Genomic DNA, 60,948 nt, shown 5'->3' with positions numbered 1-60,948 from the left:
TACCACTGAGCCACCTTCCCAGCTCCCTGATACTTATTTTTTACCTATTCTTTTACTTTTCCTGTACTTCTCTAGTTTGTTTTCCTCTTCTGTGTATAGGTCTACTCTATGTATTCTAAGCTAGTCTGGAACCACATTAGCCTCAAAGTCAAGATCCTACCACCTCAACTTCCAGAGGGCTGGGATTACAGGTATGGGCTACCACCCTCTGTAGAGACAGGATTAGGAACAAGGTAGTTCTGGCTCTATGTTGTACATTTACCCTCCAGATACAGTTTCAACCGGAGAGGGATGCTACATTTGGCTTTGGGAAGACTCCTAGCATCACTGAGGATAATGGATTAGGTGGGGCCAAGGGATGAAGGGAGGTGAAAATAGGGTCTGTATGAACTAGGGAGGTCGCAGAGAAGCAGACAAAAGCACGAGGATGTGCACGGTCCTCCAGAATGCAGTCCAGAGACTGGGTTCGGGTTCTGCTCTAAATCCAAGATGGAAGAGGACGATGTTTCAGGGAGATCTGGTGGCCAGCAAGGTGCGGCACATATAAAACATTTAGGCTGGAGGAGCAGCTTAGCTTCTGACGCGGCGAACGGGGTGGATCTGCAAAACCCAGTGGTCAACCGCGGGGCAGGAAAGAAAACCGGATCGGCACCGGCGCGCCAGAAGTGTCTGGCTCTTTACAGACTTCATCCAGTCTAGCCAGAGGCGCGCGCGCAGGCGCAATGAACAGCGAGTGGGCGCGCAAGGCCCAGCCAAGCGTCGCTTCGCCCGCCTTCCTGAAAATTCGTGCGCAGGCGCAGTGCAGGAGGCACGCTGGTGGGCGGTGCCGGGGACACACAAGAGTCCGCCCTTCGATCGCGCGTCGCGTCGCTCCGCCTTTTCAGAAGCTCTTGACGCAGGCGCGGTGCGTGTGGCGCTCTGTGGTGGGCGGTACCGGAGACGCTCTGGGCCTGCCTCCCGCCGTGCTTCGCCCGTGGCCGCCTTCGCCTCAACCCAACATGGCGATGCATAACAAGGCGGCACCTCCGCAGATCCCAGACACTCGGCGAGAGCTGGCGGAGCTGGTGAAACGGAAGCAAGAGTTGGCGGTGAGGAGCTGGAGCTGGGGCGGCGGCGGCGCGGTCGAGCCCGCCGCGCAGGCTGGTCGTTGCCGAGCGAGCGCGGCGGGCGGCGGGCGGGCGTGCGTGCGGCGGCCGGCTCCCCGGTGCGCTCCGGGGCCCGCCGGCGGTTCGGCCTCCGGCTTCGGGCCTCGTCCGGGCGGGTCCGCGGTCGGGGCGCGGAGGGGGAAGGGGCCGAGCGGAAGCGCGGGCGGGCGGTGTCAGGCGGGGGGAGGGCGGCGGCGTCGCGGCTCGGGTGGGCGCTGGGGTGGGCGGGGGGCGGCTGTGGGAGGCGGGGCCGTGGCCTTGGGAGGGTGGCGCCGGTCTCGGGACTCGGGAGCGGAGGGTTGGGCGGCGTGTTTGACGGGCAGCGGGCAGCGGTGGCGTGTTGCCGTCGGGAGCCCCTGGAAGCGGAGCGGCGTCCTCCCTCACGCAGGTGGGGAATTAGGACTCGTGGGGTGTTCTCCGGGCTGCCAGCACCCGAGGCATCCTGGCCCTCCCCACCCCGCGTTTTGCGGTGCGCCCCGGGAGGCCCCTCTCACCTGCCGCTGCCCTTCCAGGTTGCCATAGCAACTGGCAGCCGGGTCTCTGGGCCTTTCGGAGCCTACGGGGAGGGGGAGGCGAGTAGAAGCCGAGAGGCTGCTTGCTCACCCTTCCTTCCTGGAGTGGGCGCCGGCCCGCGTTCTGCTTCAGTCCTGTCTTGACGGCCAGTTTTGTTTTACTGGGAAGGATATTCTATGCTTCTCCCCCCCCCCCCCCCCCCCCCCCCGCCCCCGAACAGGCTCTGTACATTCCTTTCTGTTTACAAAGAGGTCCATCACCCCCAGGTCTAGACTGTATAGCCCTGAACATCTTTCTATATGAAGATAGTTCATGTGGATAAGCTTGGCTTATTTTTTATTTTATTTTTATACCTTTACTTGGACTTGAACTGGACCTGAGCACCTCTTCGAGTCACAGTTCCACTTCTGGCTTTTTGGTGGTTAACTGGAGTAATAAAGTCTCAAGGGCTTTCCTGCCTGGGTTGGCTTTCAGTCCTCAGATCTCATCCTCCTGAGCTTGGGAAAGTGGCTCAGTGGTAGAGGACTTGCCTTGCATGCATGAGGTCCTGGGTTTGATTCCTCAGTACCACATAAGCAAAAAGAAAAAAAGCTCAAAGTGGTGCTGTGGCTCAAGTGGTAGAGCGCTAGCCTTGAGCTAAAGAGCTGAGGGACAGCGCCCAGGCCCAGAGTTCAAGCCCCACAACCGGACCAAAAAAAAAATCTCATCCTCCTGAGCAGTTAGGATTATAGGCATGAGCCATTAGTGTATGACCTTAAAAATAGCAAGATTTCAACTTGTTCCTACTTAATGTTCACGTTTAAACATGTTTTCTATGTCCCTGTTTTTATTTCTCAGGAAACACTTGCAAACTTGGAGAGGCAGATCTATGCTTTTGAAGGAAGCTATCTGGAAGACACTCAGATGTATGGCAATATTATTCGCGGCTGGGATCGTTATCTAACTAACCAAAAGTGAGTGTCAGATGCTCTGGTAATACTTGTTTTAGGTCTCTTATGTTCTTGGTAGCCAGTAGTAAAAGTAGGAGGCATGAAAAATGGTCTGGGCTTGAACAGTGATTCTTCAGCTACTTCTCTAAGTAACCTTGGACAGAGCCCACAGTTGTAAATAAGGATCCATAGCAGAGCTGTATGAGGCTTCCAAGCAGTGCTCTCCTTAATGTTTTTAATTTCTAGTTGTTGCTGTATCTGGGAGCCACCTGTACCTGGTATTTCTATAGCAATACATTTCTGTCAAATTAATGAATGTGGTCATTTTTCAGTCTATAGAAAAACTGAAAGAATGTAGTATCCGAATAGTTGATATCCTTCACCTATATTTACAGGTTATTTTTAATTTATTTTTTGCTGGTCATGGGGCCTTTACTCTGTCCCTCAGCTTTTCAGCTCAAGGCTAGCACTCTACCACTTGAGCCACAGCATCACTTTGGCTTTTTTTGCTTATGTGGTGCTGAGGAATTGAACCCAGGGCCTCATGCATGCAAGGCAAGCACTCTACCACTGAGCCACCTTCTCAGCCCATATTTACAAGTTATTAACATGTGTGTGTGTGTTCCCTCTCTCTTTTTCAAAGGTGTTTATACCTAGATAGGTATATATCCCTCCTAATCTCCAGCCCCTCCTTTTTTGAGTCAGTTTCACAATGTAACCCATGCTGGCCTCCCAATTCACAATCCTCCTGCCTCAATCCTCCAAGTATGGGATTATAGGCGTATGCTACCACATCTAGCTTTCATGGTTGGTGTTCTACCATTTAAGCTGTGCCTTTAGTTCTGTTTTTTTTGTGTGTGTGTTTTTTTTCCTTCTGGTTATTTGGAGATAAGAGTCTCTTGTCTGCCCAAGCTGTCTTTGAATCATGATTCTCAAATCTTAGCCTCCTAAGTAGCTAGGATTGTAGATGTGTGCCAAGGGCACGTAGCTCCTTTTTCCTACTGATATGACCTTATAATAAGTCTTGGAGGGGCACTTTGTTTAATTTTGGCCTTAAAAAGATGTTCCAGACTCAACTTTGGCTCCAGCCATTTTCTTTTTTCTTTTTTGCTGGTCCTGGAGTTTGAACCTCAGGGCTTGGGCACTGTCTCTGAGCCTCTCTGTACTGTAGGCTAGTGCTCTACCACTTGAGCCACAGTACCACTTCCAGCTTTTTCTGCATAGTATCTTGGATGAGTCTCATGGACTTTCCTGCCCTTAGCTGGCTTTGGACTGTAATCCTCAGATCTCAGCCTCCTGAGTCACTAGGATTATAGGCATAAGCCACCGGCACCCAGCTTCTAGGCATTTTTCTAAAGTACCTGGTTATTTCTTAAATGTGAAAAATAAGTTTGTTAACAAGACACTTTGTGATCACTGGTGTGTCTAATTGGTCTTGCCATGTAGCACAGACTGGTGTTGAACTACAGTCCTCGTGGTTTAGCCTTTGAAAGCTGGGGCTACAACTCTGTGTTATCACAGCTAGTTTTTATACCAGTTATTATTTCATTTAAACCTTAAATGCATATTGAAGTGGATAAGAAGGAGATTTGGACAGGTAGGATGAGGGGTTAGTGATGTGCTTGGCTGCTGCCACCCCTGGGCAATGCACATCTCTCATGTCTCTCAGTCCCTTCTGCCTCTTAATAAAATAGTTGAGCTGGGTACTGGTGGCTCACACCTATAATCCTAGCTACTCAGGAGTTTGATCTGGGGATCATGGTTCAAAGCCAGCTCAGGCAGGAAAATCCGTGAGACTTTTTAAAAAAAAATTTTTTTTTTTGGATCTGGGGACTCAACTCTGGGCCTGGGTGCTGTCCCTCAGCTCTTCAGCTCAAGGCTAGCACTCTACCACTTGAGCCACAGTGCCACTTCCGACTTCTTTTTTTCTGCTTATGTGGTGCCAAGGAACCGAACCCAGGGCCTCATGCATGCAAGGCAAGCGCTCTACCACTGAGCCACCTTCCCAGCCCCCATGAGACTTTTATCTCCAATTAACTACCAGAAAGCCAGAAGTGGTGGTGTGGCTCAAAGTGGTAGAGCACTAGCCTTGGGCAAAAGAGCTCTCGGGGACAGGGTTTGGGCCCTAAGTTCTAGTCCCATAACCGATAGAAAAAAAAAAAAGAAAAATATAAATGAAAATGTTTCTAAAGTAACTAATAAAAGCTCAGCTTTACAATGGGAAGTACTGCTGTGTATGTAGAATTTAACATAAAGGTTGTTTGGGCCAATTCATGAGGATCAGAATATCTGTGTGAAACTTGGTTAAAAGGAAGAATAAGTTCCTTCCATCTGTCCTGGATATCCCTAGCTCCAACTGTATAGACATAGCAGTATGCTTATAACAAAATTCTGTATGTTTTAGAAACTCCAATAGCAAAAACGATAGGAGGAACCGGAAGTTTAAGGAAGCTGAGAGACTCTTCAGTAAATCCTCAGTTACTTCAGCAGCTGTAAGTGGAGTTGTCTTCTGTGGCCCTTTGTCAAAGGATATAAATTCTCCTTTTCTCTGTGGTATGTAGTAACCATTGGCCTTTCTTTTAGGCAGTAAGTGCATTGGCAGGAGTTCAGGACCAGCTCATTGAAAAAAGTAAGTTTAATGTTTTTGCTCTGTCAGTTCACAATCCTTAACTTTAATTCATATTTGTGTACTCATGTATTTAAGGGCTGCATTCTGGGCTGGGAATGTGGTTTGTGGCTTAGTGGTAGAGTGCTTGCATAGGGTGCATGAAGCCCTGGGTTCAATTCCTCAGTACCAATAAACAGAAAAAGCCAGAAGCTGTGCTGTGGCTCAAGTGGTAGAGTGCCAGCCTTGAGCAAAAGAAGCTCAAGAGCAGTGCCCAGGCTCTGAGTTCAAGCCCCAGGACTGGCAAGAAAAAAAAATAGGGTGTGTGTGGGGGGGGCTGCATCCTTTCCCATTGGGAGGCCTTTTGGGCACTCTAATCCTTTCTTTTGAGGAAGAAGGTTTCATGTCCTTCCTTGCTCTTTTCTCCCATAAAGGTTGGCTCTAGCCTTTGCTCATGATAAGTCTTATAAACTTCTATAGGAAATTTCAAGTATACTTGGCATGCCCTTGATACTGAATAATTTTTAGGAAATTTTGTTTTTGAGACAGTGTCTTGCTATATACTTCATTCTGTCCTTGAACTAACCATATAGCTCAGGCTAACTTCAAACTCACAAGTGCTGGGATTATTGAAGTGTACTACCATACTTGATTTAGGAAATTGTGATTCTAAATATGCATCTTTGTATTCATTCTTACAGAAAGAGCAGTAGATACTACTTACTTTGAAAACAGCTTAAACCGATAATAACATTTTGGTATATAAAGTACTTAGTCTAATCTGTAGTGATAGGATGTAGATCTGCACATTTATCTCTGAAATCAGATTGTGTGTCAAGAATACCCCACACTTTGGGTATTCTTTTTGAGATACAGGTGTTTGTGTGTGTGTGTGTGTGTGTATGTATATATTGCTGCTGTGTACTATCATTCAGCTGTGGATTTTTTTTTCTTTTGGTGATTGTGAACTCTGGTCCTCCTGTTTGCTAGTTTGGTATTTTACCACTTTAGCCAAGTCCCCAACCCTATTTACTATAGTGATTTTTCAGGTAGTGTCTTGAGTTATTGACTGGCCTCAGACTGAGATCATAGGTTCTTTGAGATAGGATCTCACCAACTTTTTTCCCCTTCTAGGCTGTTGTGGAACTGTGTTCATCCAATCTCTACCTCTCAGCTACTTGGAATTTACTAACTTGGACAATCCAGTACCCTGCATCTAAATCTTCTGTTTGCACTGGGGAAGTAGTTTGAGGAAAAGTAGTTGAGGAATTTGAACTCCTCAGTGACTTCAGTTATCTCTGTGTAAAGTTTTTTTTTTTCTCTCTCTTTTCTGGGACTTGAATCCTGTACCTTGTGCTCTGACTTGGCCTGCTTGCTTGCATCTGGTGTTCTACCTCTTGAGCAACACCTCTAGCCAGCTTTTTGCTGATTAATTGAAGATGTGGTCTCTTAGACTTTTTAGCAAGCTTTGAGCCTGGTATTCACCAGATTGTAGCATCCAGAGTAGCTAGGATTGTATTCTTTAAACTATCCACTTTTGAATGTTTTTGGCCATATGTATTGAACTCAGGGCCTCTCATACTTGTTCAGTAAATACTAGTTGGGCTACACTTCTGGCCCCAGATTTCTAAATTTATAACTCTATGCCTAACTTCTTTCTTGATCTTTAATTCTGATTTTCTGGAATTTAGACATGTACATTCAGTTATACTCAAACCTTTTTCTTTCTTTCTTTTTTTTTTTTTTTTTGGGTCCGGTCGTAGGACCTGAACTCTGGGCCTGGGCGCTGTCCCTTAGCTCTTCAGCTCAAGGCTAGCGTTCTACCACTTGAGCCACAGTGCCACTTCCGACTTTTTTCTTTTTTTGCTTATGTGGTGCTGAGAAATCGAACCCAGGGCCTCATGCATGCAAGGCAAGCGCTCTACCACTGAGCCACCTTCCCAGCCCCTCAAACCTTTTTCTTTAACACACACACACACTCACACACTCTCTCTCTCTCTCTTCTATTTCCTTTTTAAGTTTTCTGTCCAAAGCTGGGCATCATGATTGGCACACACCTATAGTTTCAGTAGTTGGGAGGCTAAAATAGGATCATGAGTTTGAGGCCAGTCTGGGTTATATAGTGAGGCATTGTTATGGATCTGTTCTCTTGCATTTAGAACTCAAGCCATTCTGCCTTCTTTCTGCTAACTTGTCTATTACATCAGGTGCTTCTGAGGTTTCTGTTGGTATGATTCTCAGCTAAATCTTCCAATTAATACCACTGAATGCAGAGCTGTTTCATTTCCTTTGTGGAATCCTTTGTGCTCTGGGTCTCCTATGAATGGAGATGGGATGATGTTTGACTTCTCAGCTTTCACAGGAGTCTGTAATTCTGCCCCATGTTAGCTGACAATTTAGCAGGAAGCAACTGTACCTCTTTATCCACCCAGAATAACTCAGAATAACTGTATCAAGACACTTGTCAGGAAGAGACTTTGTTTTTGTTGGTCATGGGACTTGAACTCTGGGCTTGGGGGCTATCCCTCAGCTCTTCAGCTCAAGGCAAGTACTCTACCACTTGAGCCACAGCGCCACTTCCTGTTTTCTGAGTGGTTTATTGGTGATGAGAATCTCATAACCTTTCCTGCCCTGGCTGGCTTTGAACCATGATCCTCAGATCTCAGCTTCCTGAATAGCTAAGATTACAGGCATGAGCCACCAGCACCTGGTGACTTTCTTTCTTTCTTTTTTTTTTTTTTGGGTCCGGTTGTGGGGCCTGAATTCTGGGCCTGGACGCTGTCCCTCAGCTCTTCAGCTCAAGGCTAGGGCTCTACCACTTGAGCCACAGGGCCACTTCCGCCTTTTTTCTTTTTGCTTATGTGGTGCTGAGGAATGGAACCCAGGGCCTCATGCATGCAAGGCAAGTGCTCTACCACTGAGCCAACTTCCCAGCCCTTCACCTACATTTCTGAGTTGAGAAACTATTGCTGGTCTGTCTCCTCTTCCCCCTTTTCCTCTCTTTCCCTCCCTAGATTTGAACTCGATCTTCTGCTTGCTAGGTAGGCATGCTACCATTTGAAGCCTGTGGGTGTGAAGAATCATGCCAGTTATGGTACTCTATGCTTGTTCCTATATGAGTTCAGAGGTTTTGTGTCCTAGAACATGTGGAGAAATCAGAGAGGTGTCAGGCCTGGGAATGTAACTCAATGGTAGAGGGCTTGTAGTTCTCCAGGCTAGGAAGTGTCAGATCCTAATATATCATGATGGATCTAGGCAAAAGCTCTCTTCTGGATTGGCACACAACCCAGGTTAGGTTTGAACTCTCTGTGTAGCCCAAGACTGGCCTTTTGAACCTTCTGTCTCCACCTTCCAAATGCTGGAAGGTTTGTACTACTGTCCCTGGATGCAGGTGAGGATTTATGAGACTTCCTTCCAAAGGTAGGAACTCTTCCTACCTTAGGGTCCTTAACCTTGATCGCAGAGCAAGGATTTTTTTTTTTTTTGGTTAGTTGTAGTCTTGAACTCTGGGGCCTGGGCACTGTCCCTCAGCTCTTCAGCTCAAGGCTAGCACTCTACCACTTGAGCCACAGCACCACTTCCGGCTTTTTTCTTTTTTCTTATGTGGTGCTGAGGAATCAAACCCAGGGCCTCAGGCATGCAAGGCAAGCGCTCTACCACTGAGCCACCTTCCCAGCCCATATATTTTTAATTTTTTAAATATCTATTTTTATTGTAAAGATACTGTACAGAGGGGTTACAGTTAAATGAGCAAGGTAATGAGTCCATTTCCTATGGAGTATTGTTACCCCCTCCTTTGTTTTTCCACTTGTTTTTTTTTTTTTTAATTGTCAGGATGATGTACAGAGGGGTTTCTGTTACATAAGATAATGAGTACATTTCTTGTCAACTTTATTACCCCTTCCTACAATTTTCTCCTGCTTTCCCTCCCATTGCTATGTTTCTAAATACAGTTTCTAAATTTCTGGTTGCTATTCTCATTATTTTCCCTAGTCTGTCCTGCCTCATGACCACATTTTCTCTAGAATTTAATTTTCATTTGGATTTTTTTGCAGTTAATTAGAATTTGTCTAGGAATTTCATTCAATTTGTCTGGCTTTGAATATCTCTTGAGTTTTGTTAGACTTTTTTTTTTTCTATTTTACCTATTTGTATTGCTGGGAATCAAACTTGGGGCCTTATGCATGGTGCATGTTAGGTAGCTCTACTACTGAGTTATATTTTAGTCCTCCGTTTTGTTTTGTTTTTGTTGTTGAGTTTTGTTGTTTAGTACTGGTACTGAGTCTTGAACTCAGGGCCTATGTTCTCCCTTAGCTTTTTTACTCAAAGCTGATGCTGTACCACTTGAATTCCACTTTAGGCTTCTTTGCTGGTTTATTGGAGGTAAGAGTCTCACAGACTTTATGCCTGGGCTGGCATTGAACCCTGATCCTCATTTCTCTTTTTTTTTTTTTTTTTTTGGGGGGTCCGGTCCTGGGGCCTGAACTCTGGGCCTGGGCGCTGTCCCTCAGCTCTTCAGCTCAAGGCTAGCGCTCTACCACTTGAGCCACAGCTCCACTTCCGGCTTTTTTCTTTTTGCTTATGTGGTGCTGAGGAATCGAACCCAGGGCCTTAGGCATGCAAGGCAAGCACTCTATCACTGAGCCACCTTCCCAGCCCTGATCCTCATTTCTCATTCTCCTGAGTAGCTAGGATTGCAGTTGGGAGCCACCAACACCTAAATTTTTACTGTGTTTAGGGAGTAATGACAAGGGGAAAAAAATGACTATTTTCAATTTGATTGAGTCATGGAAATGGAGCCCACATATACAAAAATGAGGACGAGGATGAAAGTACTATCTTCTAGAGAAGACTTGGTTTGCTTCTGCGAGGTGCTTCAACCTTTTTAAACAAGGCTAAGGGATTTGAAGCTCAGGCTCAAAGCCAGCTTTAATTCCACAAGAGAAATTGTCATGTTTGCCTTTTAATCCTTTTCCTTTGTGTGGACCCCCTCAGTGCCTCAGAGTTTCTGTGCTCATAAATGCCATTGATCTTTGGTAATAAAACAAACATTCTCTTAGAATTTTGCCTAGGATGTTCTTGGATTTCAAGGAATTTTGAATTTTGGAATTTTGCACTTTTGACATTGTATTTTAAAACCGTTCTAAAAAATTTCCTCAAAAATGCTTTACATAATTTCTGCTTCCTTTGACTACATATGTAACTCAGACTAGAAAGAGGATTTGCATGGTTGCTAAAGAGGAATTTCATGCAAATTTGTGAAATGTATGTTTTTATAAAAAGGATAAAAGCAAAACAGGCTGATTTTTATCTTGCATTCTTTAAAGGATTAGCTGTTTGCTTTACTGGGCTTCTCTGAAGCTTTCATCAAACCAGTCTTTTCAGCATTTACGTCATTCCAGTGGCAAATAAGTGTGCTGGATATCTTTCCCTCATTTAAACCTTTCGTGATGATCAAAAGTTACTGACTTTAATAGCTATTCCTTCCTCTCATAAGTACTTCCTCATTTGTGGGCTTATTAAGTTAACGAAAATCTGATCTTTGCACTAAAAATGAGTTGTTTATCTGTGTCAGTGAGAAGCAGACTTATATGTCTTTCATGGTGTCAGCATTGAAATACTGATCAATTTTTCTGTTGCACTTACACATAGGCAACTTTCAAACTGTCTTCAGATCTCAGCCTACTGAGATCTGATAATGACTTCCTGCTTCCTTGAGCTAGGAAGAAAAGTTCTTACTTTGTGATCTGCTTTTGTATTATTATTTTTTTTGGTTGGTCGTGGGATACAGAATCACAACTTCAAGGCCAGCCTGGGTGACATAGTGACACCCTGTCTCAACTCCTCAACAAAAAAAAATCTATAGATAGTTTTTGCCTTTTATTTAGACTTGGATGTTTGTAGCTCTCAAGGATTTGAATACTTACTGGGACACACGGACGCTTCAGTTCTTTTGCTACTTCCTGTAATCCTTATAGCTGAGAATGAGATTGCAAGTTACCCAAGGGCAGGGAACATTGCTGTAGCCTGTGTCAGGCTGATGTCCACCCAATAGAGAGAAAGAATTCCTGCTTTATTGTTGGGAGACAGGCTCAGAAGGATATAAACAAATGAATTCTCTTTGAATTCTTTTTTTTTTTTAAATCAGTCGAGGGGCTTGAACTCTGAGCCTGGGCGCTGTCCCTTAACTCTTCAGCTCAAGGCCAGCGCTCTACCGCTTGAGCCACAGCACCACTTCCGGTTTTCTAGGATTATTAGAGATAAGAGTCTCACAGACTTTCCTGCCCGGGCTGGCTTTGAACCATGATCCTCAGATCTCAGCCTCCTGAGTAGCTAGGATTACAGGAGTGAGCCACCAGCGCTAGGCCTTCTTTGAATTCTTCTTAACTGTGGCCTCAGATTGTTTTCCTGGTCAGGGATGTGTTGGTAGTGGGGATGGGGGGTGGGGTAAGGGGATGGAATATGCCCAGCCAGTCAGCCGTGTAAAGCCTTGCAATCTTTTGGTCCATGATAGATGAATATTCTTCTCATCATTCTTCTGTGATAGTCTTCCTGTATTGAAAATTTTGTATGACATCAAATAGTGTTACAAATATCCAAATGGCTCTTGGTAGAAAAAAGTTCCCACTCCTGCTACTCATGGTCTCACATTTATGACTTGTTGACCTGTCTTTCCATTTTACTTTTCAGTTCCCAGTTTCTCTTTTTTAAGAGATACTGTTTGAATCATCCCAGATGAAAGGTTCTTTGATACTTGTGTACCTAATTTGGCTTTTTTTTTTTGTGGGGCCTGAACTCTGGGCCTGGGTGCTGTCTCTCAGCTCTTCAGCTCAAAGCTGGTGCTGTATCACTTGAGCCACAGTGACACTTGCGGCTTTTTCTGCTTATGTGGTGCTGAGGAATTGAACCCAGGGCCTCATGCATGCAAGGCAAGCACTCTACTACTGAGCCACCTTCCCAGGCCTAGTTTGGCTTTTTATTTCTAAAAGTCTAATTAATTGGGTGGATGGACTGGGAATTGAATGTAGGGCCTAATGTATGTTTACATGCAAGTGCTGAAACTTTGGGATACCTGTCTAGATTTTTTTTCCTTCTGCACTGGAGTTTTGAACACAGGATTTGTACTTGCTAGGCAGATGCTCTACTGTTCAAACATTGCTTTCCAGGTGCTCCATTGTATAAGCATTGCTTTTGATCCTGCTAGAACTTTTATAGTTTCAATAAATTGATAAGCTGGTCTCAAACTTGGAGTGCAGTCTTCTTGTCTCAGCCTCCTGAGAGCTAAGATTATGGTCACCACGCTCAGCTAATTTTTCCTTTTTTTTTTTTTTTTGACAGTGCTGGGTATAAGCCAGGGAGTCTTACCTGCTAAGAAAGTGTTCTACCATGGAGCTATTTCTTTACTCTGGGTCTGAGCGCTGTCCCTCAGCTCTTTTTTTTATTTTTTATTTTTTTTTTGGTCGGTCGTGGGGCTTGAACTCTGGGCCTGGGCGCTGTCCCTCAGCTCTTCAGCTCAAGGCGAGCCCTCTACCACTTGAGCTACAGCACCACTTCCGGTTTCCTGGTGGTTTATTGGAGATAGGAGTCTCACGGTCTCTCCTGCCCGGGCTGGCTTGAACCGCGATCCTCAGATCTCAGCCTCCTGAGTAGCTAGGATTACAGGTGTGAGCCACCAGCGCCTGGCTACGACTGGCATTTCTTTAGCATTCTTAAGTCCAGTTGAAATTCTACCCCCAGCTGGGTACTGGTGGCTGACACCTGTTATACTAGCTACTCAGGAGGCTGAGATATGAGGGTTGTGGTTTGAAGCCAGCCTAGGCAGGAAAGCCAGTGAGACCCTTTATCTTTAATAACCAAAAACAAAAAAAAAAAGTGGAGCCTTGGCTCAAGTGGTAGAATGCTAGTGTTGAGCTAAAAAGCTCAGGGACAATTCTTAGGCCCTGAGCGTGTGCGCACACACACACACACACACACACACACTCTGAAGGTTCTGAATTGTATACTTTTTTTTCCTCTGACTTCCACAAACACACACACATACTCTGAAGCTTCTGAATTGTATACTTTTTTTTCCTCTGACTTCCATGGTGCTTAATTGGACATCTGCTATTGCCTTTAAGTACCTTATCAGAAAGGTGCTTCGCTGTTTATGGGCTTTGACTAGTTTGACACTGTCTTGTAAGTGTCCTTACAGAATGTGACTGACCTATCTTTTTATTCAGTACTCCCATAGCAGCTGATTCCAAATGCTTGAGCAGTTGGTTTTGCCTGTCAGTATCTTTTAGAAGAATCGCAATGTAGGCTGTCTTGAGTGCTTTCCTTGCTTGTCTCTCATGTTTTACTTCGTCCCTTTCTCCCTTTGTGTCAAGTCCCTACTTTGTAGCCTTGTGTTCTGTCAACCTTTCTCAGTGCTTCATATATATAATTTTTTTTTTGCTAGTCTTGGGACTTGAACTCAGGGCCTAGGCACTTTCCCTGATTTTCTTTTGGTTCAAGGCTAGCACTGTGCCACTTGAACCACAGCGCCACTTCTGTCTGGCCTTTTCTGTTTATGTGGTACTGAAGAATCGAACCCAGGGCTTCATGCATGCTAGGCAAGCACCCTACCACAAATCCATGTTCCCAGCCCCATTATTCATATTTTAAAAGTGATTTTTTTTTTTTTTTGTCACTTGTGGGACTTGGACTCAGAGCTCTTTTTGCTCAAAACTGAGCGCTCTACCGTTTGAGCCACAGCGCTACTTCCAGTTTTCTGAGTGGTTTATTGGAGATAAGAGTCTCACAGAGAGCCGGGTGCTGGTGGCTCACGCCTGTAATCCTAGCTACTAAGGAGGCTGAGATCTGAGGATCGCGGTTCAAAGCCAGCCCGGGCAGGAAAGACCGTGAGACTCCTATCTCCAATAAACCACCAGAAAACCGGAAGTGGCGCTGTAGCTCAAGTGGTAGAGCGCTCGCCTTGAGCTGAAGAGCTGAGGGACAGCGCCCAGGCCCAGAGTTCAAGCCCCACGACTGACAAAAAAAAAAAAAAAAAAAAGAGTCTCACAGAGTTTCCTGCCCCGGCTGGCTTGGAACTGTGATCATCAGATCTCAGCCTCCCGAGTAACTAGGATTACAGGTGTGAGCGATTGGTGCCTGGCAGAAATGATTTTTTTAAAAATAGGGTTTTTTAATTTTTATTTTTGGCAGTGTACTGGGATTTGAATTCAGGGTTTTGTATTTGCTAAGCAAGCACTATACCACTTGAGCTATACCCTCAGCCCTTTTTGCTATAGGTTATTTTTCAGATAGGCTTGCATGCTTTTGTCCCACCTGGCTCCTGATCTACTGCTGCTTCCTAAGTATCTGGGATTACAGATGTACTCCACCATAACTATCTTGTGTATGTGTTTGGGGCTTGAATTCAGGGCCTGGGTACTGTCCTTGAGTTTTTTAGCTTACGGCTAGTGCTCTACCACTTTAGCCACAGTTTCACCTCTGGCCTTTTGGTGGTTAGAGATAAGAGTGTCAGGGACTGTCCTGCCTGGGCTGGTGTTTTGTTTTTTTTTTTTTTTGGTCGGTCTGGGCTTGAACTCTGGGCCTGTGTCCCTGAGCTCTTCAGCTCAAGGCAAGTGTTCTACCAGTTGAGCCACAGCTCCACTTCCAGTTTTTTTGTTTTTTTTTTTGGGTCCGGTCGTGGGGCCTGAACTCTGGGCCTGGGCGCTATCCCTCAGCTCTTCAGCTCAAGGCTAGTGCTCTACCACTTGAGCCATAGCGCCACTTCCGGCTTTTTTCTTTTTGCTTATGTGGTGCTGGGGAATCGAACCCAGGGCCTCAGGCATGCAAGGCAAGTGCTCTACCACTGAGCCACCTTCCCAGCCCCTACTTCCAGTTTTCTAGTGGTTAATTGGAGATAAGAGTTTCACATACTTTCTGCCCAGGCTGGCTTTGAACTGTGATCCTCAGAACTCAGCCTTCTGAGTAACTAGCCCAGCCTAGGCTGATTTTGAATTCCTCACATCTTAGCCTCCTGTTTAGCTAGAATTACAGGGGTGAGCCACTGATGCCTGGTCACCTGTCTTGTTTGTTGAGAAACAGCCTTGCTAACTTTTTTACCTGGAGTTGAGCTGGTCTGTCTGCTAACTGGAATCTTCCTGGCTCTGTCTCTGGAGTAGCTGGTAGTTCTTTATATAACTGGATGTATATCCCTTGTCAGAATTTGTATGGAATGTGCATGTATTTTCTCCCATCCTAGGAATTGTCTTTTCACTTTCTTGGTGATACTGTCTTTTTGATTCAAAAGTTTTCAGGTAGAGGGGTTGGGAAGGTGGCTCAGTGGTAGAGCACTTGCCTTGCATGCATGAGGCCCTCGGTTTGATTCCTCAGCACCACATAAGCAAAAAAACTAAAAAGCCGGAAGTGGTGCTGTGGCTCAAGTGGTAGAGCGCTAGCCTTGAGCTGAGGAGCTGAGGGACAGCGCCCAGGCCCAGAGTTCAGGTGCCATGACCGGGCCCAAAAAAAAGTTTTCAGGTAGATGATGTAGTCTAATATATATACATTTTGTTGCATTTGCTTTTGTGTTCATACCTAAGAAGCCACTGCCTTCCCTAATGGATTTTAAGAGGTCTATCTATGCTGATATTGGGGCTTCTTGCTTAGCTTTTTCACTCAAGGCTGGAGTGCTACCATTTATTTATTTATTTATGTGCTTGTACTGGGGTTTGAACTCAAGGCCTCACACTCTGACATTTTGCTCATGGCTGGCACTCTGCCACTTGAGCTATACCTCTAATTTTGGCTTTTTAATGGTTAACTGGGGATGAGAGCCTCTAGGTTTTGTCTGTCTAGGCTGCCTATGAGCCTCGATTCTCTGATCTCAGTTTCCTGAATAGCTTAGAATTCCAGGTGTGAGCCACTAGCATACCGGTCTTCTTTTGGTCACTTTTATGTGAAACTAGCTTTCTTGAACTTCATGTGAGTCAGAATACTTTTTTTCATAGCTCTAGAGCTCCCTCTTCTGTTGCTTTCATGAGGTGTGTTCAAAATAGCATTCAGGATTACAGAGATCTGGCTTGTCTATTTTGCTTTTTTGAGACTGTCTTTCCTCTGTTCCTGGTATCCATATGTTCCTTTATAGAAGTTCATAATAGATATAAAATGAAGACAAATGATTCCTGGTCCTGTTGCTCACATTATGCTATTTCTTTCTTTTTGGCAGTTCTGGGGTTTGAACTTACAGCAGGTGTTTTATCTCTTGAGAAACACACCCAATGTTACACTCCCCAGCCTGTAGTTTTATTCTTTTATTACTAGTGTTGTTATTAAATAGTTGTACAAAGGTGTTACAGTTCCATAAGTGAGATTATGAGTACAATGCTTCTTGGTCAGAGTCACCCCTTCACTCATTGTCCCCCATTTTTCCCTGCCATCCTTATCCATTTTTTATAAAACGAAGATTGAATATAATGACTACTTTTGCTTGCCCTTCATTCATTCCTGTGGTCATGTTTTTCCCCCAACATGTTTCATACTCATTTTGTTGAATGAAAAACTAATATTCACTAGTTGTTCGAAGGAATTACACTGTTGGGCTTCTCCCATACGTATACTATCCTTACAATTTGTTTGTGTGTATATGCATATAACCCCTGTATATGTGACTGTGTATATTTGTATATTAGCTGTAACTTCTACATATGAAAGAAAACATGTCCTATTTGTCTCTGAACTTCATTTAATTTGTCTTGGTCCATCCATTTCCCTGCATATGTCATAATTTATTCTTCCCAGTGGATGAGAAAAATTCTGTTGTATATATGAACCACATTTTTGTGATCTACTCATTTGTTGTAGGGCATCTGGGTTTTTCCAAAGCTTGGCTGTTGTGAATAGTGCAGCAGTGAACATGAATGTGCAAGTGTCTTCTCTGTGTTCTGACCTGTAATGCTGGGGTAGATGCCCAGGAGTGGTATCACTGCATTTAGGGTAGTTCCTTTTTTTGAGGGAGAGGGGGGACGGTCCAGTGGTGGGCCTGAACTCTGGGCCTGGGCACTGTCCCTCAGCTCTTCAGCTCCAGGCTAGTGCTCTACCACTTGAGCCACGCACCACTTCTGGCTTTTTTTTCTGCTTATGTAGTGCTGAGAAATCGAACCCAGGGCCTCATGCATGCAAGGCAAGCGCTCTACCACTGAGCCACCTTCCCAGCCCTGTAGGTTGGTTCTATGCTTGTTTTTTTTTAGGAATCTCCAAACCATCTTTCAGAGTGGTTGCTCTAGTTCACATTCTCATTAATCTTGAAGTAAGGGTTCTTTTTTCCCTCTCAACCCCACCAGCATTTGTTTTCATATTCTTGATGATGGCCAGTCTTGCAACCCTAATAGTACTGATGAGAATTTGAGGAACTTGTGTTTTGTTTTGTGTAGGGGAGCCAGGAAGTGGGACAGAAAGTGATACCTCTCCAGACTTCCACAATCAGGAAAATGAGCCCACCCAAGAGGACCCTGAGGATCTGGATGGATCTGTGCAGGGGGTGAAGCCTCAGAAGGCAGCTTCTTCGACGTCCTCAGGGAGTCACCACAGCAGCCACAAAAAACGGAAGAATAAAAACCGGCACAGGTCAGTGGCAGAAACCTTGCTTCCCAGAGCTCCCGTGACCATTGCTGGGAAGGGGTTTGGAGAGCAAAGTGCTTTCAGGTTGTTGCCAGAGCCTTTCTGGTGCCAGGGTCGGGGGCTGGGGTAGAAATTCCTTCAGTATTCTCTAAAGGATAGAGTTGGTGGGCAGTAGAATAATTCTGGAGGATGACTAGGGCATCTTAAGCTCTTTGTGCAGAATGAAATTGCCAAAATATCTGCTAATGTGGTCAGTTTGGATTCCTTTGAGAAGAGAAAAAGAAATAGAAGTAGAATCTGTGTGGTAACACTTGAAAAATGGAATAAAGTATTTGGTTGGCTCTTACTCCTGATCCCTTGACTACTTTTATTTTTATTTTTAATTTATTTATTTTTCTGTTGGTCATGGGCCTGAACTCTGGGCCTGGGCACTGTCCCTCGGCTCTTCAGCTCAAGGCTAGCGCTCTACCACTTGAGCCACAGTGCCACTTACAGCTTTTTCTGCTTATGTGGTACTGAGGAATCAAACCCAGGATCTCATGCATGCAAGGCAAGTACTTTACCACTGAGCCACCTTTCCAGCCCCCCACCTTGACTATTTTTAGAAGAACTGATTGGGCATTGCCTTTTGGGGTTGGGGGAATGCCAGTACTGGGGCTTCAACTCAGGGCCTGGGCATTGTCCCTGAGCTTCTTTTGCTCAAGGCTAGCACTCTACCACTTGAGCCACAGTCCCACTTTGGCTTTTTCTCTGTTCATGTGATACTGAGGAATTGAATCCAGGGCTTCATGCATGGTAAGCACTCTACGACTAAGCCACATTCCCAGCCTGACTCTTAGCTTTTTATCTCTCAAGATGGTGCTCTACCACGTGAACCACAACTCTACTTCTGTCTTTTTGCTGGTTAATTGGACATGAGAGTCTCATGGACTTTCATGCTCCAGATCACTTCAAACAGGGATTCTCCAATCTCAGCCTTCTAAGTAGCTAGGATTACAGGTATGGCCACCAGTGCCTGACTCCATTGCCATTAAAAAAAAAAAAAAGATTTCTGGGAATGGAGGCATGGCTATTTGGTAGAGTGCTAGCCAGTGAGCAAAAACAGTGGCAGGTACTAAGTTTGAGTCCTCATCTCAGACCTTAAAAAAACAAAACAGCCAGGCGCCGGTGGCTCACGCCTGTAATCCTAGCTACTCAGGAGGCTGAGATCTGAGGATCATGGTTCAAAGCCAGCCTGGGCAGGAAAGTCTGTGAAATTCTTTTTTTTTTGGGGGGTCCGGTCGTGGGCCTGAACTCTGGGCCTGGGCGCTGTCCCTCAGCTCTTCAGCTCAAGGCTAGCGCTCTACCACTTGAGCCACAGCACCACTTCCGGGTTTTTTCTTTTTGCTTATGTGGTGCTGAGGAATTGAACCCAGGGCCTCATGCATGCAAGGAAAGCGCTCTACCACTGAGCCACCTTCCCAGCCCAAGTCTGTGAAATTCTTTTTTTTTTTTTTTGTCAGTCGTGGGGCTTGAACTCTGGGTCTGGGCGCTGTCCCTCAGCTCTTCAGCTGAAGGCGAGTGCTCTACCACTTGAGCTACAGCGCCACTTCCGGTTTTCTGGTGGTTTATTGGAGATAGGAGTCTCATGGTCTTTCCTGCCCCGGCTGGCTTTGAACCGAGATCCTCAGATCTCAGCCTCCTGAGTAGCTAAGATTACAGACGTGAGCCACCAGCGCCCAGCAAGTCTGTGAAATTCTTATCTCCAATAAACCACCAGAAAACTAGAAGTGGCGCTGTAGGTCAAGTGGTAGAGTGCTAGCCTTGAGCTGAAGAGCTGAGGGACAGAGCTCAGGCCCAGAGTTCAAGCCCCACAACGGACAAAAAACAAACAAAAAAAGAAATGAGGCTGGGAATGTGGCTTAGAGGTAGAGTGCTTGCCTTACATGCATGAAGCCCTGGGTTCAATTTCTCAATACCACATAAGCAGAAAAAGGCAGAAGTAGCGCTCAAGTGGTAGAGTGCTAACCCTGAGCAAAAGAAGCTCAGGGACAGTGCTCAGGCCCTGAAATCAAGCCTCCAGGATTGGCCAAAAAAAAAAAAAAGAAGGTGGTCTGGGAAGGTGGCTCAGTGGTAGAGCGCTTGCCTTGCATGCATGAGGCCCTGGGTTTGATTCCTCAGCATCACATGAACTGGAAAAAAAAAGCCGGAAGTGGTGCTATGGCTCAAGTGATAGCGTGCTAGCCTTGAGTTGAAGAGTTGAGGGACAAGGCCCAGGCCCAGAGTTCAGGTCTCCTCCCCCCACAAAAGAAGATTCCTTTCTTAATTTCAAGATGTCTAGAATAGGGAGGAAATTCCTTGAGAGTGGAACCAGGTGCTGGTAGCTCATGTCTGTAATTATAGCTTATCCCAGAGGCTGAGATCTGAATATTGAGGTTCAAAGCCAGCCAGGGCAGATAAATCCCTGAGACTTATTTCTGACTAACGAACAAAAAATCAGAATTGAAGGTATGGCTCAAGTGATAGAGTTCTAGCCAAGACTGCAAAATGCCAAATAAGAGCTCAGGCCCCTAAGTTTTCAGATCCCAGTTCTGGCACCAAAAAAATTTTAAAAAAGAAAAAGAAAGGGGCTGGGAAGGTGGCTCAGTGATAGAGCACTTGCCTTGCATGCCTGAGGCCCTGGGTTTGATTTCTCAGCACCACATAAGCAAAAAGAAAAAAGCCGAAAGTAGCACTGTGGCTCAAGTGGTAAAGCGCTAGCCTTGAGCTGAAGAGCTGAGGGACAGTGCCCAGGCCCAGAGTTCAAGCCCCACAACCCGACCCCCTCCCAAAAAAAAAAAAAAAGAAGAAAAAGAAGTATCTCAGAATTTCCACTACTAATCAGATAGTCTCTTTAGATAGATGGTCATTTCACTAATGATGTGATCAACTGATGATGATCAAAGGCATTAAGAGAGTTCTAAATTTCCATGAGAACAACACTTCTTTCTTATTTTGTATTCTCCTGGTCCTAGGTACTCCAGACAAACTAGTATTATAAAGATTGCTGGTGTTACTGCTTTCACACATGTTTTTCTTTTTTTTATTTAGACAGCATGATCCTAGCCTTTTTATTCTTTCCCACTATATAACATCTGGCAGATTTCCCTCCTTGGCCTTAGGTGCTTGATTGATCCAAGGGAGAAGAGTGGAGCTGAGTTGCTTTTTATTTCTCAGGAAGCCAGTTTCAGAGCCTCCTAAGTGGTTCCTCAAGAAGCATTAAAGGTTGTTGGAATCTTGTCAGTTACATAGGCAGGGATTGTGTCTGGCCTAACACTCTGATCGGATTGATGGCTAGTCTGCTGACAGATAGGGGTAGGATGGAGCATGTTGTCTGTATACACTGGTAAGTTGGCCTCCAGAACCAGTGCTGCTTTCTTCTTCAGAGACAGCAGTGAACTGTTTCAATAGATGTTTGAGTCCTTAATATGTTTCAGGCACTTAGAAGTAAATATGCTGCTTAAAAAATGATTAGTTTTTAATTAATTGTACACTGAAGGCTTCATTGAGATATTGCTATATATATGTATATCATATACTTTTATTATTTTTTGTGTATGTGCCAATACTGGTGCTTGAACTCAAGTCCTTGAGCTCTCCCATAATTGGAAGTAAGAGTGCTAAGAGTCTTACAGAGTTTTCTGCCCAGGCTGGCTTTGATCCTCAGATCCCACTTTTTTTTGGGGGGGGGGAGGGGTCCAGTCGGGGGCCTGAACTCTGGGCCTGGGCACTGTCCCTCAGCTCTTCAGCTCAAGGCTAGCACTCTACCACTTGAGCCACAGCGCCACTTCTGGCTTTTTTTCTTTTTGCTAATGTGGTGCTGAGGAATGGAACCCAGGGCCTCAATGCATGCAAGGCAAGCACTCTACCACTGAGCCACCTTCCCAGCCCCGAGATCCCACTTTTTTGTGGGGGAAGTGTACTTACTGGGCTTTGAATTTAGGGCCTTGTTCTTGGTGTAGGTATCTTTTGCTTCCCTTCCCTCTCATTCCTCCCCCCCCTCTTTCTTTTTTGCCAGTCCTGGAGCTTGACCTCTGGGGCACTGTCCCTGAGCTTCTTTTGCTTAAGGCTAGCATTTTACTACCTTGAGCCACAGCTCTACTTCCAGCTTTTTCTGTGACTAATTGGAGATGAGTCTCACAGACTTTCCTGCCTTGGCTGGCTTTGAACCACAATCCTCATATCTCAGCTTCTTGAGTACCAAGGATTACAGGTGTGAGCCACTGGTACCTGGCTCCTCTCCCTTTTTTTAATCTTTTGAGACAGGGTCTCACTGTATAACTCAGGTAGGCTTCATACTTACTGTGTAGCCTGTGCTGTGCTGGTCTTGAACTCGTAATTCTTCTACATTAGCCTTTCAAATGCACATACTGCTATGTTCAGCATCAAACTCACATTTTGACTAAGTAGGCGTACACTCTTACTATTTTCAACTTAGATATAGAATCTAGATCCTTATGCATAGTAAGCATGCTTCTACCAATGAGTTACCTTTTCACCCCACCTCCAGCTTAATTTGTGAACATAGTAAAGTCAGTCTAAAAGTCAAAAGCATTTTTGTACTTCAATTTTGTATACTCAGTACATAATTTCCCAAACGTATAAATGAAGGAAGTTGGAAGGAGTTAAGCTTTCTTCCAACTTTACTGTTACATTTTCTAGAAGAAAAATGCAGTATTTGCATATTGTTTACCACCTGAGTAAAGAAGCAAGGAGCAGGTATCATTCTGTAGGTTAATGTTTGCTTTGGAGATCTGCCCAAACAAGGATCTGTTAGTGCAAATTTTTGGCCTCCTTCATGTACTCATATTACACAACCTCCAGGGCTTGGGTGCTTATGGATGTCAGCTTTTTTTGTTTTGATAGGGGCTCTGCAGACTTCACTATTCCCTAGTTGTTGCCCTGATGTAAACAGGTGACTGCCATCACCAAATTTCCAGGCAGAATATTACCTGCTCTTCACGTCTGGATCAAGATACTACTGCTGGAGTTTATTCGTGGACCCCTTGGCTTCTAGAATGGCTACTGTAGCAAAGGAGCACAGTGTTCTTGGTTGGACATATTTAGAAGTTTAGAACTTATAACTTAATCAGAAAAATTGGAAAATGCTTTTCCTTTTTAAAGGTTGAAATAATTTTTGTCATCTTTTGTTTTAATGAAACTTTGTTGTGCTGAGTTGTTTATAAGCACTTTTTATTATGTGACTAAACTCTACTTCGTTCTGTTCTTTCTAATGCTCTAATTATGTTTTCTAGTACAAATGTTTCAAAAGCTCTAACTCTGAATCTAGCAGCTCATAAAAGGGCTCTATAGGTATATGTAGTTTTCTAATGAAATAACTTTCTTTTATTGTCTGTTTTTCTGCTATTGACTCTGGAGGGAAGGGAATCACACAATCTTCGGTGCTTTGATGTTTGAAACTTTATGGCTTAAAATTCTTAAAGCTGATTTTGTTTCTATAAACCTTGCTTAGAATGGCTAATTGACTAATTTATTCAATTAGTGTATTAATTTCTATTGCTTTCTTTCTTTCAAATGCTGCCCCTCAGCCCGTCTGGCATGTTTGATTATGACTTTGAGTAAGTTTGATTTGAATTAGTATTTGTGCTGTGTTGTTTAGTGTATAGATGCTGGTATGCCTTTTTGAGACCTTTCTAACCCATAGTTTATCTGTTTAATTGTAGGTATGTATATTAGGTTAGGCTGGGAAGTTTTTTTTAAAAACAGAAAAACGTGATGGAGGTAACATTTTATTTAATAACTTAAGCAAACTTAAGTAAACTTCACTTTTATGCCTTTTAATTTCTTTTAAATAGATAACCTTTACTTTTAATTCATATTTAAATTATTTCCTGGCTTTGCTTCATAAGAATAGTTTTAAGATTTTGATGCTGTATTTTGGAGAGATTTAAAAATTGAGATTAAGTAACTTCTGTTGTATTTTATATCCAGAGTACAAACTCCTGTTCTCTCTGCTGTTGCTAGTCATCATGTGTCTCAGTAATGCTCAGTGATAAAGTTATAGAGCTAACATGTTAACATAGAGCATGCTTTCTTAATCCAATCTCATTAACATGTAATTTTGCAATAGTGTTTAGAAATTAATATAACCTTCATAACTGCAGTATATTTCTTTTTTGAGTTATCTAAGTTTGCCTTATGGCAAAAGTACCTGCTTATATTTTTAAATACTTGCTTGATTGTATCTGGGTAAACAACTAAATGTGACATAGTCTAATGAAGAATGTGGATTTTACTTAACCAAATAGCCTTTGTTATAGCTTGTCCTATGCAGTAGCTGATTGTTAGACCCTTTTTCTGTAAATTAAAATGCAAATATTTTTTAATTTTTCCTATCACAGGATTGATCTGAAGTTAAACAAAAAGCCACGAGCTGTAAGTATCAGCCAAATAACTCAGGGAGGCCGGCAGTTTTTCATGTTTACTTAAATTTTTTTTGTTCTGGGGAATCAAACCTAGGGCCTCAAACCTAGGGTGAGTGCTCTACCACAGAGCCACATCCCCAGCCCAGAATCTGGCATTTTTGTAGATTGTTAGAACAATGTAATATCTTCAGAGTTTGGGTTGCTCCTAATCTGGAAAGGAAAAGTGCAGCCATTTGTATATTGTTTATTACCTGTCTACAATCTAAAAGGTGTTAGAACCAACAAGGAGCAGGTGACTCTGGGTCACATTCTTCTTTTAAAGTCCCAGCGTGAAGTGGAGATTGAGAGAATTGAAGTTTAAGGATAGCATAGGCAAAAAAGTTAGTAGCATCCCATTCCCACCCTCTACTCTCAGTTTCAACTAACAAGCTAGGTGTGGTAATTGCATACCTGTGATTCTAGCTACACAGGAGGCTGTAGATAGAAGGATCAAGGTCTGAAGTCAGCCTGAACAAAACCGCTTGACCCTACTTGAAAAGTACCTGAAAGCAAGAAAAAGCTGAAGGTGTTGCTCTTGATAGAGCGCAAACTGAGGTCCTGTCAAATCCCACTACCATTCCCCCTCTCCCCCCCCCCAAAAAAAAAAAAAACAAAAACCAGATTATCCATCTGGATACGCTTTGGTTGTTATTTACTTTTTTGTATTTTAGATAAAGGTCATGCACTTTTTGTGTGTGATACTGGGTATTGAACACTGGTTCACACAGCCTCTTTTGGATTGCTTATTTCTAAAATAGGGTTTTGATTTATGTCTGGCTGTGCTGTGATTCTTCTGCTTGTTCCCTGTATTGCTAGGGATGATATGTGCTCTGCTGTAGCAGAGATCACAGGTGTCTGCCACCTCTCCTGGTTGGGATGGAATCTCACATACTGTTATGCCTGAGTTAACCTTGAACAGAGTCACCCCAATCTCAAACTTCAAAGTATCTACGATTAGAAGCTTGAGCCACTTAGCCTGGCTCACAAATTTTTTTTTTTTAGTCCGGTCGTGGGGACTGAACTCTGGGTCTGGGCGCTGTCCCTCAGCTCTTCAGCTCAAGGCTAGCGCTCTACCACTTGAGCCACAGCGCCACCTCCGGCTTTTTTCTTTTTGCTTATGTGGTGCTGAGGAATCGAACCTAGGGCCTCAGGCATGTAAGGCAAGCGCTCTACCACTGAGCCACCTTCCCAGCCCTGGCTCACAAACTTTTAAAAACATTTTTTGGTACTGGGGCTTGTACTCAGGGCCTGGGAGCTGTCCCTGAGATGTTTTGATCAAAGCTGGTGCTCTACCACTTGACAAAGCTCCATTTCTGGCCTTTTGGTGGCTAATTGGATATCAGAGTCTCATGAACTTTCCTGCTTCAGTTGGCTTTGCACCACAGCCCTCAGATCACAGCCTCCTGAGGAACTAGGATTACAGGTGTGAACCACCAAAACCTGGCTCATACACATTTTTAGTGAAGAAAGATTCCTGCTGATTAATAGATTGGTTTTTTTTTTTCTTGCTTTCTTTTCTTTTTTTGACTTTCTAGTTTAGGTGCTCTAGTAAGGTCAGAATTGATGTTCGTTCCTTTATGGACATGGAGACAAGCCATTTTCAGATGTGATATACAGTTCAGTGCATTTGAACTAAACTCTTCTGCTACAAAACAATCCCCAAGCACAGATGTTTATGTGATTTTTTTTTTCCCCCTCTTACTTCTGCTGAGAGTAAGTTGCTACTTTTCCCTTTCTTTCTTTTTAGGACTATTAGAAGACTGTTTAGTGCAGAAGTATCCAGGCTGTAGAGTCCTGCCTCCCGTCTCCAGTCTCACGGAGATAAACGTCCCTCACTTGAGTGCGTGGCCGCCCACCTCTGCTCTCCCAGACCCAGTGCCTGTGACTCTTGAGTACTTTGTTCTAAATGTGGTGAAAGTCTTTTCAGCAAGATACTGGATCATTTGCTCTGTGTCATTTTTAGTAGCAAAATTGCAGGAAGATCATTCCATGGTTCTAATCCCAACAAGTGGCTTAACTGTGCATTTCTCCCTTAGACCGTCTCCCCTCAAACTGGCTGGCACCAGCTACACCTATAATCCCACCAGAAAGTTCTCTCTGGTTTTGTTTTATGCTAAAAGTAGAACACACTTCACCTTTTAGATGGAGGCTGTAAATATCTGGCATTCTCTTTTTCTGTTGTGTGTTTTATTGTTTTTCTATTGTTGTTTTTACCATCTTATTTTCTTTTGGGACTTTTTGTAATGACTTTGTGCAGCTCATACCTTCATGATGACACTTCTGATCATCTGTTTCATATGGCTGTCACTATTCTTATCTGAAAATAATGTAGTTTACCATAAGTAAAGTGGCAACTTGGCTCTTTGTTTTTTTGTTTGTCTGCTTATGTTTACAGAGTATTTATTTTAATCATTCGGAGTTAGGAGCAGTTTCAAGTTTAATTCCATCCTTTTTAAAACAGGTATTTTTATTCTTTTATAAAAATGAAATTTTAAGTTGGGTGCTGGTGGTTCACGCCTGTAACCCTAGCTACTCAGAGAAGGCTGAGATCTGAGGATCATGGTTCAAAGCCAGCCTGGGCAGGAAAGTCCATGAAACTCTTTTCTCCAATTAACCACCAGAAAACCAGAGGTGGAACTGTGGCTTCAAGTGGTAGAGCACTAGCCTTGAGCAAAAGAGTTCAGGGACAGCACCCAGCCCCTGAGTTCAAGCCTCACAGCTGACCCAAAAATAAATAAATTAAAAAAATATATACACACACACATATATATGTGTATATATATAGATATATATATATATAAAGTAAAAATTTACAGGCTTTCACTTTTTATACTTCTTTCTACTTTATATTTAAACCTGAGATTTTTTTCACTTATTCATATCATGCATTGTAGAAATCTCATTTTCCATCCTGTATCTTTTTTACTGGTATTCACCTGATTAAATATTGCTCTAAAAATCACCAAGACAATAGAAAGGCTCAAGACTGCACCCAAAGCAAGGTGTTCTTGAGTGGAGTGAAAGATTGCATCAGTGGGTTAGCCACTGCCCTGTGAATATCCTTCTTTGCAGTAGGTCAGTGTTCTAATGAATTTGCTTTATTATTATGTTCTGTCTCTAGGAACAGTAGCCTCATTGCACAATGTAGTTACCTAGGTTGCCTACCAAAATCCTGATGCCTGGAGCCCAGCCCCTTGGACTCTGGGGTGCAGCCCTTGATACTGGGAGTTCCTTTTAGGGTCCTTTAGATTCTGATTAAAATCCAAACTGCTGGGATCCACTGCAATGGGAGCCTGAGTGTGCAGGTACTGTCTTTGAATCGGCTGAGTGGATAAGATTGGGGACTTCGCCTTCCTTCCCTTTGATTTTATTTAGTCATATTCCTATACTTATGCCCTTATCTTTGTCTTGCCAGGCGATATGGCCCTTTCCTGTAATCCTAGATACTTAGGTAGACATCAGGGAGATTGCAGTTTGAGCCAGCCCAGGCAAAAAAAAGTTGGTAAGGCCCATCTCAGTTGATAAGCTGGGTTGTGGTGCACTTTTGATCCTCAGTATTCAGGAGGCTATGGTGAGATTATGGTTTGAACTGCGACACTTGGAAATATGTATAATTTTAAAAGCATGTCTACATATGATTACACCTGTGTATGTATATAAAATCATGGTCAGAGATAGGTACTTGATTTATACTTTCTCTACAAGATTTAATCATTGATTATGGGGCTTTCTTTTGCCTATTAGATGGCAAGGCATACTGGAGATAGCCAAGATGAGAGATTGCTTAGTTTCTCTACACCATGGTGGTTTAGAGAAAGACATCAAGGGTCCTTGCCTGCCATATACTATGCTTGTGCTATTTTGGTTATCAACCAAGTTTGCTTATGTTGAAGATGAGGATGAAGTAACTTTCTTTTTTTTCTTTTTTTTTGGGTCCGGTCATGGGGCCTGAACTCTGGGCCTGGGCGCTGTCCCTCAGCTCTTCAGCTCAAGGCTAGCACTCTATCACTTGAGCCACAGTGCTACTTCCGGCTTTTTTCTTTTTGCTTATGTGGTCCTGGGGAATCGAACCCAGGGCCTCATGCATGCAAGGCAAGCGCTCTACGACTGAGCCACCTTCCCAGCCCCTGAAGTAACTTTTATTAAGTCATTGGTCACAAGACCACATATGCTCACACTAAGGAACATCTATATAGGCAACCTATGTTGTCTTTCTCAGTCTGCCAACTACCCCTAAAAAGGAACTGTTGCTGAGATCCCCTACCAAGGTGCTTGCCTGCCTTTAGAACAGTACTGTGTGCCTGTTCCTTGTAGCGACAGAAAACATGCTTTAAAGACCCAGAATTGGAGGACAGATGGGATGTTGGTAGGAGGATCACGGTCCCAGAGTAGCCTAGGCAAAAGTGGGAGACATCTGAAAAACTAAAGCAAAAGCCTGGGAGCTTGGCTCCAGTCGAATAGCACTTGTTAGTCCCTGAGTTCAATCCTCAGTGCCCCCCTCTGAAAACAAACTAGAGCTGGTTTAAAAAAGTGATGTATCTTTCCTTCTCCTAATCCAGCAGGACAAAGGGAATGTGAACATTAAAAGTAGCTGTACATATTTTTTTTTCTATCATCTTGGTACATTCGTTTTTCTGTACTTATCCATCTTGTCTAACTTGGGAATGGGTGGTTGTTGACTAATTTTGATAGTTATCTCAAAGACAGGCCCTCTATGCTAACATTTTTGCCTTTAATTGGGAGTGTGGTGCTAGTATAAAGTGTTGGGGTTGCAAGTATGCTCTTCCAAGGACTCAGAAAGTAGTTCATTTTGCTTGTACTCAGAATGCTGTGACCACCCTCAGCCTCAACAAGGTGAGCCTGGAGAGCAGAGCAACCACAAGGGTACAAGATGGGAAGCCATTTGGAGTTGAGGTGGGACCTCAGGGAAGCTTAGGGTGATGTGGCCCAGAGTTTTCTACTGGTGTGGATAGGCCATGGGGCCTTGGGGCACTAAAAAGCCCAGCTGTTTTATGTAGGTTTATGCCACACTTGGGAAATATATCTGCTTGGAAGGAAGGAAGTCCTTTTTTCTGGAAGAGAGGGAAGCAGATATCCAGATACTCTCCCCTCGAACTTGAGCTTTCGGATGCAAGGAATGTTGTGATAAATTTTTAGAGCATTTATTATTTTGTTTTTGAGAGTACTGGAGGCTGCATCCAGAGCTTCATGCTTATCTACCACTTAAACTATACCTGTAGCCCTTATTTCTCCATTATGTGAATAAATTTTATTTTTGGGTCTGGTTGTGGGACCTGAACTCTGGTCCTGGACGCTGTCCCTCAGCTCAAGGCTAGTGCTTTACCACTTGAGCTACAGCACCACTTCCGGCTTTTTTTCTTTTTGCTTATGTGGTGCTGGGGAATCGAACCCAGGGCCTCATGCATGCAAGGCAAGTGCTCTACCACTGAGCCACCTTCCCAGCCCCATGTGAATAAATTTTAGTATTTTATACAATCAATGAAGAGTAATTACTAAGATGTTGAAGCTACCATAGTAAAAATTACACCTAATGTTTGAGACCTTTTGGATGCATGCAAAAAAGATATGTTTAAAAGTGACAACATTTCTCCAACAATGTATTTACTGGTAGATGGTTTCAAATACAGATTTTGGTTAAAAAAATGTGAATGCATTAACAAACCCTAAGGGACAGTGTGTTGGTCCTGGGTTCAAACTCTAGTACTGGGTGTACATACTCTCTATTACTGAGTGTACACATGCATGCTCATTCGTACATAGAAGCATCAAAGCTAGAGGAGAGTACAAATGGAGAAAGAGAGAAAGGAAAAAGCTAGAGAGGCCTAGCACCTTGTCCCTGTCCTGCCTGGGTGATGTTAACCCTTTTAGGTTTTACCATTTATGTAGTTATTTAGTGCTGGTACCAGGGCTTGAACTCAGAGTCTTGTCCTGTTACCAGACTTGCTTATTCTTGGTTGGTCCTTTACCACTTGAGCCATGCTTCCAGCCCAGCAGGTTTTGTTATTTTGGAGATGAAGTATCTCGACTTTTCTGCCTTGGCTGGCTTTGAATTGTCATCCTGCAGATCTCGGCCTCCTAAGTAGTAGCTAGGATTATAGCATGAGCCACTAGCACCTAGCTTTTATTTTGTCTTTGATATAATGAAGTCTTGCTGATTTTGCCCAGGCTGGTTTAGTTTCGAGATCTTCCTGCCTCCTGAGTAGCAAGGATTACAAATGTGTACCACTATACCCATCTTAGAGTTTTAACATCTTGACTCTTTGTAAATAAGAGAATTAAAATGAATGTTAAATAGCCTTTGCTTGGCAGTAGTTACTTGTGTTGTTTTGAGTGCTTTGAATTAATGTTTTGCATTTATTCTGACTTCTACTCCTCAACCCTATTCCAAGCTGTAAAGGCATTGTCACCTGTAAACATTCACACCTGAAACCCTGGACTCCTTTTGGGTAGGAGAAAGTGCAGGATTCTGATTTGCACACATTTACTTCTAGTATGGGCCATATTCATCGCCTAGGTAGGTGTTCATTAATGTGTCACCTCAGTGAAGGTTGTTTGTGACTGAATTTTCTAAGTGCTTTGTGATTTGAAGCAAAATTTCCCCCTTGGAAAACTTCACTGTGGAGTAACAATTGTCTCCACAGATGGGGGCTCTCTGGTGGAGTCCAAGCTGGCCTCACTAAGGGTGCTGGTCTCTAAGGGAGTAGGAAGGATGTGGATGGCTCAGGTGTGAGGAAGAGAGATTAGACCTTCGACATGTATTCACTTTGGGGGTCAGCCTTATGTAGTTCTTCACTTTGAATGTGTTGTATAATATGCCTGAGTATTAGTCCATTAATATATGTAGATAATTTATAAATACTAGGTTGAACCACCAGACATTGTTGTATTCAAATTGCTTTGGTTTATTAAAGTGGCAGATGTTACAGTTTAACAACATGTGTGTGTTGGAGTGTGTATAACTCCCATTTTTTTTTCTCTTTTCCCCCTGGCCAGTACACCTGTATTTCCCTAAGTACACATTTCCACTCCACAACTATTTCTGTATCCCTAGAAGGGAGGGGGACTTAACATGTATAATATGAAAGCATGGTGCCTTAGTCTCTTTGGGCTTCTATAACAAAACACAAAATAGATGGCTTATACTAATTCATTTCTAACAGTTGTGGTCAGTTCTAGGTCAGGTTGTCTGTGATTACTGGTTTGTAGGGGGCTCCTGCTGAATTCTCAGATGATGGAGGGGAAAAAGCTACCTTGGCCCTCTCATGAAGGCCCTCCAGGATCTAATTAATTCCCACAGGGGCTTCACCCAGGGAGTTAAAGTTTGAAGAGGAATTGGGAGCACCATTCATTAGTCAGACCACAGCAACGTGGAAATAGCATTGACTCAAATTTTATCCAAAAGCATGTACCCATTTCCCTTTTTACAGGAGTTTCATACATGTGCATGAGCAGTATGCACACATACATGTGACTGCCAAGATGGTCCCATGCTGTGCATTTGCTTTGTTCATCTACAGATGTGCCTTAGAGAACATTTCAAGTACAGCTACCTTACTTTTATGGGCCCCTTAATACCTTGTATGTGCATCATAAAACAAAATTAGCAAGGTGCTTTCTTAGTTTTGTTGTGTTATTTATTTTTGCCAGTCCTGGGGCTAGAATTCTGGGCCTGGGCACTGTTCCTGAGCTTATTTTGCTCAAGGCTAGCACTGTACCACTTGAGCCACAGTGCCACTTCCAGTTTTTTTTTTTTTTTTTGGTTGGTCGTAGGGCTTGAACTCTGGGCCTGGGCACTATCCCTCAGCTCTTCAGCTCAAGGCGAGTGTTCTACCACTTGAGCCACAACACTGCTTCTGGTTTTCTGAGTGGTTTATTGGAGATAAGAGTCTCACAGAGCTGGGTGCCGGTGGCTCTCGCCTGTAATCCTAGCTACTTAGAAGGCTGAGATCTGAGGATCGCGATTCAAAGCCATCCTGGGCAGGAAAGTCTATGAAATTCTTATCTCCAGTAAACCACCAGAAAACTGGAAGTGGCGCTGTAGCTCAAATGGTAGAGCTCTAGCCTTGAGCTGAAGAAGTTGAGGGACAGCACTCAGGCCCAGAGTTCAAGCCCCACGACTGACAAAAAAAAAAGTCTCATGGAGTTTTCTCCCTGGGCTGGCTTTGAACCGTGATCCTCAGATCTCAGCCTCCTGAGTAGCTAGGATTACAGGTGTGAGCCACCCACGCCCCGCTAGCTTTTTTTGTTTATGTGGTACTGAGGAATTGAACCCAGGGCTTCATGCATACTAGGCAAGAACTCTACCACTAAGCCACATTCCCATCCAATGAAGTGCCTTTTATGTTGGGAGGGAGGGAGTACTGTAACACTCCAACTCAGTGCTATATTATTTCCTCTCTTCTGCCATTTCAATCCTATAATGAACACCATGTTTCATTCATAGCAGTGGGATCCTCTATGTCTAAGAAGATGTGCATCTTGGGAAAACTCAAGCTCTGGGTATTGACAGGCCTATTTCCCTCACCTCCCACCATGACAGTCACAGTGATGGCATGTCATTGTAATTTTATACTAAGTATGACTATTTTTCTCTTTTTCCTTTCCTGATTATTCCAGTTTCTGTTTTGGTCTCTGGTGGGTGCTAGGAATGGAACTCAAGGCCTTGCCCATGCTAGGCAAGTGCTCTACCACTGAACTTTATGTATGTAGTGTTAGAATATAAATATGATGATGGATCTCTAAAGCTTTATAAGTAAAAATTTCCCCGTTTTTGCAGTGGTAAGGATGGAACTCAAGGCCTAGCTCATGCTGAGCAGGCACTACCAGAGCTGCAGCCCATCTCCTGTCCCTGACAGTAACCTCTGATGGTATTCTGCAGGGCAGAACTACAAAAGACAACTCGATTTTTTTTTTTTGGTTGGGTGTGGGATTTGAACTCTGGGTCTGGGCACTGTCCCTCAGCACTTCAGCTCAAGGCAAGTGCCTACCACCTGAGCCACAGTGCCACTTCTGGTTTTCTGGTGGTTTATTGGCGATAAGAGTTTCACAGCCTTTCCTGGCCAGGCTGGCTTTGAACCTCGACTCACAGATCTCAGTCTTCTGAGTAGCTAGGATTACAGGCATACCAGCGCACCGCTAACTACTCTTCTTGATCCTCCTGTAGGCCACCCATGTTTAAGTTGTTTGTGGCAGCCTCTTAGCAAGTCCTAGCACAGAAGGCAGTAGTACCAGGATCCACCAGTAGGTGGCAGGCGGGCCACTGGGTGTCTTCAACAAGGGCCTGGAGAGCAGCCAGAATCTATCTCTGGACTGTTCCCAGCCTCAGGCCCAGTGTAGTGTGGGCCAGAGTCCTTGAGCCTTTCCTCCCACCAAAGTCTTACTGCTAGTTCTTACATTGATAAGCAGTTTTTAAGATCACCACCAGTGGCCTTGAGAAAAGTGTGAGGAAGCCACACCCAGGTAACAGCCTGGGCCACCTCCACCTCCAGGAACTAGCTAGAAGTCTTTACATGCCATGGCCTGGTATGGCTTGTGTTTCCTTAATTGCTAGGCTCTACTTCCTACCTCCTTCAGCCAAATCTCCCACGCCCTTCCCATAAACTGGGAGGTCCCTGGAATAGGCTAGAATGTAAATCTGCCTCACCTACTCAACTAAGGGCTAGGGAAAAAGGATGAGCCAGGGTTCAAGGAAACCTATCATGCCTGCCCAGCACTTTGGCAGGCCTTTGCTCTTTCGTGTTAAGCTTTTTATCTGAAAGAAGGGAGGGCAGAGGACTCCTACTGCTGGTAGGAAAGGCTGGAAGTGGAGAGATGAATCTGAAGTTCTTGCCAGCATGCAGGATATAGTAATGTTTGGGGGTTAGCACTGGGAAGCTCCCTACCCCCAGCCCCAGCTTTCCTGCTGTTAGATTTGGGATCTAGATGTTTAGGGACTTAAGAGTTTTCCCCAGCTGGACAAGCCAGCAAGGCATCTGGAACAGAGATGTTTAAACCCATTGTGAGCCGAATTGGTCTACCTGGGAGCCAGGCTGCTGTCTGACCACAGTCATCCTGGCTTCTGGGTAGTCTGTGCACTGATGGGGTTAGTGCTGGTCTGGCAAAACTTAACAGGAAAGCTCAAGGTTGGTTCCTGTGGTGAGATTAGGGAAAGGTGGCTCCCTAGGCTCATTTCCCAACAGTGCAGGAATTTGCATACTCTGGTTTCCCCATCAGTTTCTTGGCTCCTGGAACCAGGAAAATGTAGGCGGAAAGAGCAAGTGGGGCAGCTACTCGGAATTTGATCCCTTCCAGCTTGCCCGCCTCCGTGGCTTGAGCTTTGGTCTCAGGAATCAAGATTCTTTCTTTGCCAGTCTCTCACCTGCTGTGCATACAAGGAGCTGCTGTAGGCCAGACAGCTGATACCCTGTTAAGGCAGTGGGCTGCCCAGCTACACACAGCTAGGGTGTGGGCTTCCATTCTCTAGCTGCTGCTACCTGTGAACTGAGGTTATTCTCTTGTCATATCCAGACAGGCAGTAAACACTATCTCTTACACAGATGGGAAAACTAAAGCCCTCTCTATAAATGCCACCTACCTAAGCTACTTGAGTGGACAGTGGCAGAGGGCGTGGCAGGGAAAACTTGGAGTCAACAAGCCAGGCACTGGTGGCTCACCTTTCATCCTGGCTACTCCAGAGGCTAAAATCTGAGGATCCCAGACCAAAACCAGCCCAGGCAGGAAAGGCCGTGAAACTCTTTTATCTCCAATAAACCACCAGAAAACCAGAAGTGGCATTGTGGCAGATGGGAGAGCACTCGCCTTGAGCTGAAGAGCTGAGGGACAGTGCTCAGGTCCCATGACCCAAAAAAACCCCAAAACCCAAATCATGGGAAAGAAACAACCTTGGCATCGGCTCCTGAAGCCTCTGAGTGGCTCTGCCAGAGGCTAGATTGAGAAAGAGACCTGGAAGAGAGGCTCTGAGCCCTGGCAGGCCAGCTTAGCCAGATTAGGCCTGTCCAGAAAGCATAGAATGTCAATGTGGGCCATTAGAGGCACTGAACATCATGACCTGACCCTACCCAGGCCCAGCCCTAGCTGGCACTTGCCTTATGGATTCCCCATTCCTTGTGGGTGCCTGTTGAATGAACAGGGCCAGGCACAACCTTTTAACATTAGCCATAGTCTGTGGTACAATGCCATTGCCTATCTGCTGTAGAAACACCTGTTTCCCTTACACCTGCAAAAGCAGGCGCAGCAAATGACTAGAAATCAGCTCTGGCCTAACAGCAAATGTGACTTTTCAATTGTTTACTAAATAAAGAAGGCCCTCCCTTGCCAAACACACATTTGTAGCTTGTGCAATGAGAGAATGGACCAGAAGCTTAGTGTTGGGACCTATCTTGAAAACTCTTGGGTGTCAGTAGCTTACTTCTATAATCCTAACTACACAGGACGCTAAGATCTAAAGATCAAGGTTTGAAGCCAGGCCAGGAAGATAAGTCTGAAACACTTTTAAGAGTGCCAGCCTTGAGTGAAAAAGCTAAGGGATAGCACTTAGGCCCTGAGTTCAAGCCTTAGAACCAGCACAGAAGAGGAAAAATGGATACAAGAAAACGTCTTGAAATTAAAAAGTAAATAGCCCAGAGCTGGTGGCTCATGTCTCCTAAGCTACTCAGGAGGCTGAGATCTGAGGATCCCGGTTAGAAGCCAGCCCAGGCTGAAAAGTCTGGGATCTTATCTCTAATTACTCAAAAAGCTAGAAGTGGTGCTGTGGCTCGAGAGGTAGAGTGCTAGCCTTGAGCACATAGAGGCTCAAGGACAGCACCCAGGCCCTGAGTTCAAACCCTAGGACAAAGAAAAGGTAAAATAAAAGCAAGTGGAAAGAGTTCCTTGTCTCTCCTTCCAAGAGACTCCTGAGCCTCACAGACTCTACTACTACTAGGTATGCAGAGAGAGTCTTGGTGGATGGGGCTATAGGGTCTTCTGCTGAACAGGCTGTGTTGGAGACTCCAATATGAATGCCATCAATTCAGAGAATGTTGAGGTATGAGGCTGAGGGTATCCCTACTTCCTTATTCCTGTATGTCTACCCTATCTCAGGTTTTGGGGTCAGGGAACTCATACTCATGTGCTGCCCCAGCCTGTCCTCCTCTGTGGCACCTTGGACAAGTCATTCAGCATTGCCAAGTGGCTGATAATGAACTGGACAGTCTAGTATTTTCACTTCCTGTCCCATAAAAACAAACAGAGGCCCATAAATAGCTTTTTAATCTGGAAGCACTAATTAATTGGAAAAACTAGCATATAAAATAAAGCAATGACATTTCTTAGTGCAGATAAAACCTGATGAGAAGGCTAGAGGCAATAGGGACCAGATACCTTGAAGAGGACATTTTGAGCTCTTGCTTGTCAGAGCTATTTCTATGGCCCTCCTTGCCTTATACCCAGGCTTGAGCATGCTTCTGGTAAAGTGAGCCCCGCCTTGCATGCAGGGGTGACAGTAGGATGATACTTGCACGGACTGTATAGCTACAGTTTGCAGCTATACAAAAATGCAGGTGCCCTACAAGCTCCACCAACAGTAAGTACATTTTCCCTGGATGATAGTATTTGGGGGATCAATCTGATTTTACTTCAAATATTTAACATCCAAATTATTTTTTGGCTGTCAGAGGGGCGGGGATGGGAAGGATGTCAGAATGCCCAGCCTCTTTTTTTCCAGGGACAGATGAACAGCTTGACACAGGGACCAAGGCCAGCCTATAGGAGTCACATCCAAGCCTCTTAATGAGCACTTCCTATGTGGCAGGTGTTGCGTTACACACCTAGCATGTACCATCTTGTGGAATCCTTATGACAACCCTGTAAAGTAACTGCCCCATTTCACAGACGAGGCCTGTGAGGGACAGCCACTTGCCCCTGGTGACATAACCAGTGGCACAACCTGTTCTTGAGTTGGTTCTAGGACCCCCAACCTGCTGGAGGGCCCCTTGGCAATACCTCCCCAAGCTGCTGCCACCTAGTCCTCTCCTCCCTGCTCTGTGACGAAAGTTCTAGGCTACAGTATCTGGGAGGGGCCAGAGGAGCACCCTAGGGCTCCCTCACAAGCCATTTTATCTGCCAAGTCATTTCTCATCTTCAGCTCTGGCCAGCACAGAACAGAACAGCTCTATCTTGTCCTACCCTTTGTACTTCAACCTTGCCTCCTATCCCCTCCATTGCAGCCCTGCCCCCTGCTGTGTGTCCACTGCTCCTTGCTCTTACCAAGGCCAGCCCAAAGCCTTAGGAAAGATGCTCCAGCCACAAGGGACACAGCACTTCTGGAAATCTTAACTGAGAACAGAATGGCGTGGAGTTCCTGGGACCAGCAGGCTGGGAGTGGCCTGCTTTCTTTCACTCATACACAACAAAGATGAACTTTTAAAATGGCTGACATTCTTTATTGATACCTTATAGAGATACGGAGTTTTCACTTAAAATATTTTAAATTTATGTCTGTACACAGCATACATGTCATCCCCCATCTTTGGGGAAGGGCAAGAGAGAATGGGACAGGGGGCTCTGGACCCTGGCAGGGGCGATGGGATGGGTGAGCGGAGGGGGTGGAGGTGGGTTATTAAGGAGCATCTTGCTTACTAACATGAAGCCTCATGGCCTGCGAGAGCAGGGTGAGGCTGCATTGGCTTCTGAGGAGGGTTCCTGGAGGGAAGGCACACAGTGCCCAACTAGCCGGCCACACCGGCATCCCAGGGGTGAGGTGGAGCAGGGAAAGGGCTGAGCATAGGACCCCGCTGGGGCCTCTGCTCCCCAAGGCCTTCCTCCTCACCCACTGAGAAAAGAGGGTTTGGGCCTCAGCCCCAGACCGAGAGCCTAAATGACAGAGATACAATGTGTATCAACAGGGTGATCGCTTATGACCCACACAGCTAGAGGTGCCATGGGGGCCAGAAACAATCCTACAGTATCTTTGGTTTGGGGTTCCTTTCCCTCCCCTACTCCTCCCTGCCATGCCTGTGGGCCATGGGCCACACACTGGCTTACTCACTGAGGTGCTTACAGGAGAGGATCTTGGCGGCCAGTTGCTGGGGGTCCAGGAGCTGTGGGAAACGCGCCATCACAGCCTCCACCAGGTGTGGGGGGAAGACACCACACAACTTGGTGTACACACCAGCCCGCTCCTTTGCCAGGCTGCCTGCCCTGCTCCAAGGGGTGCGGCCAGCCCCTGTGCTGGGTATCTGGGGCTTCTGAAGGCCTGGGGTTGGTGGGGGTAGTGGGTATGGCTCAGACCAGTACTCTCGGGGTGCAAAGGCAGGTGGGGGAGGCGCATAGTCAGCGGGGACACTAAAGTGGCCAAAAGCAGGGAAGGCAGGTGCAGCAGGGTGCTCAGATCCATAGGGGCGGTAGCCAGAGTAAGGGCCTCGAGGGGGGCCTGGCTCTCCAGCACCCCCTCCTCGCACCCCCCACAGTTCTGACATCTGACTCTCCAAGGAGCCAATGCCAGAATCCAGGCAGTCCTGGGAGGTGTATGGGAGTGAATCCAGGGTCTGGGGGACCCAGTCTTTGGGCCCAAAACTGCTGCCACCGCCACCACTAAGTGGAAGGCTCCTGCCTGCTGGGGCAAAGGCTGGTGTGAGGCCATCCTGGTGGGGCCCTGGGGATGCCTGGACCCCCAGCTTCTTCCCATCCAGGCTGTTGTGCTCACTGTCTAGTGGCACGGATGTGGACTTCGGGGTAGGTGAAGGCCGCTGGCTACTTTTGTTCTTGCCGGGGGTCCGGGGGGGTGAGAGGAGGGCGTTGGCACGGAGCTCATCTGCCACAGAGCGCTGGGGGCGGCTTGGCCGCTCTGGGTGGAAGAATCGGCACTTGATCCCATAGGTGCACTTCCTCCCTGCCAGAGGAGGGGAGGCGTGGTGAGCTGGGGCCTGAGGAGAGGAAGCAGCTGGGGCAGGGGCAGACTCAGGTAAGCGGAGGTGCAGGGTTAAGGAAGGTATAAAGGCCGAGCTGGTCTTACCATAGGGACAAGGCTGCTGCTTGTGCTCAGAAAGCAGTGGCTTCTTACGCAGGAAGTTGTCTAGGCTAGGCCCATGCCTGCCAAGGGGGTCATCAGGGGGCATGAACCTACAGAGGGGAAAAAAGATCTCTCAATGGGAGCAAGACACCTAGGGAACTTCTATATATGGAAGGGCAGGGCTGGATGGGCAGCCTCACTGAGAAGACTGGGAAAATAGCCCTAAAATGGGTTCCCACGTCCTGATATCCAAGCTCTTTCACGCTATTGGGGTTAGCCAAGGGAAAAGGGATCCCCATCTAGAGGGTCACAGCCCAGGGACACCTTTAGGTAACTTCAAGGCTGGGTGCTCCCTAGGTGGTTAGGAGGCCACATCCTATAGCTGTATCTGCTGGGGGGAAGCAATGTGGACAGCTGAAGAATAGACCCCAGCCCATCTCCAAATCAAGATCCTCACCCGCCAGGTCCCAGTCTGCACTCGGCCCATCCACCTTCCTCCCAGATTTGCCTGGTACCCAGACCCTGGGGGCTCTGGGTCCCGGATGCAAGCATACTTGTCATTGACGAAGGAGTACATGAGCAGCCGCTCCTCTATGAAGCGCTTCCACTCCTGCCTCTCATTCTGGAGGTCACGGTAGGTGTCATTGGAGACGACAACGCCGTCAGACTCAAAGGCCAGCTTCACGATGAAGCGGTCATCGTAGCACACCACCCGCTTGCCACCCACACGCCGAGATGGGGTGAACACCAGGATCTTCTTCTTCTCCAGTTCCCGAAGGATGTGCTGGTCTGAGGGAGTGAAGTGGCATAGGTCAGGGCCCTGCAGGGACTGAATCAAGCCCACAGGGCCGTCCAATCTCCTGGCGGCCAGGGGCTGTTAATACCCCAATTCACAGCAGAAACCCAGCCGTGCCAAGTTCACTGCCAGAGTCTGCTGCCTGCCTGAAGTCCAAGAACTGTCACAGGGCTGTTCTATTGGCCTGTTTACTTCCCCTGCTCTGGGTGCAGGGTTGTTGGAGCCAGAGGTGGTCTTGGCTTTGGCTGTTCAACAGCCTGTCCTGTAGGGGTTCATGGAGAAGCACCCTGGCTTGTCCCTTGCATAGGCAGGACAAGGCTACTTACTAGTTCTTGTTTGGAAAGGGCAGCTCTTCCTGGAGCCCACAGCCCTATCACCCTGCCCCCTAGATCTCCACACTTATAAACAAGTTTCTCTCTGAAGTTGGGGGTCTTGAAAGGGGAAAGAAGCACTCATCCTATGCCCAACGCTTTCCTAAGTACTCCTAGGCTAAGGCATGCAGCCTTGTCACCCAACTTCCACCTCACCCCCATTTTACATAGGAGGGGCAGGAGGCCGGGGGTGGAGGTGGGGGAATCAAAGTCCTTGTCTGGGGCGGAGAGCCACGATTCCAACCCTGGTTGCCCTGGCCCAGTGCCCACAGCCTCAGGTATTAAGCTATAGTGCTCCTCTGCCACTGGGGAGGTTGAAGGCATAACATGGGAAATGCCTAGGATTGGAGGCAGAGGCTGCACAAAGCAATTTCTCCTTCCTGTCCCTCCCCTCACCTTTTTTTTTTTTCTGCTTCTAGCTTTAATTCGGCATTCCAAAGTTTTGCTCAGCTTGCTGCTCTATTACTTGAGCCATGCTTCCAGCCCTGCTTTTTTCTTTCTTTTTTTTTTTTTTTTTTTTTGGTCGGTCGTGGGGCTTGAACTCTGGGCCTGGGCGCTGTCCCTCAGCTCTTCAGCTCAAGGCGAGCGCTCTACCACTTGAGCTACAGCGCCACTTCCGGTTTTCTGGTGGTTTATTGGAGATAGGAGTCTCACGGTCTCTCCTGCCTGGGCTGGCTTTGAACCGCGATCCTCAGATCTCAGCCTCCTGAGTAGCTAGGATTACAGGCGTGAGCCACCAGCGCCCGGCCCAGCCCTGCTTTTTTCTATTTAACTGGAGATGGAGTCTCACAGGCTTTTCTGCCTAGGCTGACCATGAATTGCAATCCTCTGATCTCAGCCTTCTGGGTAGCTAAGGATTACAGACAGGAGCCACCAGTGTTGGGCTGATGACGGTGATTTCTGAGGAGAGTTAAAAACTAGGACAAGAGCTGATGCTCCCGGCTTGGGTGTCATGGGGAAAAGCAGGGCCCCAGGGCAGTGCACGTACATACCTGTGATGGGCACGTCGGGCCGAGGCTGCTCCTTCCTCCAGGATGGCACAAACACTGTGATGTCGGTGTGGCCCCGCTCTAGAAACCAGTTCACAGCCAGCAGGATGCCCCGGCAGGAGAAGATCTCCTTGTTCCCGTGGCTGGGAGGGAGGGGAGGGACAGGTCAGCTCTTGAGGGCGGGCAGCCAGCACGCTGTCACCAGGGCCTGAGCAAGAACATAAGGCAGCTCTTGTTCCGGCCCCTGGCCTGTGGCCAGTGGGGCCTGAGGCCTGGTTCCCTGGGCTGTTGCCACAGTGCTGGGATGGCCAGCCCCAGCCCAGGGACTTTCCCTGAGATTCCATCTCAAAGTATGGATCCACCGAGGAATCTGGCAGCGTTGGCTACCCATGTTTGGCGAGGGCCGGGCCACTTACAACACACCTGGGGCCAGGGAAAGGTACTGAGTTGCTGCCCTGCCTCAAGCTGCCAGGACCACAGGGACACAGATGTGCGCACGCCCACTGAGTCACCCCCTCCAACACCACGGCTCCACAGCAACGCCGTGACACAGCACTGCGCTGCGTTGGGGGCGGGGGAAGCACCAGCCAGGCTCACCAGAGAGAAACCAGATCTTTCCGGATTAAAGTTCAGTCTGTGCACCATGCTATAGGCTAGCACCCCAAAGGGGTGTCAGTCTGCTACACTTGGGACAGGAAGTGACAGTGGGTCTCTCGATGTGCAGTGTGAAAGTGAAAGGCAAAGCTTTTCCTACCAAGAGGCCAATTCCCTGAGCCGCTGTAGGCTCCTCCCCGCCCCCCCCCCCCCTGCCCCGTCCCCTCACTTCCTCTGGGACTGAGGCAAAAAGATGGCCAGGCAGTGTTAGAGATTCCACTAGCTGGCCAGAAGAGCTAGGGCAATGATACCCTGCCAGCCCAGGTCTGTGGGCCAGATCTCACCAAACTGGCTGGATTACTGAGAAGACAGTCTTGAAGGGGTTGCCCTGACTCTGTTTCTCCATCAGAAAAATGGGCCCAGTGGACAGGAGCTTCCTTAGACAGGCCATGTCAGTGGACAAGTTTCATGCTGATGCCAAGGCAAGGTCAGCAAAGTGGACTTCCTGTCAAGGGAGGAAAGATCTGGGGTTGGGGGCTCCCTGCCCAGAGCTCTGTCTTTCACTGACCCCTTAATGAACAACTCAGACTCTTGTGTCTGGAAAATATGGCAGAATAAACGTTACGCAAAAGAGGCAAGTCCATAGCAGACCACATCCTGTGTGTGGGGGTAGGGGGCATAGCTGGAGCCCCAAGAGAAGTGGGCAGTGGGGTGGTGGAAAGCATGGAGGTTGTCTGGGGGGTATAATGGGCTCCAGGGTCTAGTATAAATTGTAGGGGAGACACAGTCCAGCTCCAGTGCAGCCTTCATCCTTGCCTGGTACCTTCCTATCATTCAGTTGCTTGTCAGTTAACATTTACCAAAAGCTACCAACCTGATAGTCTAAGTCTCAACACTGAATCATCAATAAACCCATGAGTATTGTCATGGGCCTTTCCCTCCTTTTCTTCAGATGAGGAAATTGGCCCAGAGAGGGTCACTTAGTCACTAAAGTCACACAGCAATAATGAAGCAGAGATGCAGAATTAGAGCCAGTGTTCATAACCACTCTCTGTTGATGCTCACACAATTATGAGCAGGACTGACGACAACCGGAGGCCAGAGGCAGCACTTTATCCTCCCTGGCTATTCCAAGGACACCTGGAATTGAACTGGAACTGGTGCCACTGGATTACCTTCCTGCCCCTAACATAAGACCTGAAGTGTTGAGACAGGGTCTTATCCAAGTTGACTGGAACTTCCTATGTGGCCCAGGCGGGCTTTGAACTCTCAATGTTCCTGCCTCCTAAGTGCTAAGAATGTAAGTGTATGCTCCCACAAAACTTTGGGAGGAAGAAAGCAGATGAAGGAGCAGTCTGGGAACAGGAAAAATGATGAACATTGCAAACTCCTGCCCCTCCAAGAGCCACTGAAGGCTCCGTAGCTTGAGAAGCCTTTCCTGACCTGCCAGGACGGGTCAGGTCCTTGATCTGTGTCTTTGCAATGTCCAGTGCTTCCCCGTCACACTGTCACCTGAGAGCCCTCTGCTGTCTCCCCAGGTGGTAGCTACACCGATCACACACACCACTCACCTGTGTGTGCGCTCGCTCCTCCTGGGCCAGAACTGCTAAGCCTGGGCACGCTAGGGTGTGCAGTGCCTCTGGACACTGAAAACGCTGGCTGGGAATGAGTCTGCTCTCAGGAGCCCTGGCATCTGGAATGTTCCTTCAGCAGGTAGGCACAGTGCTACTCTTGGCAGAACCACAACATCCCATGCCTGGGTACCTTAGACTTCCATCCAGTTCACTGCAACTCAGGAACTGGCCCAGGAAAAACTAGATAGGTTTCCACCCCTGGAGTCCAGCTTGCCTGAAGGTCTGCAGCACCGGCAGCCTGGCCCAGCCAACCGGACTGAAGAGATGTGTTTATGTGGGAGACTCCAGCTTCGTGGCTCCCGCCCCAGGACAGAGGGCAGGGCAGGGCTGGGCCAGGCTCCCCAGGTGAAAAGATTTGCCTGGGCTGGGCTGGACTAGTGGAGAAAAATTCCCTTAGAAGGAAACAGAGGTGAATTTCCCCACAATTTGCATGTGGTAGGGGCTAGCCCGCCTGCACTTGGGGGGAGGGGGCAGAAGGGCAGGAACGTAGCAGCAGCTGAGACAGGAAGTACGAGGTTGGAATTCCCCTCTTGCCTCGGCCCCAGCCTAGAAACCCCCAGCAGTCAGGCCGGCAGGCAAAGGCTCTCTCAGCGCTACCTCAGCTCCCCTGTACCCCTCTACCACTGGCTCTCCTCCCTGCCCCAGACTCCTTCTGCCTAGAAGTCACAGACCCTCTAACCCAGATCAGGCTGGAGCCTGAGAGAGGATCCTGAACTCTCAAGGCACAGGCTGTACCTGCTTGTCCCAATGTATCTCAGCTTCCTGTCCAGGACCAGTCCATTTAGAGACCAGAAGACGGGATGGAAGAGAGCTGGCTCACCTGCATGCCTGCTGAGCCGGGCCAAGACCAGCTAAACAGCTCACTTGCCCTTGCTGGGCTGGGAGTAGGTGTGGCCAAGTGCCAGAGAGAAGAGGCTGATGTCATACCAGCCTCCAGCAGCCCACCTGATCTCTCAGGCCAGCAGAGAAACCCTCCCCTGTGTCTGGGGTCTCCCCGGGTCCATGCCAGACAGGAACCTTTCCTTCTGGGTGATCCACCCAGACCTGACTCACCAGCCACAGTGCAGCGAACTGGGAGAAAGGAGGGCCAGAGGGTGGGGCCTAGATTGAAGGGAGAAGTCAGGTCAATGGCAGCCTCCCCTCACCCTCTGCCTCCACCTCATCCTATTCCCTGTAAGATGTGCTTGGGAGACAAGTACAAGGCCAGGAATCCCCTAAAGACCAGTCTAGTCCAGGCAGTCCATCTGCCTGGTGTGCATTCACCTTCAGCCAGAGCATCAGCTACCTGCCCACAACACACCTTGGGAAGCCAGGGTGACTTCCCCTCAGAGGAAACCTCAGAGGACCCAGCCCCTGAATAACTACTGCCAGGCATTTGGGGCCCTCCAGGTTCTATAGCAGTTACTCCCATGAGGACCACCCAAGGGGTGCTATAGTTCTGTCTTTCAGATGAGAAAATGAGGCTCATTATGTGATTGGCTCCTACAGAGAGCTGGTGCCTACAGGCTAATCCCTGGCACCATCTGGCATCCTGTCACAAGTGAGGAATGGAGGCTTGAGAGAGTAGCTTAATCAGGGACTACACAGTAAAAAGTGAGCTCTGAGGCCAGAAGATTCTAGATTTGAACCCTGGCCCTATTACTCAGCAGTAGTGTGGCACTGGACAAGGCTTTGAACCCCTGTGTTTTCAATCCTAGGCCATTGCTGAAAAACCCAAAGTCTGGTTTAAGGGAGCCAGCGTCGTGCAGTAGGGCCACATGGAGGACTTCCCCTTCCCCTCACCAGCAGTCCATGGGGGAGTCAACCTCCTGCCTGTATGCCCCTCCACCACTGTGGTAGAGGCACACCACAACCATTCCATGCCATCCATCCTCTCTTGAGGTGGCACGTACCTCATGGCCACATTGCTTCCATCGATGACCACAGGCCTCAGGTGGCTGCCTTCTTTGTCCTCTTCTGGGAGTATGGGCTCCAGGGCGGGAGCCTTAGGGGTGCCCCCACCCCGAGGCACCAGAGGGGGCTGAGGGCAGGAGTCTGGTGGGACTTGGTGCTCCCGCTCCGAGGCTGAGCCATGTTTCACCAGTTCCCCGAGCACGGTGTTAGTGTCTGCATGGGCCCCCAGTTTCTGTAGGACTCCGTGGATCTCAGAGGATGAATAGCCCAGCTTCCGGAAGAAGTCCACCTTCATTTGCAGCTCTGAAGCCAAGGCCTCTTCAGTGGCAGGTTCCTGGGCTGGTTGGGGGGTTCCCTGACAGCTGTAGCTGTCCTCAGGACCCCACAAACTCATGATGGAGTTGGCTTCCTGGATAAGCCTGTCCGTGTCACAGGGGCCATTCATATCTCGGACTGCAGAAAGGCACCTGTCACAACTCCTGGGGGACGACCACAGAGTTGAGGAACGAGGAATGTCACTTTCATTTTCTCCTGCCTGCCCCACCACACCGACTACTTACAACCATCCACATGTGTCAGCTTAAGCTAGCCTCAGCTGGGGATGATCATCATTCTCATTATATACGGGGGGGGGGGGGGGGGGGGAAACGGAGGCACAAGCATTGAGAACTTGCTCAAGGTCATTCTGCAGTTCACTGGCGACCGAAGAATTTGAACTTGGTCTAACTTCACCTCCCCCCACAACCCAAATCACCCCCACGTCAACCCAGGGGGCCCAGAAGGCAGGGGCGGGGCTCTCGGATGGAAACTTGGGGTTGTGAGTGCGTTGTGTGTGCGCAGCGGGCGGGGGGGGGGGGGGCTGGGGACGGCGGGAGGGGAGTTCCCGGTGGAAGCCATCACCTCCGTCCACCCGTCCCACACTCGAGGGCCCAGGCCTAGGAGGTGCCGGCCCGTGGCTGGACTCCCGGACGGGACGGGGGAGGGAAGTTTCCGGGGTGACCAACCGGGGAGAAAAGTTGCTGGGAGGCTCTGGTTGGCTGCCGGGCGGCGGTGACGCCAGCCCGTCCCGGACCGAGACCCGGGCGCGCTCGGCGCCTCCTTCCCGGGGCTCCCCAAACTTGAGCTAAGCTACAGGGATCCTGAAGACCGGCGAGGCGGGAGGCCGGCCCGGCGAGGCCGGCCCGGCGAGGCGGGCAGCACCGGCCCCGTGTTCCTCCGCTCGGCTCCGACCCCGCCGGAACCCCCCCTCACCCCCTTCCGCCCCGCGCGCCTTCCCCGCCGCCCACTCACCCCGCCAAGCGCCAGCCGCGGACGGCGGCGTCTCCATGGGGCCGCGTCCCGGGGGTCAGCAGGCGGCGCCTTCGTACGGGCGGAGGACGAGCAGGTGCTTTAAGGACCGCGACGCGGAAGCCGGGTACGGCCGCCGCCCCTTCCTGCTCCGCCCCCGGGACGCCCCGCCCCGGACACACCCACCCCAAGCCACGCCCACCGCCCAAGCCACGCCCCAGACCCGCCTTCCCCGCCTCCTGCGTGCAGTCTGCTGAGTGTCAGTCAGGTCAGGGTTCCCAGTCGCGGTCCACTGCCCGCGTCTCCAGGCCTCCGCGGCCCCACTGCAGACGGCTGCAGGGAGCGCGCGGCCTGCCGGCCCGCCCCACGCCAGGTAAGCACGCGCCACCAGGTGCGCGCAACTATTCGGTACCTAGGACTGGACTAGTCCACCGGCATGATGAAGGTGCACGTAGAGTGAAGGAGGTTCAGAGAGGGGCCCACGCACCGACCGAAGTAGATAAAAGCGGGTCAGACGCAGACCAATTACCCTGACGGATGCCCGGTACACAGAGGCTGGCACACTCGCAGGAGCCAATACTCTTTTTCTGAAATAGCTACTTACCCAGGATGGAACGATGGTTGCCACCTGAAGTTGCACAGTGAGGACAAAAGCCAGGGCAAGGAAAAGGCTGATGCCCAGGTCAGTGGCAGCGTCCCTTCCAAGATCACAGCGCTGTGTGTGTGTGTTTCCTGGTACTAAGTCTTGAACTCAGGGCCTAGGTGGTGTGTCTGAGCTTTTTGGCTCAAGACTAGTACTTGAGCCACAGCTTCACTTCTGGCTTTTTTTGACCAGTATTACATTTATTTTTTTTAAAAAAAATTGTTTATTGGGCTGGGAAGGTGGCTCAGTGGTAGAGTGCTTGCCTTGCATGCATGAGGCCCTGGGTTCGATTCCTCAGCACCACATAAGCAGAAAAAGCCGGAAGTGGCGCTGTGGCTCAAGTGGTAGAGTGTTTGCCTTGAGCTGAAGAGCTGAGGAACAGCTCCCAAGCCTCCAGAGTTCAAGACCAACAAAAAAAGAAAGAAAGGAAGGAAGGAAGGAAGGAAGGAAAACACAAACTGCAACAAAGAAAAAAATAAACCCTCTTGTTTCCATTTTCTGGAGGTCATTTCAATACATATTATTGTATATGACCAGAGGCACATAGCCACTTAGCCTGTTTTCCTCTCCTAAGAGTATCCTCCTTTGGCCTCACTGTGTGTGAATGCTTAGAGTCCTGTTTCATTTATCATACATTGTATTTTAGCTCTAGCACCTGCATATGAGAGAAAACATGTACCATTTGTTTCTCTGAGCTTGGCTTATCTCACTTAATTTGATTTGTTCTAGGTCCGTCCTTTCACTTCTGGCTTTTTGCTGTTTAATTGGAGATAAGAGTCTCATGGACTTTCCTGCCCAGCGTGGCTTTGAACTCATCCTCAGATCTCAGCCTCATGAATAACGAGGATTACAGGTGTGAGACACCAGTGCCCAGCACAGTAAGTGCCCAGTATTGTGAGAACACAGCACTTCACAGTATTTATCCAGAGGCTAAGATGAGGGAGATTGACATGCTTGTTTATGTTTACTCTTGAGAAACTCAGAAAAGGCAGAATTGCCTCAGTGGGAAAGACATGGGTGGAACTGGGACCAAGAACACCTATTTCAGTGCATCACGGGTCGCCTTTGCCCTCTGGGAAAGCCCCAAGACCCCAGGACAGGAGAGTCTGGCTTTCAGTGTGTGAGTGTACATGGCTGCAGGTGTTTTCATTGGAAGTGAAAGGAAAAGGAGCAAGAGGAAGGGGAGAGGGAGAAAGGGAACAGAAGCCACAAACCAGAGGACAAAGTCTTAGTCATACCACTGGCTTACATTGTTCCTGGTGAAACTGATTCAGAGGACCAAAGCCCTCAAAATTAAGGGCTTAATACTGTGGTCTGGCACTTAAATTACATAATCTCTACCTTATCAAAAGCACAGGGTGCTATTCTCTCTCTCTCTCTCTCTTTTTGGTCAGTAATGGGGCTTGAACTGGGGCCTGGGCACTGTCCCTCAGCTCTTCAGCTCAAGTACTCTGTCACTTGAGCCACAGCGCCACTTCTGGCTTTTTCTGCTGATGTGGTGCTGAGGAATTGAACCCAGGGCCTCATGCATGCAAGGCAAGCACTCTACCACTGAGCCACCTTCCCAGCCTCCCTCCCCTCTCCCTCTCTCTTTGTCTCTCTGTCTCTGTCTCTCTCCCTCTTTGCCAGTCCTGAGACTTGAACTCAGAGCCTGAGCTTCTTTTGCTCAAGGCTAGCACTCTACCACTTGAGCCATGGCACCACTTCCAGCTTTTTCTGTTTATATGGTACTAAGGAATTGAACCCAGGGCTTCATGCATGCTAGGCAAGCACTATCACTAAGCCACATTCCCAGCCCTGGGTGCTGTTCTGTGTGAATCAAACATTGGTTATTATGAAAGATAATTTAGATACAACTGTACATGTACAACCTAAAGAATAATAGCCAGATGCTGGTGGCTCACACTTGTAATCCTAGCTACTGAGGAAACTAAGATCTGGGGATTATGGTTTGAAGCCAGCCCAGGCAGGGAAATTTGTGAGACTCTTATCATTAGTAAACTACCAAAAGGCAGAAGTGGAGTTGTGTCTCAAACGGTATAGTGTGCTAGCCTTGAGTGAAAAAGCTAAAGGACAGCACACAGGCCCTGAGTTTAAGAACCAGTACCAGGGGCTGGGAAGGTAGCTCAGTAGTAGAGCACTTGCCTTGCATGCTTGAGGCCCTGGGTTCAATTCCTCAGCACCACATAAGAAAAAAGCCGGAAGTGGTGCTGTGGCTCAAGTGGTAGAGTGCTAGCCTTGAGCTGAAGAGCTGAGGGACAGCACCCAGGCCCAGAGTTCAGGCCCCATGACCGGACCCAAAACAAAACAAAACAAAACAAAAAAAAGAACCAGTACCAGCAAAGAAAAAAAAAAAGGAAAAAAAGTAGCAATAATTCCAAAGAACCCACATATTATTTAATTTAGAAAATAAACTAGGGGCTGGGAAAGTAGGTCAGTGGTAGAGCGCTTGCCTTGCATGCCTGAGGCCCTGGGTTCGATTCCTCAGCACCATATAAGCAGAGAAAGCCGGAAGTGGGGCTGAGGTTCAAGTGGTAGAGCGCTAGTCTGCAGCTGAAGAGCTGAGGGACAGCGCCCAGGCCCAGAGTTCAGGCCCCAGGACCGACAAAAAAAAAAAAGAAAAGAAAAGAAACCAGTGCCCGTAGCTGGTGAGGTGTAGCCTTTTCGTGCCCCTATACCGCCTCCTGCCCATTTCCTGGAACTGTTTTCCTGAATTTCTGCAAGTCATTCCCTTGCTGTCAGTCCCTAAATGGTGTATTGTTTAGTTTTTCTTTTTACTTTATGTAAATATGACTTCCTTTTGTTTTTTAAAAATCCATGTCACTGGGCACCAGCGGCTTATACCTGTAATTCTAGCTACTCAGGAGTCTGAGATCTGAGGATCACAGTTCAAAGCCAGCTCAGGCAGAAAAGTCTGTGAGACTCTTCTCTCCAATTAATGACAGAAAAAACAGAAGTGGAGCTGTGGCTTATGTGGTAGAGTGCTAGCCTTGAGCAAAAGATGCCTAGGAACAGTGCCCAGGCCCAGAGTTCAGGTCCCAGGACTGGCAAAAAAGAAAAAGAAAAAAGAAAAAAATTCATGTCCATTGCCTGCTACTTATGTAGTTTTTTACTTACAATTTTTATAATATACATCTCTCTCTCTCTCTCTCTCTCTCTCTCTATATATATATATATATAGATAGATAGATAGATAGATATCTCAATTCCTAAAACAGAATTCTATCTCTATTTGGATGTTTTTTCTAGGACTTTGTTACAAAAAAGCAGTGACTTTCACCTGTAATCCTACCTACCCAGGAGGCTGACTGGAGGATCGTGGTTCAAAACCAACCTGGGCAGAAAAGTTCCTGAGACTCTTCAATTAGGCAGCAAAAAATCTGGCTCAAGGTGTGGCTCAAGTGGTAGAATGCTGTCTCTTCAAGCAAACTAAGAAAACTACGCGCGCGCGCGCACACACACACACACACAAAAGCACATTTTGCTTGCCAATTTCTGCTTACCAATGCCTTAATGCAGTGGATGCAATGGCATGCAGCAGCACACTTGAGGAAATGGATGTGAAGGTTGGGAAAAGTGAAGTTGCTGGCCCAGGATGGAGGTGGGGGGAGGGGAAGGGTTGGAAGTCCCACAGCCCTTCTTGAGGCAGTGATCTCACCTTGGACTCCTGCCTGTGGGAGGCCACAGAAGACATCAGAGAAGGGGAAAGCCCCTGGTCCTGAAGCTGCTCCTCTGAGTTGGCCTGGCTCTTTCTAGTCTTCTGTCTGTTGTGGAGCTTGGGTCATCTTTGAAGATCCCAAAGTATTCCCCCAATCAAGCACAGCCACCCTTGGACCCCACAGGATGAGGAGAGAGGGGACCTAAGGCTGCCCTACTGAGTGCCAGCCCCAGCCTGATTCTGAGCACCTCATCTGCTCCAGTCACCACAGCCAGCCCTAGGCACGTCATGCGCTCATCTCCCTCAGTCCCTCTTCTGTTTGAGAAGAGCTTGGTGATGGCAGATTCTTCACTGAGCTCACTACCTTTAAGATGGTAAAAACATGAGTGAGCCGGGCATCAGTGGCTCATGCCTGTAATCCTAACTATTCAGGAGGCTAAGATCTGAAGATTGCGGTTCAAAGCCAGCTGGAGCAGGGAAAGTCTGTGAGACTCTTAGCTCCAATTAACCACCAGAAAACTGGACATGGAGCTGTGGCTCAAAGTGGTAGAGTACTAGTCTTGAGCAAAAAGAGCTCAGAGATAGCGCCCAGGTTGTGAGTTCAAGCCCCACCGCTGACCAAAAAAAAGCTCAGGGACAGTGCCTAGGCCCTGAGTTCAAGACCTAGGACTAGTCTCTCTCTCTCTCTCTCACACACACACACACACAAAGTGATGTGTCCAGATTCATGAACCACCACAGCCATATGCCTCACACTTAGGCAATGTTCTCCTGGCAGTGGGCACAATGCCAGCACCTGACAGATACCTCTCTGCCTTCCTCTGTGTCAGCTCTTTCGTGGGCTAGGAGTGTCTCATGCTGCCCCGTCTCCTCCCTTCCCCCACACTGCTGCCTGCCCAATTCCATTCATCTTTTTGGTGACATCACTTCCTCTGTAGGATCTGCCAGAAGTTGAGTGGTTGGTTCCCTCGGCTCCCTGCTGTGTTCTCCCTATATGCTGGATTGTTCCTGCCCGGATCTTTTCTGGCATGCCTCACAGGCTCAGGTTTGTTCTGGCCAGCACTTGCCAGGGAGAGCCCACACGATCTGGTGATGAGTCAGCCCATTCCCTGCCCTCCTCTGCGAACCACAGTCTCTCCCTCTTCTGGTTGCTGACAGTAGTTTCTTCCTGAGAATTGCCTCTCTTCTGCAGAACTCAGGGTTCCTTTGGGGATGCCCTGCTCCACTTACAGCTGGATTTTGCAAACCTCTGCCCCAGTCCTCAGGAGCCCTCTGGATTTACTGGCACTGGTCATGAAGCTGAGCCTGCTTCCCACCATGTATGACTGGAGGGCTGGCTTGCCCACTTCCCTGGACGAAGTCTACAAAACTGGCCTCCCTTAGGGGCTTGGAAAAGGCTAGACAAATGACCTTGGAGGCTCAGCTTGGGGAGGACTCTGAAGCTGGGAAACTCTGTGAGAGGATTGGGCCAGACACTGGTGGCTCATGCCTGTAATCCTTGCTTCTCGGGAGGTGGAAATCTGAGGATCATGGTTTGAAGCCAGCCAGGGCAGCAAAGTTCATAAGACTTTTATCTCCAGTTAGTCAACCAAAAGCTAGAAGTAGAGTTGTGGCTCAAGTGATAGAGTACCAGCTTTGAATGAAAAAGCTAAGGGACAGTGCTCTGGCCCTGAGTTTAGACCCCAACAAAAGAAGGGAAAGCTGGGCATTGGTGGCTCATGCCTGTAATCCTAGCTACTCAGGAGGCTGAGATCTGAGGATCACAACTCAAAGCCAGCCTGGGCAGGTAAGTCCGTGAGACTGTTATCTCCAATAAGCCACCAGAAAACTGGACGTGGTGCTATGGCTCAAGTGGTAGAGCACTAGCTTTGAGCAGAAATGCTGAGGGACAGCACCCAGGCCCTACCACTGACAAAAAAAAAAAAGAAGAAGAAGAGGAAAGGAAGATTAGGTGGAATTCTCCCTTGCCTTAGCTGCAGAGTTGACCCTTAAAATCATCAGGGCGGAAGGACTGCATCTCTCTTGTTTTAAGATTCTTGGTGTATTTTACAAAGATTTGTCACAGCAGGGCTGCAAAAATCAAACAGCTTTTTTTTATTATGCACTCAAATGTGGCACAATATATTTGGATTATTGGCAAGATAATTGGAGGACTTGTTTTAAACACTATTTCCTTGAAGACAACCTTCTTATAAGCATGGGGCCATGAAAATGTGTGCCTGGAGCTTCTTGTGGTGCTAAAGGGTAAAGAACGGCTCCAGACACAAATGGCATGGCAGAGTACCTGAATCAAAGGAGCTTCCAGGGCCAGGGCTGGAACCATGGGACTAATGGAATACATAGCGGACCATTGCATTTTACAGAGAGTTCAAAATAAGGATATGCAAATCTGTATTGATACAAGTGTATTATTAAATATATAATGAAGAGCAAAGAGCTAGATCTTTTTCTTTTCTTTCTTTTTCTTTTTTTGAGACAAGTTCTCTGTGCAAAACTAGTACCTCATGCCATAGTCTTGCCAGTTTAAACATCTGGGTCTCCTTGAACCACAGGTGCAGCCAACGTCTGAATTCAGGAAAACATTTTCCTAGTTTCAGAGCACCCTGCAACTCTCTTTAACTTCTTTCCTCTCTCCCTCTATCCTTCCTACCTCTCTTCCTCCCTCCCTCTCTCCTTTCTTTCCTTCCTCCATCCCTCCTTCTCTCTCCTCCTCTCTCTTTCTCTTTTTGTCTCCTTCCTTCCTTCCTTCCTTCCTTCCTTCCTTCCTTCCTTCCTTCCTTCCTTCCTTCCTTCCTTCCTTCTTTCCTCCCTCCCTCCCTCCCTCCCTCCCTCTTTCCCTACCTCCCCTCTCTCTCTCTCTTTCTTTCTCTCTCTCCTCCCTCTCTTCCTTCTTCCTTCCTTCCTTCTTCCCTCCCTTCCTCCCTCTCTTTCTTTCTTCCTTCCTCTCTTTCTTCCTTCCTCTCTTTCTTTCTTTCTTTCTTTTGTGGAGCTTGAACTCTGAGTCTGGGTGCTATCCCTCAGCTCCTCAGCTTAAGGCTAGTGCTTTACCACTGGAGCCACAGCGCCACTTCTGGTATTTGTGGTTAATAGGAGATAAGAGACTCAAGGACTTTCCTGGCTGGGCTGGTCTTGAACCATGATCTTCAGATCTCAGCCTCCTGAGTAGCTAGGATTGCAGGTGTGAGCCACTGGTGCCTGGTACTTTCTTTTTTTTGTCAGTCATGGGGCTTGAACTTGGGGCCTGGGTGCTCTCCTTGAGCTTTATTGCTTGTCTAACATTCTGCCACTTTGAACCACAGCTCCATTTCTAGTTTTCTGGTAGTAATTTAGAAATAAGAGTCTCACAGACTTTCCTGTGAGGCTGGCTTCAAACCGCTGTCCTCAGATCTCAGCCTCCTCAGTAGCTAAGATTACAGGCGTGAGGCACTAGCACCCGGTGTAACACTTTTCTTTTTGTTTGTTTGTTCTTGTCTGTTGTAGGGCCTGAACTCTGGGCCTGGGCACTGTCCCTCAGCTCTTCAGCTCAAGGTTAGCACTCTACCACTTGAGCCACAGCACCACTTCCGGCTTTTTCTGCTTATGTGGTGCTGAGGAATCGAACCCAGGGTGTCTTGCATGCAAGGCAAGCCCTCTACCACTGAGCCACCTTCCCAGCCTGCAATTCTTCTTAAGGCCTCAAACCTACCACCTCCTGCCTCAGCCTCTTAGTGCTGGGGTTACAGTCATGCTGGGCTGAGGAAAATCTTCCTTACAAAGAAATCCCTTGGAGGGAACATGGATGCTTACCTGCTTCCCCAGGAGGTGGAGCTTGGCTGTGTTCTGGAGACGATTGGAGACCACTCATGTGAGGAAAGGAAAAGCCAGTAAGTTTACAGTTGGAGATACCTGTAGACAGACAGCACCGTGGCTGGGAGACCAAGGTTAAACTCAGCAGTGAGACTTCTATCCCTGCCAGGAGATGATGTGACCAGAGGCACTTTGCCTCTGTGGTATCCAGCACCCCAGAGCAACACATAAGACAAACCCAAGTTAAAGCAGACTAGGGCTCTGCAAAAAACTGTCAACACTCATGAGAAATACCGGCAGACTGGAATGGTCATAGACCCGAGGACCTGTACTGACATGATGTAAAAGGTGCCCAGCATTGGGCCTGGAAGTAAGCTTATCAAGTATATCTGAGCCTTGAACAAGGAACTGGTGGTATAAGCTGTTAGAAAGATGGCAGGGCACTAGTGGCTCACACCTGTAATCCTAGCTACTCAGGAGGCTCAGATCCGAGGATCAAGGTTTGAAACTAGCCAGGGTGGAAAAGTCTATGAGACTTATCTCCAATTAATCAGGAAAAACCTGGAAGTGGAGGTTTTTGTGTGTAGTTCAAGTGGTAGAGTATCAGGCTTAAGAGTAGAAAAAGCTAAGGGGCAGTGTCCATGCTCTGAGTTAAAACCTCAGTACTGACTGGCATAGGTATGTATGTGTGCAGCACATGGACACACACACACACACGCACACGCACACGCACACACAGAAGGATGGACAGAAACTGAGTAAGGATCAAGGAAACTCTCTACCATGTTTGTAAATCTCCTGTTAACCAAAAGTTAACACCCAAATCTGAAAATTTGCCTAGAAAATACAGTCTGGGGCTGGGAAGGTGGCTTAGTGGTAGAGTGCTTGCCTAACATGCAGGAAGCCCTGGGTTTGATTCCTTAGTACCACATACACAGAAAAAGCTAGAAGTGGTGCTGTGGTTCAAATGGTAGAGTGTTAGCCTTGAGAAAAAAAAAAAAAAAGAAGAAGCAGCAGCAGCTCAGGGACAATGACCAGGCCCTAAGTTCAAGCCCCAGGAATGGCAAAAAAAGAAAAAAAAATACAGTCTGATCACATGGCCCTTAGAGATCTACAGTGGGTTGGGGGATGGGGCCTCATGTGTCCATTCAGTTCTCCTGAAGTTGAGTAGACTCCCATTTGTGGGGGGAAGGGGGGAAACAACAAACCACATCCAAGGTCTAATCTTGAGGCCTTTTTGTTCAGCCTTTCCCCTCCCCCAATCCTGCTGCCTTTGCTCCCTCTTTTCTGAACCTTGAGTCTGACTGCTGGAGCCGCAAAGCCCCTAGAGATTGATTAACCTAAACCTTGAGTTTATAGATGGGGAGACAGACAGCAGGGCAGGAAGGAGGGAAGGAGGAAAGGTCCTTGCTTCTGGCCACATGCCAGGCTCCTTTAAAACTCCAAGACTAGCCAGGCTTCCTCTATCCCACCACTCCTGGCCTCATTTGATGGCAGTCAGACCCACACAAACCCCTCCCCATCCCCTCCCCCACCCCCAGTACCTGTGGTTCACCTGGGCCTCAAATGAGGACTAACACTTGAGTAGAAGGTTCTTCTACCTTTGTGTGGAGCACTTCACTCACAGGTGAGTCTCATCTGGTTTTGAAGTTCCCAGAAGAGGCGGGGCCTAGAAGTAGGTAAAAGGTGGATGGTCTCTACCCCACCAGCTAGGTCCTATGGCCACCACTCTGGGGCCCAGGGAGGATTCTGGATAGCCCTGAGCCTTCCAACTTCAACCTACATTGGGCTTGAAGTCCCACGTCTGCACTAAGGGACTTGGATTTGGTGATATACTGGATACTGCCAGAGAAAACTTGGTCTTCTTCTGAGCTTGGTAAGTAGGGCCCTAGGTGGAGGGACCCTGCTGTGGAGGATGCTGGGTAGTTGTTTGTGTCTGCAGGCTGGTGGGGGGGGGGGGGGGTGGGAGGGGACTGTTGAAGAACATCCTAGCTGTATCTCTGTCTGGCATTCTGGCCTGAGGACAAGGCCCCTGATCCTCAACAGGTTGTCTAGTGCCTGGTGAGTGGATGTAGATGAAACCTAACAGCTCCCATGGTGCTTTGCATGGTCATCTCTACCTGAGTCACTTCTAGGGGGTCAGAGGCCTGGGGACTCAGAGCTGAGAGAGAGCACAGAATTTGAGGGGTCTCCAGCTGGGCTGTCTGTGGAGATAGGGTGGAAGTGGAGGACTAGAAGCTGGGTAGGGGTGCACCAGCAGTGAGACCAGAGCTGACTGCAGAGCCTGGCCTGGCTGCCCTCTGGGCTGGCAGGGACTCCCTGAAGCCAGTGAAGTCACAGACGGGTGACACAGAGAGGTCATTGCACGTGTTTCACCGTTGTGCCACTCCCCGTCTGGTCAGAGGTACAAGGTGCTGATAATCGTGTTATTTAGACCTGTTGGCCCTTCCTAACTGGAGTGGGAATTTCCTGATCTTGTGATCCCCTTGGAAATAACCTTATTAGAGGGGAGGGGGCCTAGCTGGGCTCAGCAAATCAGAAAAGCTCATTCTCCAGGCTATGGTAATTGGTCCAGAAAAGACCTATGCTCCCATTTAGGCCAACTAGAGCCACTGAGTCTTAGTGCTGGGTCTTCTCTTTGGCCTAACCAGGAAGCCAATGTTTTCTTGCTAATTACAGATAAGAAAAGCAAGGAGTATCAGGACATAGAATAGGAGATGGGACCAAGCAATGAAAAGAGCATAGATGCTTGGTAACAGCTGCTGGATCAAGCCTTGCTTGAAGCTATAGGAAGGAGTAAAGATCTAGAGCATGGTGGGCTCTCTTCTGGCTTTCCTTCTCAGCTCCTGAGTGATTGAAAAGCTGAACAGGTGGAGGAACAGACAGGGGAACTGACAGACGACTCCTCCCTCTCCATTCTACAACAACTCTGGGATGTTTCAGTTGCCAGAGCCTTCAAAAGGGAGGTCAGCCTAGAGAGGTTTGACCTCACAATCCTCATAACCCCAGCTCTTGACAATGGTCCTCTCTTTCCTCCAAAGCCATCTGTGTTTCTCCAACATTTCCTGTGCCCAGAAGGCCGATGTGCATGGTTGCACAGGTGGCACACTGTCCATGGCGGGTTCTGATCTGTATGGTGCCCCTGGGCTTGTGCAGCTTATGGTTTATACAACCACACACGGCAGGTCTAGGCTGCATTGCTCAATATGCTTAGACACTCAAATGAATTTCACAGCAATTGATGACCTCACAAACCTTATACTGAATCAGGAAAAAGAAATCATTCTATCATTTCGATAGGATCTAGAAAATGAAAAAATTTATATCATTTTAGTTCGGTCTAATCCAAAGACTGTATTAGAAAGTTTATGTGTAAGTAGAGTTATTATTCAGCCATAAAGAAGAATGAGAAATGAATGTCACTTGCAGAATAATGGATACAACTAGAGGGCAACATGAACATAAATGGGGGACCGCTACAGGGGGAATCCAGTTGGAAGCAGGAAGGGAAAAAGGGAATGAGGGGAGAATATGATCAAAGCACATTGTATATGCATATGAGGTCACAATGAGATGCATATGGAATTTTGTAAGGAAGTTTAAAAAGGGAGGTTGGAGCTGGGCATGGTGGTACATGTAAGGTATATTAAATAGGTAGGTTTTATTAGGTAGCCTATGAAGAGAACATGTAATATTTAGGCAGGAAAAGAAGTTTATTTACTAAATTGCTGCCCCTGCCGTGCGTGGTGGAGAGGCATGGCCAAAAGAGGAGCCCCCCCCCACCCCAGGACTTATCTAGGCCAGGGACAGGAAGAGGTGTGGCTAGGTGGAGGACAGGTATGGCCACATTGGATCTGCATGTGACCTCAGGGCCTGGGACCCTCCAATGGTCAGATGGGACGCATGACCAGAAGTGGCCCAGGATGTAACCTAGCGGGTGGGGGTGGGGGGGAGTTGACTGCTGAAGTGTTCCAGTTACCTAGGTAACACAGATACTGAGCGGAAAGTTAGCCAAGAGGTAGGGATGTGTCTGCACAGGGCCTGCATGGCCCAGGGCAGACCTAACAGTACATGCCTATAATCTCAGCTATTTGGGAGGCAGTGATCAGGAGGATTGAGGTTTGAAGCCAGCTCAGACAAAAAGTTAATGGGTCTTCAGCTTAATTATGAAGCTGGGTATATAGCATGCAGCTGTAATATCAGCTATCTGGGAGTTTTAGGTAGGAATATATACATGTATATTCACATATGGAAATATCACAAAACCCCTCACTTTGTACAATTAGCCAATTCTAATAAAAAGTTTATTCATTGGCCAGGTGCTGGTGGCTCACACCTATAATCCTAGCTACTCAAGAGGCTGGGTTCTGAGGATAGTGACTCAAAGCCAGCCCAGGCAGGAAAGTCAGTGAGACTCTTGTCTCCAGTTAACCACAAGAAAACTAAAAGTGGCCAAGTGCTGGTGGCTCACACCTGTAATCCTAGCTCCTCAGGAGGCTGAGATCTAAGGATCCAGTTCAAGGCCAGCCTGGGCAGGAAAGTCCGTGAAACTCTAATCTCTAATAAACCACTCAGAAAAACGGAAGTGGTGGTTCTGTGGCTCAAAATGGTAGAGGAATAGCCTTGAGCAAAGGAGATCAGGGACAGTGCCCAGGCCCTGAGTTCAAGACCTATGAGTGACCAAACACCCTCCTCCCCTGCCTCCAAAAAAAAAAAGTTGATGTGTAAAAAGATTAATTATTCTGGGCTGGGAATGTGTCTTAGTGGTAGGGTGCTTACCTACCATGCATGAAGCCTTGGGTTTGATTCCTCAATACCACATAAACAGAAAAGGCCAGAAGTGGTGCTGTGGCTCAAGTGGTAGAGTGCTAGCCTTGATCAAAAGAAGCTCAGGAACAGTGCCCAGGCCCTGAGTTCAAGCCCCAGGACTAGGAAAAAAAAAAAAAAGATTCATTATTCTTTCTGTGTGTGTGTGTGTGTGTGTGTGTGTGTGTGTGTGTGTGTGTGTGTGAGTGAGAGAGAGAGAGAGAGAAAGAGAGAGAGAGAGAGATTGAGTTTTGGGGCTTGAACTCAGGGCCTGGGCCCTGTCCCTGAGCTATTTTCTCAAGGCTAGAGCTCTGACACTTTGAGCCATAGCACCACTTCTGGTTTTCTGGTGGCTAATTGGAGATAAGAGTCTCATGGAGGGGGGCGGGGTGGGGAGAGGGGAGAAGGGTAAGGGGGGAGGAGGGAAGATGGGAAGGGATGGGAAGGAGAAACAAAGGAGGAGGCAACAATACTTGATAAGAAAGGTACTCGTTACCTTGCTCATGTAATTGTAGTCCCTCTGAACCGTAGTTTCCTAATTAAAATAAATAAATAAAGAAAAAAATGTACTCATTACCTTGCTTGTGTAACTGTAACCCCTCTGTACGCTATTTTCACATTTAAAAAAAAACATAAAAAAAAAGAGTTTCTTGGACTTTCCTGCTGGGGATGGCTTTGAACAGCAATCCTCAGAACTCAGCTTGCTGAGTAGCTAGGATTACAGGTGTGAGCCACCAGCACCCAGCTAATTTCATTCATTCATTCTTCTTCTTTTTTTTTTTTTGGGTCAGTCGTGGGGCCTGAACTCTGGGCTGGGGCTCTGTCCCTCAGCCCTTCACTCAAGGCTAGTGCTCTGCCACTTAAGCCACAGTGCCATTTCTGGCTTTTTTCTGCTTATTGTAGTGCTGAGGAATCGAACCCAGGGCCTCATGCATGCGAGGCAAGCACTCTACCACTAAGCCAATTTCCCAGTCCCCAATTTCATTATTCTTTTTTTTTTTTTTTTTGGTTGGCCGTGGGGCTTGAACTCTGGGCCTGGGCGCTGTCCCTCAGCTCTTCAGTTCAAGGCGAGCGCTCTACCACTTGAGCTACAGCGCCACTTCCAGTTTTCTGGTGGTTTATTGGAGATAGGAGTCTCACGGTCTCTCCTGCCCGGGCTGGCTTTGAACCTCGATCCTCAGATCTCAGCCTCCTGAGTAGCTAGGATTACAGGCGTGAGCCACCAGCGCCCGGCTGTTATTTCATTATTCTTAAAGGCTACTTT

At 47.4% G+C, this 60,948-nt stretch overlaps 2 protein-coding genes across 4 annotated transcripts; one reads left to right on the top strand and one right to left on the bottom strand.

Annotated features, from left to right (window-relative positions):
- Positions 1-919: 919 nt before the first annotated feature.
- Positions 920-26,586, top strand: Meaf6 (MYST/Esa1 associated factor 6). 3 transcript variants are annotated; one of them, XM_042683127.1, is made up of 7 exons: positions 920-1,088; positions 2,496-2,611; positions 4,992-5,079; positions 5,171-5,216; positions 17,591-17,783; positions 24,158-24,191; positions 25,968-26,586. In XM_042683127.1, exons 1-7 carry the CDS (start codon positions 999-1,001, stop codon positions 25,974-25,976), a joined length of 576 nt encoding a protein of 191 aa, XP_042539061.1. In that variant the 5' UTR covers positions 920-998; the 3' UTR covers positions 25,977-26,586. The 3 variants fall into 3 exon arrangements, with proteins under 3 accessions (XP_042539061.1, XP_042539069.1, XP_042539078.1); XM_042683135.1 differs by lacking the exon at positions 24,158-24,191; XM_042683144.1 differs by lacking the exons at positions 24,158-24,191; positions 25,968-26,586 and adding an exon at positions 23,480-23,519.
- Positions 26,587-38,219: 11,633 nt separating this feature from the next.
- On the bottom strand, positions 38,220-46,887 carry Zc3h12a (zinc finger CCCH-type containing 12A). The gene is made up of 6 exons (XM_042683981.1): positions 46,795-46,887; positions 45,504-45,983; positions 41,387-41,526; positions 39,782-40,016; positions 39,231-39,337; positions 38,220-39,107 (listed from the first exon to the last, which is right to left on the bottom strand). The coding sequence occupies exons 2-6, from the start codon at positions 45,947-45,949 to the stop codon at positions 38,257-38,259; spliced, it is 1,779 nt and encodes a 592-aa protein (XP_042539915.1). The 5' UTR covers positions 45,950-45,983; positions 46,795-46,887; the 3' UTR covers positions 38,220-38,256.
- Positions 46,888-60,948: the final 14,061 nt, after the last annotated feature.

Source organism: Dipodomys spectabilis, unplaced genomic scaffold (genome assembly GCF_019054845.1).
Source record: "Dipodomys spectabilis isolate Male_0828 unplaced genomic scaffold, ASM1905484v1 ptg000002l, whole genome shotgun sequence".
NCBI lineage: Eukaryota > Metazoa > Chordata > Mammalia > Rodentia > Heteromyidae > Dipodomys > Dipodomys spectabilis.
This window is presented reverse-complemented; position numbering and strand designations above follow the sequence as displayed.

What these genes read in the sequence shown, in the direction of transcription:
- Meaf6 (XM_042683135.1), top strand. Translation starts at nt 999, where the DNA reads ATGGCGATGCATAACAAGGCGGCACCTCCGCAGATCCCAGACACTCGG. An exon ending in CGTTATCTAACTAACCAAAA is followed by an intron (nt 2,612 to 4,991) that starts GTGAGTGTCAGA and finishes TGTATGTTTTAG; the next exon opens with AAACTCCAATAGCAAAAACG. An exon ending in GGACCAGCTCATTGAAAAAA is followed by an intron (nt 5,217 to 17,590) that starts GTAAGTTTAATG and finishes TGTTTTGTGTAG; the next exon opens with GGGAGCCAGGAAGTGGGACA.
- Zc3h12a (XM_042683981.1), bottom strand. Translation starts at nt 45,949, where the DNA reads ATGAATGGCCCCTGTGACACGGACAGGCTTATCCAGGAAGCCAACTCC. An exon ending in GGAAGCAATGTGGCCATGAG is followed by an intron (nt 41,527 to 45,503) that starts GTACGTGCCACC and finishes CCTCCCTCCCAG; the next exon opens with CCACGGGAACAAGGAGATCT. An exon ending in TACTCCTTCGTCAATGACAA is followed by an intron (nt 39,338 to 39,781) that starts GTATGCTTGCAT and finishes TCCCCTCTGTAG; the next exon opens with GTTCATGCCCCCTGATGACC.